Source organism: Triturus cristatus, chromosome 8 (genome assembly GCF_964204655.1).
Source record: "Triturus cristatus chromosome 8, aTriCri1.1, whole genome shotgun sequence".
NCBI lineage: Eukaryota > Metazoa > Chordata > Amphibia > Caudata > Salamandridae > Triturus > Triturus cristatus.
The window spans coordinates 1,593,218,283-1,593,290,371 of NC_140591.1; the positions used below are offsets into that span (position 1 = coordinate 1,593,218,283).

A 72,089-nucleotide genomic window follows, 5' to 3' on the forward strand; every position below is an offset into this window, starting at 1 on the left:
ACCCAACACAGTTCTAGTAATACATCTTAAATTTTTATCTAAATAATTGAAAATCGAGTCTTTGGTTTAATCAAGCAGTAGACCATCATATTTACCTATTCTGGCTAAAAGTCGTCCTCTAAGTCAAAATCTTGGTCATCAGTTCATACTATCAGAGACGTAGGAAACAGCTGTCCTGCAGTGTCACCGTCCTCTCCGTCAGCATAACGTCAGGAAATCGAAAATCTTCTGAAGGGTCTCGCTCTCAACCTCTCTATTCTACCATCTTTTATAGTAAAATTACATTCCAAAAAGTAACAAGTAATATTTTGAATATTCGTGATTGGTTGATGGGATCAGTTCCACCAAGTTCTCACACGGAAAATGTTTCTTTAGATATAGTTAATAATTTCATGTTATGTTATGTTATGTTATGTTATTAATTTTTTTGTATAGCGCAACGGTTACTCAAAAAGAGAATCCCGGCGCTTTAGGTAAGGTGAACAGGTTACAAAATAACACAACACAGAGAAAACAGTTCAAAAGTCCACAAAAGAAACGGGGCAACACGCAAACCTATTGAAAAAACAGCCAGGTTTTGAGGCCTTTCCTAAAATCAAGAAGAGTAGTCGCCCCCCGCAAAGCGAGCGGTAAGGAATTCCACATCTGTGGGGCCAGCAGACTGAAGGAGCGGCCCCCTAGGCGAGCCCTCTTCACACGCGGAACAGCCGCAAGTAGTAAAGATTCCGACCTCAACGCGCGAGTGGGATGGTGAAAAAAGAGTCTTTTTTGAAGGTGTTTAGCTCCCACCGCATGGAGAGCCTTATAGGCCAAGGTCAGAGCCTTAAAGGCAATCCGTTTGCGGATGGGTAGCCAGTGTAGCGTCACCAACAACCCAGAGGCGCTGATGCGTCTACTAAGGCCAAAAATGGCCCTGGCCGCCGCGTTCTGTGCCACTTGAAGCCTCTGCAGCAGATACTCTGGCAGGCCCAGGTACAGGCTGTTGGCATAATCCAACCTGGAGCCAATCAGAGCCTGCACCGTCAGCCTCCTGTGCTCCTCAGACAGGAGGGGCAGAAACTTCCGCAGCATTTTTAGCAGGCCGAAACAAGTGCCGGTTACCCCAAGAATCTGGGCTTTCATCGTCAGCCCCTTGTCCATCTTAACCCCCAGGTTTTTAGCCATGGGAGAAGAACCGGACGGAGGGAACATGTCGATGGGCCACCAGGCCTGCCAGCTGGGCTCCGAGTCGCACCCAAAGAAGAGAACCTCCGATTTATCCCAATTGCACTTGAGGCTGTGCAGTTGGAACCATGCGAATACAGCCCCAAGGCAATTCTGGATACTCTCTCCATCAAAGTCAGCACCCCTCTCACATGAGAAGAGGAGCTGAGTGTCGTCGGCATACGACACGATCCGGGCACCAAAAGACTCCGCTACCGCCGCCAAAGGGGTCATATAGATATTAAAGAGGGTCGGGCTCAATATAGAGCCCTGAGGGACCCCGACTCCCAACGGCGGCATTACAGCGGAGTCAGATGATGTCCAGATCGTTTGCCGGCGGCCGGCCAAGAAGGAAGAAAACCATTTGAGCACCGTCCCCCGCAGGCCAATCTCAAAGAGTCTTGCGAGCAGGCCCTCATGGGGGACGGTGTCAAAGGCCGCCGACAGGTCCAACAACACCAGCATGACTTTGCCCCCGGAATCCAGCACCCCTTTGATGGTTTCCGAAACCTCAAGGAGCGCGGTCTCGGTGCTGCGGTTTGAGCGAAAGCCCGACTGGGAGTCGTGCAAGATCTCATGAGACTCCAAAAATTGGAGAGCACCGACTGAACGTGCTTTTCCAAGATTTTTACGAAAGCCGGCAGCAGAGAGATAGGCCTGTAATTGGCTGGGGCTTTCGGGTCAAGTCCCGGCTTTTTAAGCAACGGGATAACCATTGCCTGCTTCCATAATGGCGGCACCTCTCCCGAACTCAACGAAAGGTTGAGAAGAGGGTGGGCCAGCGGATTAACCACCTCCGCCAGTTTACCCAGAAGCTTAGCTGGGCAGGGGTCAAGCGGCGACCCAGATTTTAAATTGCCCATGAGCGCAAGGGAGGCGGAGGCTGGCAAAGATGGAAACTCAGCCAATATAGCGCCCTGCATAACTGGAGGGGACATACCCGCCTCCTGCAACGGCAACGTGACCGGTCCACTCGAAGGAAAGGAGTCCTGGATAAGTTGGATCTTGCCTGTAAAAAAGCTCGCCAGATCTGCTGCCCAGGATTCTACAGGGCCCTCTTCCGAGGCGATGGTCCGAGGTGAAATGAATTCTCGGACGATAGTAAAAATCTCCTTACTGGAGTTCGAAGCTGCTTCGATTCTCCCCGCAAAATAGGCTTTCTTTTCGAGGCGGATATCGCGGTGGTAAGCTTTGACCACAGCCTTGTAGGCAGACCTGTCCTTGCTGTCATAATATGCCCGCCAGGCCCTTTGGCTACCTTGCACTGCTGCCGCGTAGCCCGCAGAGCCGTGGTAAACCAAGGGGCCGAGACCCGCTTAGATGTCGAGCGGGGGGGCAGAACAGGGGCCAGGTCATCCAGCCTCTCCGACAACCACTTTTGCAGGGCCTCCAAGTCGCTTTCTAACTCGCCAGACAGAGGGCAAGGGTGAGTCGCAGCAGCCTGGGCCAGCATCTCAGGGGTCACCCTGCTAAATGCTCTACAGGCTCGTCCCCTCTGCTGTGAGACAAGGTTCGACGCCCTAAGCTTGCCATTGATTGCAAATTTGGCAAGCCAATGATCCGACCACAGGACCGGGAGGATCTCTTTCACTACCAGCGGGGAGGTCGAGAAAACCTGGACTTTTATTGTTTCTTTTCGGGGCAGCTGGCTGTTAGCCCAGAGTGTCCTTGGTGGGTACAGTCGAGTTTAGGGTCGTTCAGAGGCCACTGCTGCTGATGGTGACGCATGCGCACTTCACCCAGAGACGTTCACAAATGAAGTCAATTCGTCTGATAGGGATGTCCACCATTTTGTGGCCACTTCAAATGGTCAACTTAAGCAAAGAAACACAAAACGTAATAATACATGGAAATGACTAATAAAATGTTATCCCCTTACTAATACCCATATGTGTGTGTATTTATCTAGCAGAACCAACACTTAATGCGGGTTATATTCACATTAATAAAGCACAAATCATGAATACATCATGAAAGCAACATATAAGCATGCAAATTCTAATTGCCTATCATTAGTATGCGTACAGAAATTAGTTTAGTATTAGTTAGGCCATGCAAATGCAATTCCCACGTGTATTCTTATTAGTAAGGTTGGTTAAATTCCACAGCAATCCGATTAATACAATTACGATTAGTTAATTATTCTTCTTAATAGAAACATGCAAAATGGAGAGGGTATACAAAAATTTTAAAATAAAACCCGCTCCAGCGCAGCAACAGCAAATTCCCTTCTTTCAGAGCGGACAGATAGTGCAGAAATGATGACATCCATGGTGGGTGAAACGTGGGTATAAAAGAAGTGGGAATCATGAGAGCACACCGAGTGGGGCCTCTGCCTGCAGAACCTGGGCCAAGAGATTTCCTGGCCTAACCAATATTTGAAACCAAGGATAAGAGTGTACTTTCTGCACTCAAAAGGGAGAAGGTTGTGCTGAAAGATTGCACCATTCATCTTTTCCAGGATGTATCCCAGGCAACACAGACTAGAAGAAAAACTATAGCAGGAATAAAAATGGCACTTCAGGATAGACAGATTCAATTGTTTTTTCCCTTCCCTTTGATATTTTCAACAGATGGGAAATCACCCTTTATTAGAAGGTCAAAGAAGGTAGAAAACGTATGGGAATGCTGATGTCTGGCTCAAGCCAAACAAGGTCACAGAGGAAGTTAAACACTCAGTAAATGTGGGCAGATGGGAGAAGAAGTGAGACAGAATTAAAAGAGAGGAGAAAAGAAAATATACAGGGAAGAAAATCTAAGAAACATGAACATTCATTCAAAAACAGTACTATCAAGGCCCTGTGTGTGGGGGGGGCATAGAGGGTCACACTGTAAATGAAACAGAGAGGGCATGGGCTGGAGGCCCCTGTTGTAGATTTTAAAGCTCACCAATTATAGTTTTGTCCTTAAAACACATATATTAGCGATTGTATGTTGTATTGATGCTAAAGGAGGGGAGTGAAGGGAAGGGGGAGGAGTGAGGGTGGTGACAAACCCATCTCCAATAATGTACATATAAACAAAATACTGTGCCAAATCTAACCTACTGCCCATCAGTGCCAAGTCGCTGTGGTTAATTTACCTACCAAATGGTACGACTAGAATCTTCAAATATAAAGAGATTAGATTCTCTGATAAAGAGGCACAAGGTATGGCGGGCCAAAGGAAGATAAATAACAGAGATGGATGTGGTCCCTGACCGGACGACCCTTATTCTTCTGATATAAATGAATAGAGTAAGAAGCCAACTGAACTCTGACTGATGGAGAAATCTGAAAGGGCCTTAAAGTATCTCAATCACAAAATTCAAAAACAAAGTGAATAAAGCAGATAAAATACTGTCTGCTAGGCTGAGTGAGCTAAAGATGTCTCACGGAAAGAGAGTTTTGGGAAACAGAATAAAGGGGCATATTTTCAAGCACGGCGTTAAAATTATCGCCGCTTTAGCGGCAGAAAAACTGCCGCTAAAGCGGCGATAATGGGCTTGATAATATGCTGCAGAGAATTCCAATAGAAGCCCATGTTGACAGCAGAACATGGGCTTCTATGGGAATTCTCAAAGGCATATTATCAAGCCCATTGTAGCCGCTTTAGCAGCAGTTTTCTGCCGCTAAAGCGGCGAGAATTTTAACGCCGTTTCTTGATAATATGCCCCACAGTGTTTACAAAAATTGAGGTTGTGAGAAGTTGGCCTGGTATATGCTGTCCAGTAGTTATAGTGGGCACCTTGTATCAGTCCAAGCAACCACTTATGGTGATAGGTTAAAGACAACCTTTATTGAAAGCTATCCTAGTGGTAGCTATGGAGAGCAGCCTTCAGGCTAAGTCTTGAAGGAATGTAAAGCTGCTTGTTTTACCAGTTTATAATCTCTTGAATGACCAAATGAAAGGACAACCACACCAGGTATATATTTAAAATATATGTATTTAAGATAAAAAAACACCCCTTTAGTCTCTTTATGAGACTGGAGTTCGAAGTACTGAAGTTACAAGTCAGTATTCAACAGTAATAGCACAAATACATGTTTGGGCCCTAGGGCGTACCAAACCATATACCAATAAAGTGGTATAAGAACCACGACTGAACTAGATACAAGGCCTATAGCCTGTAGAAGTGCTTGGACCACAATGATCCACCCAAGGTAGTGACACAGGGGACCCATGGGGGACGCGTGCAGTGTGAGAACACAGCCGTGAATCGCCATTTACTTTTATGGGGAAAGTCGCGGTTGGAAATTTAGTGTTTAAGGACACTTAGAGGATATCTACGAGTGAACCCTTTTGGACTTAGAGGTGTCTAGGGCCAACACCCACGGGAGTACTGGAGTACTCGAGTTACCTCACCCAGGGAAGCCGGGTGCATAGGCTTCAAATGGTGTCGGGTCGCGTCGTTGTTTTTAATGGAAGCTGCTCAGGAAGTGCTGCTGCCGTGAAGAGGAGAAGTGTCCGTAGAGATCCAAGCCCGGATTTAGGATGGAAGGAACCTTAAAGCAGAGGGGACAGAGTATGGGTCACTTACCAGTGACCAAGGGCACGATAGACCAATGCCCACAGATGTCGGTTGCTTCAGATGAGTTGACGGGTGTCTTGACTCTTCAGCAACGAGGTCCAGGAGGCGCCGATGACAACCAGGAGCTGGATTCGAGCTGTCCCACAAAGTCTGTTGAGTGCTGCAGTGTCGGCGACCAGATTAGACCCAACAAGCCTTGGCAACGGCGAGTCACTTGGAATCACAGAAAGGACGTCGGTGCAGACCAGCAAGAACTGGGGGACTCACCCAGCGAGGATAAGTCAGTGCACATCTGGAGCAACCAGGAAAGCCCAATCAGAAGAGGAGTTGCCTTCGTGGGGACCTACTAGCCAAAGGGCTAGCAATCACGAAGGAGCCTACAGCGGTCGCACTGGAAACTGGCCCATGGGTCACTCGTGGAGTGAAGGCCAGAAACCTTCAGTGCAGAAGGTGCTCAAGGCTGGGGCTACTTGGAGCCCAAAGCACAACTTCGCGGAAGACCAGGAAGATGATGGACCAGCAAACGATCACGGTGTCCATGGGTCATGGTTCCATGTCACCCACGATAGCCACGGGCCTCAGCTTTGCTGTGGACTAAGGGTAGCCTCGGGGAAGTTTGGAAATCCACCTCTGGGGATGCAGAGGGTTTGGAAAGAGGGGTGGTTACACCCATTTCCTTTGTCCAGTTTCGCGCCAGAGCAGGGGCAGGTAGCCCCTGCAACCGGTTTGAACTGGACTATGCACAGGGACACCAAGTGTGCCCACAGTGCAGGACTTCAAAGCGGAGACTGCTCCTGCCCAGCCCCAATACACATCTGCCTGTCTGGATAGTAATCCTATTGTCCAGGCCTTCCCTGCTGGAGTTTCGTTCAGCAGCAGGAGGCCAGACCCGTGTCTGTGGCAGTGGCATCCATTTTGTGATGCCAGGGCTTTAGAAAGTCTTTACTGGGTAGACCAGTGTGAACATGTCTCTCCCTCTAGAAGGGTGGAATGCTACCCCCGCCGCCAGAACTGGCGGTGAGGTGGTAGTATTCCAAAGTGTTTGACACCAAACACAACATATTTCCGTGCAGCCAGTCCAAAGTTAGCATTTACCGGGAGGTAATAATGCACTTAAGAGTATATGGTCAGGCTGCACCACAAACAGCATCAGAGGAGGTACTCCGAACGCTGCAGAGGGGCTCTGCTCATGCAGGGGCACCCTCTCAGATAAAAACCAAGCACTCTGCCTTCAGGATTGTTAAGGCCTGCCATAGGAGTGACTTATAGGTTTTATATGTGTGTGCAATGGTAGTGATATAGGTAGCCTATACCACAGTAAAGAGTGCATGCACCACCTTACCCAGGCTGCAGTAGCAGGCCTGTGGTGTCATTTTGGAGTGCTTCCCAGGGGTGGCATAATACATGCTTCAGCCCCTGGTAGGCCTCTGATGTACCTATGCCCTAAGTACATAGTATACCATATACTAGGGGCTTATAAATCACTCCAGAATCCAATTAGAAATGTACCTAATGTACATGGAAACCATTTTAGAAAATAAACAGCTAGGCTGGGGTCCTGAGTAGCAGGGCCACAGCCAGACTAATGTCAAAAAACAGTGAAACACCAGCAAAAAGTGGGGGTAGCCATGTGAAGCAGATCCTACTCTCCTATACAAACCCCCCAAACGCAGGGACATTAAACTAACCTTAACCAGTTGAGTCTTCATGTTCTAAGTGGAAATACCTAGAGAGTCCATCTGCATTGTCATGATTACTCCCAGGTCTATGTTCCACTGTAAAGTCCATCCCCTGTAGGGAAATGGACCACCTAAGCAGTTTGGGGTTTTTTACTCTTCATTTGTTTTAGACATAAGAGGAGCTTATGGACTGTCTGAACTAGGAAGTGAGTACCAAACAAGTATGGCCTCAACTTCTTCAGAGCCCAAACCACATAAAAGGCCTCCCTCTCAATGGCTGACCAATGTTTCTCTCTAGGGGTCAGCCTTCTGCTTATGAAAGCTACTGGCTGATCCTGACCTTCATCATTCAATTTTGACAGTACAGCCCCTACCCCCAATTCAGATGCATTTGTTTGTACAATGAACATCTTGGAGTAATCAGGACTCTGTAGAATGGGAGCAGTGCACATGGCCTGCTTCAGGTCATCAAATGCCTTTTGACAGCTAGCTGTCCACTGAACCTTTTTGGGCATTTTTTTTAGAAGTTAAGTCATTCATGGGTGTCACTATTGATCCATACCTCTTGACAAATCTCCTATAGTACCCAGTCAGGCCTAAGAAGGCTCTCACCTGAGTCTGGGTAGTAGGAGCAACCCAGTCCATGATGGTCTGGATTTTGCTCTGCAGTGGTTGAACTTGGCCTCCACCTACAAGGTGGCCTAGGTACACAACCTGACTCTACCCTATCTGGCACTTGGTGGCCTTGATAGTGAGGCCTGCCTTTTGCAGGGCTCCAAAACATTCCTTAGGTGGACCAGGTGATCCTCCCAGGTGGAGCTAAAGACAGCAATATCATCTAGATAAGCTGCACTATAGGCTTCCAGACCTGTGAGAACTGTATTTACCAACCTTTGGAAAGTGGCAGGTGCATTCTTCAAACCAAAGGGCATCACCACAAATTGGTAGTGCCCACTGGGGGTCGAAAATGCAGTTTTTGATTTTGCATCATCAGCTAGTCTGATCTACCAGTAGCCAGCTGTCAAGTCAAATGTGCTAAGGTACTTGGCTGAGGCCAAAGTATCTATAAGCTCATCTGCCCTTGGAATTGGATGGGCATCAGTCCTAGTGACTCCATTGAGACCCCTGTAGTCCACTCAAAAACTCATCTCTCTTTCCCACCACTGGTGTGAGGTTTTGGCACAAGGACCACTGGACTAGCCCAAGGGCCCTCCGAGGGTTCAATAACTCCCAAATCCAACATTGTCTGGACTTCTGTCCTGATACAGTCCCTCACATGGTCAGGTTGCCTATAAATCTTATTTTTAATAGGCAGACTGTCCCCAGTGTCCACTTTATGAGTGCACCAAACATTTTTCTGAACTGATTGAGCACCTGTCTGCAATCAGTATGTTGCTGGGCAGTGAGGCTGCCTGCCAAGGCCACACCATCAACTGACCCATCATCAGGGTTCTGTGAGAGGAGGTCAGGGAGTGTGTCACTCTCTTCCTCCTGGCCCTCATCAGTAGCCATGAGCAAGCCCATGTAAGCCCTGTCTACATATGGCTTTAGCCTGTTGACATGGAGAACCCTGTGGGGACTCCTGGGAGTTGCTAGGTCTACTAAGTAGGTAACCTCTCCCTTCTGTTCAACAATAGTGTGGGACCAATCCATTTGTCTTGGAGAGCTGCTGGGACCACAGGCTCCAACACCCACACTTTCTGTCCTGGCTGGTAAACAGTCAGTACAGCCTTTTGGTCATGCCAGGCTTTTTGCAGTTGCTGGCTAGCCTCAAGGTTTTTAGTTGCCTTTTTGATGTACTCAGCCATCCTGGAGCGGAGACCAAGTACATAGTCCACTATGTCATGGTTTGGGGGCTTGAGAGGTAACTCCCAGCCTTCCTTCACCAAACACAATGGACTCCTGACAGGGTGCCCAATCAAAAGTTCAAAGGGGCTGTAGCCAACCCCCTTTTGTGGCACCTCCCTGTATGCAAACAAAAGGCAGGGCAAGAGAATGTCTTATCTTCGCCTAAGCTTTTCTGGGAGCCCTTTAATCTTGCCCTTTAAGGTTTTATTGAACCTTTCAACCATACCATTGCATTGTGGGCGATAGGGAGTGGTGAACTTGTAAGTCACACCACACTCCTTCCACATTGCCCTTAAGTATCCAGACATGAAGTTGGTACCTCTGTCTGATACCACCTCCTTAGGAAAACCCACTCTTGAGAAAACTTCCAACAGGGCCCTTGCCACTACAGGTGCTGTAGTGGTCCTAAGGGGTATAGCTTCTGAGTACCTGGTGGCATGATCCACTACCACCAGGATAAACCTGTGCCCAGGTGCTGTTTGGGGATCCATGTGACCAACAATGTCAATCCCTACCCTTTCAAAGGGCACCCCCACCACAGGTAGTGGTATCAGGGGGGGCCTTTGTAGTGCCACCTGCTTTACCACTGGCTTGGCAGGTTACACTGGAGCGACAAAACTCTGTTGTGTCTTCAGGCATGTGGGGCCAGTGATAGTGATGGACTAGTCTGTCCCAAGTCTTGTTCTGGCCCCGGTGACCTGCAAAAGGGATATCATGGGCTAGGGTCAGTAGGAAGCCCCTGAACTTCAGAGGTATAATCAACCTCCTGGTGGCACCAGGCTCAGGGTCTCTACACTCTGAGTACAGGAGTCCATCATCCCAGTACACCTTATGGGTACCACTAGCACTCCCAGCAGCCTCAGCAGCAGCTTGCTGTCTGAGGGGTTCAAGAGAGGGGCAGCTCTGCTGCTCCTGGCTCAGATCTGCCCTGGAAGGTCACCCTGTCCCCAAGAACTCAACCTGGTCAGGCTCAAGCTCCTCTGGGACAGTTCCTTCTTCAGGACTGTGATCATCTCCCTCAAGAGACTGATCCTCCTTCTGAGTCAGGGGGGAAGGCTCTGCCTTAACCCTTCTGCTCCTCCTCTTGGATGGCACTTGCTCCATTCTTCCAGAATCCAAGGCCTGTTCAGTTTCAGACATTTTGGCCTGTGACCTGGTCACAGCAAACTCATCTGCAGGGATGCCCAGCATGTCTGCATGAGTCCTGAGCTCTTCTTCTGCCCAAGCTGAAGTCTCTAGATCATTGCCAAGCAAGCATTCGACTGGTAGGTCTGCACTCACCACAACCTTCTTATGGCCAGTTACCCCTCTCCAGGAGAAGTTAACAACTGCTAGAGAATGGTCTGTTCTGACATTGCTAGCATTGGTCACTTGGTACATTACACCAAGTATAATCTGCCCAGGTTCCACAAGATCTTTTGTCACCGTAGTGACACTTGCTCCTGTGTCCTTGAATGCCAAAGCCTGTACTCCATTGATTAAAGGCTGTTGCCTGTACTTGCCCAAGTTACTGGGACTCACAGAGGAGGTCATATCCATGCCCCCATCACAGACAAGAACAGCCAGAGTGGTTTCTCTGACTAGGCCAGAGCCCAACTCAGTACCCAGTTTCAACCCTACTAAACCCTTTGGCTGTGTACTCCCACCACCAATTGTAACTGCACAAGGGGGAGCAGGTGCCTTAGGGGAATTGGTGGGGGCTGGAGTATTCTCTTTGGACTTGGAGCAATCACTGGCCCAGTGTGTCTTTTGCTTACAGACTTTGCACCATGGTTTATTTTGGCCTTTCCCTTTGTTAGCCTGTGAATCCCCACCTGAAGAAGATTTTTGGGGCCCTTGAGAAGACTTCTGGTCTTTACCCTTGTCCCCACCCTTGTCAGAGTTCTTACAATCTTGCTTCTTTGGTTTACCACCTTGGTTCTGTACCTTCTGCCTCACCCTGGTTCTGACCCATTTGTCTGCCTTCTTTCCCAATTCTTGGGGAGAGGTCAGATTAGAGTCTACCAGGTACTGGTGCAACAGCTGATTTTGACAGTTATTAAGAATCTGCTCCCTCATTATCAGATTGTACAATCCTATGAAGTCACACACTTTACTGCCCAATAACCAACCTTCTAGAGCCTTAGCAGCACAGTCAATAAAGTCCGTCCAGTCTTGATTTTGTGCCTTTTGGGTATCCCCGAACTTTAACCTGCATGGTTCAGTGGTTAGGCCAAACCCATCTTTCAGTGCACATTTCAAGACCTGGTAATCATCAGCATCCTCTTCTCTTACAGCGAGGAGCTTATCTCTACCTTTGTCTGCAAAGGAGAGCCAAGATATTGCTGTCCACTGCCCTTGAGGGACCATATGTACTTTACAGGCCCTCTCCAAGGCAGTTATCCATTTGTGGATGTCATCCCCACTCTGGTAGGGAGGGACAATCTTACTTAGGTTTCTTTGGTCATAAGACCTCTCCCTATCTCTAGGGAAATTGCTGCCACCAAAGGACTCTAGTCCCTCCTTTTTGCTAGCTCTGTAGAGCTCTAGGGATTCCCTATCTAGGGCCTTCTGCTGCTTTCTGAGGTTGAACTTATCTTGCTCATACTTCAGTAGTCTCTCTCTCCTCTCCTGGGAGGTTTCCCTCCCTCTGTGAGAAGAAACAGGGATCTCTACAGATGAGGTAGAGTGAACAGACTCCCTTGAGAGAGATCTATTCCTTATAACCCTGTTTTCAACTCTTCCTGGAGGGACAAAGAGGGGAGCATTGTTCTCTTCCTCATTATCCTCATCCAGTTGAGCTGTGTTCACCAGATCCTGATCATTGTCATCCGTCTGGTCAGCAGTAGAGGTGGGGCCAGGGGAGTTTCCACCCCTAGGCCCACCCTCAACTGCTGTCCCACCCACTCTCCCTACCCATTCAGGAACACTAGGCCCTGAGAGATCATCCAGCCTGAGTATCTTTATAAGATGCTGGGTGGTTGGGCTTTTGCATGTCTTCAGCTTCCTATTGCAACATAAGGCCCTAAGCTGTGCAAAGGAGAGCTCCTCATATTGATAAGGGAGAAGCTCACTGGCTTCTGGCAGGGACCCACTGGTTCCTGGCTGATTAGATATGATTAGTGTGGTGTGGTGTATTGCACTACGTACACTAGTGTGGCCTACTAAACTCGCTTGAGTTGTAGAGAGGGTGTGCTATCCCTTAACACACAACTCTAAGTTCAGTAGAACTTACTGTATACTAAACTTGATATTATATGTACCTAAGGTACCTTTAGTGGTTTTCAGTTGATCTATTCAATTGAGATTATCTGGTAAAACAATAGCAAGCTGGAATCCCACTGCTGCCACCAATGTGAGAAGTTGGCCTGATATATGCTGTCCACTAGTTATAGTGGGCACCTTGTATCAGTCCAAACAACCCCTTATGGTGATAGGTTAAAGACAACTTTTATTGAAAACTATCCTAGTGGTAGCTATGGAGAGCAGCCTTCAGGCTAAGTGTTGAAGGAATATAACACAGCTTGTTTTACCAGTCTATAATCTCTTGAATGACCAAATGAAAGGACAACCACACCAGGTATATATTTAAAATATAAGTAGTTAAGATAAAACACACCCCTCTATTCTCTTTATGAGACTGGAGTTCGAAGTACTTAAGTTACAAGTCAGTATTCAACAGTAATAGCACAAATACACTTTTGGGCCCTAGGGGCGTACCAAACCATATACCAATAAAGTGGTATAAGAACCACCACTGAACTGGACACAAGGCCTAGAGCCTCTAGAAGTGCTTGGACCACAAGAAACCACCCAAGGTAGTGACACAGACCCACGGGGGATGCATGCAGTGTGAGAAAACTGCCGCAAATCGCCGTTTACTTCTATGGGGAAAGTAGTGGTTGGAAATTTAGAGTTTAAGGACACTTAGAGGATATCTACGAGCGAACCCTTTTGGACTTAGAGGTGTATAGGGCCAACACCCACGGGAGCACCGGAGTACTCAAGTTACCTCACCCGGGGAAGCCAGGTGCATAGGTGTCAAATGGTGTCGGGTCGCGTCGCTGTTTTCGATGGAAGCTGCTCAGGAAGTGCTGCTGCCGTGAAGAGGAAAAGTTTCCGGAGAGATCCAAGTCCGGATCTAGGATGGAAGGAACCTGAAAGCAGAGGGGACAGAGTATGGGTAACTTACCAGTGACCAAGGGCACGATAGACCCATGCCCACAGATGTTGGGTGCTTCAGGTGAGTTGACGGGTCTCTTGACTCTTCAGCCACGAGGTCCAGGAGGTGATGATGACAACCAGGAGCTGGATTCGAGCTGTCCCACAAAGTCTGTCGAGTGCTGCGGTATCGGCGACCATATTGGACCCAACAAGCCTTGGCAACGGCAAGTAACTTGGAATCAGAGAAAGGACATTGGTGCAGACCAGCAAGGTCTGGGGGACTCACCCAGCAATGGTAAGTCGGGGCACATCTGGCGCAACCAGGAAAGCCCAATCAGAAGATGAGTTGCCTTCGTGGGGACCTACTAGCCAACGGGCTAGCGATCTACCTCTGGGGATTCAGAGACTTGGGCATCCAGCGGGAGCTTCAAAATTACAGACCAGACAGTTGCTTCTTTGGTGCCTGCCAAGCAGGGGAGTCACTCCTTGACCCCAAGGGAGATATCTTCAGTCTTCTAGTCAAAGTAGAATGTCGAAGGTCCAGGATATGTGTTGCAGAGTTTCATCCAGGGTAATCAAAAGTCGCAAGGACTGGGTTCCCATTCTTATACAAGGTTTGGGGGTTGGACATACTCTAGGGACCCACCTATGGGAGGGTTTGGAAAGAGGTGTGGTTACACCCATTTCCTTTGTCCAGTTTCGCACCACTGCAGGGGCAGGTAGCCCCTGCAACCAGTTTGAACTGGACTATGCACAGGGACATCAAGTGTGTGCCTCCAGTGCAGGACTTCAAAGCACCAGAGAGTGCTCCCGCCCAGCCCCAATACACATCTGCCTGTCTGGGGAGGTGGTTACACCTCCCTGGGACAGGAAACCTATTGTCCAGGCCTCCCCTGCCAGAGTTTTGGTCAGCAGCAGAAGGCAAGACCCATGTCTGTGGCAGTGGCACCCATTTTGTGATGCCAGGGCTTTATAAAGTCTTTACCAGGTAGACCAGTGTGAACATGTCTCTCCCTCTAGAAGGGTGGAATGCTATCCCCGCCACCAGAACTGGTGGTGGGGGGGATAGTATTCCAAAGTGTTTGTCACCAAACACAACATATTTCCGTGCAGCCAGTCCAAAGTTAGCATTTACCGCGAGGTTATAATGCACTTAAGAGTATATGGACAGGCTGCACCACAAACAGCATCAGAGGAGGTACTCCAAACGCTGCAGAGGGGCTCTGCTCATGCAGGGGCACCCTCTCACATAAAAAACAAGCACTCTGCCTTCAGGATTGTTAAGGCCTGCCATAGGAGTGACTTAAAGGTTTTATATGTGTGTGCAATGGTAGTGATATAGGTTGCCTATACCACAGTAAGGAGTGCATGCACCACCTTACCCAGGCTGCAGTAGCAGACCTGTGGTGTCATTTTGGAGTGCTTCCCAGGGGTGGCATAATACATGCTTCAGCCCCTGGTAGGCCTCTGATGCACCTATGCCCTAAGTACATAGTATACCATATACTAGGGGCTTCTAAATCACTCCAGAATCCAATTAGAAATGTACCTAATGTACAATGTACATGGAAACCTGGGTCCTGATTAGCAGGGCCACAGCCAGACTAAAGTCGAAAAACAGTGAAACACCAGCAAATAGTGGGGGTACCCATGTGAAGCAGATCCTACTCTCCTACAGAGGTGGAGAAGTATGAGACATTTCAAGAGTGCTACCAGACTTTGTATTACAGTATTCAGTACCCTTACCCCCAGGAAATTGATAATTTTCTGGGTACGCAACAATTACCAAATTAATCACAAAATGTGAGAGAGGAACTAGAACAGGAAGTAACAGGGGAATAAGTGAAAAGATTCCCTAAAAACATACCTTCTTAGAAGGTTCCTGGACCTGATGACTTTACAAATGTGTTTTCTAAAAGAGTTGCATCATCTGTGACTCCAGTCAAAAAGTCATCGAACGATTCATCCTCCTTCTGCGATCTTGTGTAGAACTTAAATCTATTCAAGGCAATGCTTGTAGTTGGTTTGAACCTTTTTTCTAGTCTCTGTAATGCTTCATTATACAAATTCAAGTTCTCTTCCCCAACTTGAGGTGTTACTTGTGGCAACGCTCTGAAAATATCTTGTCCTTCTGAACCTAAGCAGTGCAGCAAAATGCTTTTTTTTCTTTCCGCCCCCATTCGTTTTCCATCAATCGCCTTCATGTAAGTTAAAAACCTCTTCTTTCCACCTTGTCCAAGGTAGTGGTGGATCTCCCTTATTCTGTAAGAACTTTCCAGGTGGATCAAATTGCATTTTCCTTTTTTTCTTTTTATGTGAGTATTTTAGTAAATATGTGACTTCACTATGTAAATGTTTCTAAATGTACTCCTGCTTGCTTAAAAAACCAAAAAACATTCACAGGCACAATCCAAAACAGTTTTTTCCCAGTCTCCTTAAGCCAATAGTTGATGCTTCTCTTCAATTATTAACTTTTGTTTTTTTATTTGCTCCAAAACACAGTTTTCTCCAAGTCTCCTTAAGTCAATAGTTGATGCTTCTCTTCAATTAGTAACAAATTAATAACAAAATTCCTTGTCTTCCTCACAAAACCAGTTCAAAATAGAGTAATAAAATACTTGAATTAAACATTGGTGACCTTAAATCCCACCTTTCTCCGTTAAATTGACGCTCACCGTTCCTTTTAAAAGCGCACCACTTTCTTTTCCCTTCGCTCCGTGTTGCTTGCTCCGTGAATTGGTCGCCTTAGCAACCAGACACTCTTCGCACAAGCTTGCGTGTTACGCACTGACGCCTTAGCAGCACGAACTTTCACTACGCTCCACACGTAAGCATGCGTACTTCGTGGTGACGAACTTCTCCTGATGACGTACCTTCCTCCCCCGCATTCGACAGCAGTGCTAGGATACGTCAATCCTCCTCGCGCTCTCTTCCAAGACGGTAAACTTTGTTATTTTTCAAATTTTTACCCCTCGTCTTGCGCTTCGTTCCCAGTAGATGAACTTTTGTTTCTTATACCTTCCTTCAAAAAAAAGCTCCTTTCCAACTTCAGCTTGTCAGGTTTCCTTTTCTCTTCTTTTTATTTTTTATTTTTCCACTTCTTCACAAAACACAGCAACTTCTTCTTGTCTTCTCTTCGTGGATTCTTCTCTTCTCCGTTCCCGTGCTTGTCCTGACAGGAGAGTCTAGTAACTCGTCGCCAATATTAAAATTGAGGATATTTCATTTGTATTAAATTCCTTTATTGTAAACACCACGGCAGTACATCCTCCCAGCAGCGGACTCCAAACACTCAGTCATCTGCTGGAAAGCTAATCAAACAGTTCCACACTAGAACCTAGAACGCACTACAAAAGATAACAAAGCACGTGCCATTGACAACATAAAGTAAATACTTAAAGTGATATGAACCTATAATACAACATTAACGACACATAATATGCAAGACAAAGAACTTAGGAGTCTGTTTAATAGAACCTGGCACATAGTAAAATCAGATCCAGTTATGGGAAATGCATTACCAAAACATCCTCCTAGTACATATCACAGAACCCCATCCCTTAAAGATATAATTGTAAACAGCGGCCCAGAGATTGAGCACCAACAAAGTTGGTTAAGACCCCCAAGTGGTTTCAAGAAATATACTCGCTTTAGTATACATTCTGCACCCCGTTTACAAAAGAAGATGTAAAAATTAGGGGGGAATACAATTGCAAAACAGAGTTTGTGGTCTATGTGCTGATGTGCACTTGCAATTTCAGGTATGTGGGTAGCACCACATTGCCAGTGCTTATACAAATTTTACAGCACATGAGGGCAATAGCCAACGGAGCTCAATCTTACCCAGTGGCATGGCACTGTGAGATTTATCATCGAAAAAATCTGACTTTAATCAGTTATTTTACGATTGATGAAGTTCCACTTAATAAGAGAAGAGGCGACCGTACAAGGATATTGCGTGAATTAGAAACATGATACATAATCATGTTAGACAGCAAAACACCTAGTGGGTTAAATTTTAATGAGGAATTGCACTCTTATTTATAAACCAATGAATTGGGCACTATGGAGAACAAAGGACAAAACAAATGTGTTTTAATACCAAATGTTATTAAGTTCACCTCCATTAAAGGATAAGGGGTGCATAGAAGAAGTGAATTTGAATTAAGGTTCCATTCCCTTAAAAAGTAGAAAGCAGAAAGTAAACAGTAAACACTATAAAGAAGCGGTTGGGCATTGATGATTGATATGGTGGTAAGGACAAACATAGTAGGTTTTAGACTCATATTTTATGGATGGTTTAGGTGCGAATATGTTAGGGTTTATGACAATTGTCGAATGGAAATATGAGTTTTGAGCACTAAAGCACTTTTGTGTATACAGCAATGCAGGTTTTGCACAATATAACTTCAATGTGTTTTCAGGATGCAGATGCAAATATGTGAGATCCTTTTGGCACTTGCCGAATGAAGGTTTAATTTTTATGCACTTAAGCACTTTAAACATATGCAATAATGCATATTGTGCACAACAAATGCTGATTTAATTTAAAGAATCAGATGAAATGTTAAGGGCACTGGTCTGTTATCAATATGGTATTAGAACACTTTGAAACAAATCGAATGTTCAAAACATTTCTTTAAGACTTGTCGGCATTGGTGATTAATGAATTGTTCTGCCCATCATGGATATTATATGTCGGGACTGATTATTGATTACCAGAAATGTAAACCATAATAAGACGGTGGTCAGTGGTCTAATTCTTTTTAAGAAGATAAAGTTTGCCCAAATATGTATATTCATTACTAATTATTCACAAAAGAGTTGATGGCAATGAACTCTAATTGTCTGTAATCAGAGCACACAGAGGAAAAAGTATTTTTTATATGTTGAACTCAAGCTGCACATAAAAAGAAGTAAGCAGAGCGTACAAGACATGTGACCAAGGCTGTTGCAGCAGCCGAAAAGCATAATGGCTGATGGATTAAACTGAATTTAATTTCATCATTTGAGTTTGTCACATTTTGTGGATATTTCATGCTAATAAGAGGATAATATATAAATATATTTCCTCTGTCCCAATTACTAATATCATCACCACAGTGCTACATCTGTCCCCAAGTAGGTAGTAATAGTTAGGACCAAAGTTTCCATCGAATCTTCACAAAAGCTTCTCAATTCTTCCCTTCTTTGGTTCAGCTACTGTGTTGGAAGTTTCAAGGTGATTTGTCAATCAGTGACTGAGAAAAAAGGGGGGTCCCAAAACGCATTTTCCTCATGTTATGTCAATGGGGATTAAAAAATGTTTTAACATGACTACAACCCAAACCATTAAATGGAATGACACCAAATCTGGCAGAAAGCTAGATGTTTATACAGAAAGTTTCCTGTTTTTTATTTGGTGTAAATCCATTTAGTAGTTTTATAGATTTTTAGGATTAAAAATTATAGATATCTGGAAGCCCAAAACTCCTACTAAAATCCTACTGAATGTTGATTGGCTGCCAACACTACAACCAGAAAGTGCTGGCAGCTATCTTTGGCCCAATATATATTTAATAGCACCCTATTGAAATGCATTGTAGTGAAAGGCAGGTTTTAACTGTCACAAAAAGGAGAACGTATAAAGGGTGATTCTAGATTTTGGGTACAATATAAATCATTTGTTGATGGTACCATACTCATCTTAGGAACTGTGGTGTGTTCTAAGGTGATTTTACCCTGTGGAAAAGCTTTCTGCTGGGATTTCAAGAGTCATGTTTGAGAAAAGACTGTTTTCTCATGGTTATGAAAGGTGCTCCAGAAGATAAATTGAGAGCATATATTTCTCTAAATGCACACTATATTTCTCAGCCATATGAAAATGAAGCTGACAGCTGATTCCCCTGTGTTCTACTGCAGCCTCCCAGAGTGTTCTAAAGAACAACTAGAGCACTCACGGTGTTACCTATGACAACCGTATGGCGTACCTGAAGCCATGTTGATTGAATCAAACTGGTAAAATTGAAAACATTTAATTTAGAAAGGAACAACATGAGGGGTTCAGTTGTCATAGAAATTATAGTTAGTGTTGTAGAAAGAAAAATTAGGACACATTTTAAGTGAGTTCTCAAATATCTTCCTTTTTCATTAAAACATTCTGACATGCAGACTGAAACATGCACTTTCAACACAGGCAGCCAGAAACAAGCACTTTCAACACCAGCAGCAGACTGCCAGTTATCTCCCTGGTAATCAATAGTTTTATTATAGTGTTCTAATGACCAACTAGAGTACTAACATTCTGAATTCTAGCCAAAAGTGTATCACATATAAATGCCATCTTGATGGAATCAAAGTAGAAAACTGAAAGCATGTTCTACTGAGGATACGGCAGTAAATGATGAAATGTAGATTTCCTAGTAAGTTATGAAAGAAAATCTTAATGTATTAAAGACATGGAGGCGAGTATTATACTTTCTTAACTTGCTCTAATAAATATAGCAGCAGTCAAGATATAAACATATATACAACAAATCCCAAAAGGCTTAGTAACACGCTAACCAATGGGAACAAAACACATCATGAATATAACAACCAAGCATGTGACTCCAACACCTATAATGACATCTTGACTGTGAACAGCCCTCTTTTCTTGTGAGAGAAGTTAGAGAGAACCAGGAAACAAAGGACAATGGTGATAAAAATGGAAAAGGCCATAATAAAAGTGAAAAAGTCTTGGCAAAAAATTCCAACAAGGAAAGTCCAGAAGAAGCTTCCAAAACACTGCCAGATAATGTTTAACAACATGGGCGGTAAGAGGAAAAAAAAGTCTGATAAAATAGAGCTGAGCACGCCGGTGACAGACGAGCCAACCACCACCTAATAAGCACCAAGCAGACATTCTGCTGAGAAATAAAGCGAGCGATGGGAGATGAACTGCGAGGACGCGCAAAACTAAAAAAGAGAACAAACGCGATAATAAAACAGCAAATTTTTATAATTCTCTCTCGCAAAACCACAATATTGATAACAATGAAAAGAAATGTACTTATCTTGACTGCGAGCAGCAAGAAAAGAGGGCTGTTTGCAGTCAAGATGCTCATTATAGGTGTTGGAGTCACATGATTGGTTGTTATATTCACGATGTCTTTTGTACACATTGGTTAGCATGTTGCTAAATCTTTTGGGATTTGTAGTATGTATGTCTATAGCTTGACTGCTGCTATATTTATTAAAGAAAGTTAAGAAAGCATAACAGGAGCCTCCGGTCTTTACATAAAATTAGGGAGCTTCTAAGTCTTCCAAGATGGCAACCGGAGAAAAAAGAGCCCAAATATAGCAAATGTAGCCCAAGTGTAGCCCAATGACATAAGTGTGCAAAACACGTAATTTTTTTTTGCAGTTTTATATAGCGCAGTCTTGTCTGAAAGGTATATGACTGCTTTACGTAAACATCAGTTACATTACACAAGGACACATTCATTTTGATATTAGGCTTGGGGAGAATAATTGATTTGCTAAGAATCAAAGGATGACGAGCTGACGCCGAAACTCAAACCCGGTTCCCCAGTTGCAAAGTCTGCATTACTGGCTGTAACGCCACATCCACTCCCTTAAGTGTAACATATACTCAAGTGATCAACTGGATAAAAACACCATAAAAATAACAAATTGTTTAAAAGTGCTTTGTTGTTATTTGAGAACTCAGAAAAGATGTTGTGATTTTAGTTGTTTAGAGCACTAAGCATAATTTCTTTGGGAATAGGACCATTTCATGAAGGAGGGTGCAGAGGCAACATGTTTGCATGTTGTGCAGGTGGGAGGGACAGTGACAGCATACCAGACCATGGAGGGCAGGGAAAAAGGGGGCTGGTGCAACAAACCAACCAGGCAGTACAGGCAAGAGGGGTTGTGGCAAGTTAAAGGCCATTCAGGCCAGAAGGAAGAGGTAGTGATAGTAGAACCAACCCCGATTCAGGCAGGAGACTCCTGATGTTTTTAAGTCCAAAAGGCATAACATCTCCGCTATTTAAATGTAAGTCAATAGGAAAATCAATTCCCCACTTTCTTTTTCAAAATCTCCCTCTTACCAAGTTCAAAATGTTGGCAGGTTTGGTACATTGGATCACAGAGGGCAGGAGGAATGGGATAGGTAAACAAACGTGGATAAGAGAGGGCAGGTGTGAGATGGACAGGGGCACCAAAGTGACCTTACAGGGCAGGCGCCAGGGGTTGCAGCAGCACAATACTTCACCCAGGGCAAGCGGGACAGCATTTCAGCAAACGGACCATGGAAAGCAATAGAGATTTAACAGGGCCATTGCACATAGACAACAGAGAGCAGAGGTGAAAGGGGCAAGGGGAGCAAGCTGACCATAGTGGGCAGACAGGAGAGTCAGATGCAGCATGACGGACCGTGAAGGAGGGGGCAGAGTAACAACTGCGGATCAAACAAGGCAGTGGGAGTTGATAGGGGTCTGCACATTAAAAACCGAGGGTAGGGGGCATGGGGGCAGAACAGCAGCAGCAAACTGACCATAGAGAGCAGGTGGGATGGGCACTGGAAGCACAACAGACCATTGAGGTCAACAGTGAGACTATAGTGGCATACACAGAGACAACGGAGGGAAGTTGTGAGGGGTCAGGGGCAGCAAGTTTAACACACAGGGCAGGTGGTCTGGGGCTATGGCAGCACAGAAGACCATGCAGGCAAGCAGGAAGGTTAGTGGCAGCACAACTGCCATGGTGAGTAAGAGGGAGGGGGCAGGGGCATGGAGGACAGAAAGGAGAGTTAGGGGCTGGGCACAGTCAAAAGACGGGAAGGGACTTCACAACAGACCATGCAGGGCAGACAGGAGGAGCAGTTGCAGCACAATTGAGCATGGAGGGCAGAAGGGAGTGCCAGCGAAACTGACCATGGAGGATAGGTGGGAGGGGATGACGGCATGGAACTTGGAAAGGCAGACTGGAGGTGGCAGAGACAGGCGGCATCCATCTTACCATGCTAGGCAGGTGGGAGGGGCAGTTGTAGTTCAACCAACACTCACAGTAGATTGGAGGGTGGCAGGTCCATGGAATATGAGGGGCAGAATGTAGGGAGATGGGGCATGCACACAGACATTGGAGGGCAGAGGGAAGGAGAGTAGGGACAGCAAGCTAAGTACAGAGACTAAGCAGGAGGAAAATTAGGCTGCATAGAATTGGAGAACAGAGGGCAGGAGGAGTGGGTAGGGACCTCAAGCTAAATGGAAGGCAGTGGCAGCACTTCAATCCATGCAGGGCAGGAGGGTGGGGCTTGTGCATGGACTCAGACAATAGAGGGCATGGAGGAGGTGGATTGGGCAGCAAGCTAACTGTTTAGGGTAGGCAGGAAGGGCCTTGGCAGGACAACAGCCACACACAGCTGTAATGAGAGAGCAGGGTCATAGGCAATAGATAGCAAGGAGGAGGGGTGCAGGAGCAGCAAGCTTGGGTGGAAACGGCACAATACCAGGCCAGGCTCTTTGTTCAACCACACTCACACTGTGCATTGTGATGGGCATCTTACTTCATGTTATAAAAAACCTTAGAAATTCACTGGAAAAAACAAAGGCAACAGGGACATTATAGTCAGGCTCAGATTTCACTTGTGCAAAACCAGTGACATTCAGCAGTTATAGTTAGCTGAGCTAACTATAACTCACGCCCTGGAATGCACTGCTAATGACCTCATGTATTACATCACTCATAACATGGTCAGTGACATCACTGTTGCCATCTCAAATCACATCACTGATGGCATCATCTACAAAACCACCAACTCACTCACTCACACCCCCTAAACCCTTTCATAAACCCACTCCCACCCAATCATTCACAAACGAATTCACAGACCCATATCAGTACTTGCACTCCTACTCACTGATTCATGGATCTACACACAAATCCACTCATTCACCCATGCAAACACTCATATACCCACTCACTCACTAATACATCCTCTGACATTTTCACTCACACATACCATAGATCTACTCACACACCTACTCACTCATCCATACACTCAATCAGACAACCACTTACTCACCTATACAGTTGCAAACACACCCACTTACTAACATATAATCACTGACATATACAGTCCTGCAACAAGCACACACTAATCCATACAGCCACTCTCACATTCACTGACTCACCCATACAGTCACTCATATACCCCATCACTCACCTATACTGCCTTTCACAAACCCAGTTACTCACCCATACACCTCTGACACACCCAGTCACTCATCTACACAGCCATACACACACACATACTCACCCATACAGCCTCTCACACACATACTCACTAACCCATATAGCTACTGACTCACCCACTCAGTCATCCATACAGGCAGTCACACACCCCATCACCCAACCACACAGACACTCAGACACTCATACATGTACTAAGACAACAAATCAATTACCCATACAGACATTCACATACCCACTCACACACCCATACGGCCACTTAGACACAAACTGACAGACTGACACAAACATTCACACTACCAGTGAGTCACCCATACATTCACTGTGACACCTAATCACTCACTTATACAGTCAGTTATGTTCCCATTGAATCATACATACAGGCATTCATAGAACCCCTGATTCACCAATACACCTTGGTATATATATTTAACACTCATAAACATTTTAAGCACACTCACAGTCACTGGATGATGTAATCTGTGTTGTCATTTGAGATATCATCAGATGGAGTGCATAATGTTGCTGCTGTAACATTCATAGCCCCCAGATGGGTCTCGGTGTGCCGGTGATATGTGAATTCCGTTGCTGCCTCACTATGTCGGCCTGCACGATAACAGACGGTGTGGTCCCCACTGGGGGCTATGAATGTTACAGCAGCAACATTGTGTGCTCCATCTGGAGACAAAGGACACTACAAGGCCCATAATCCTCTTCTAGTCGTGGCAGAGCGTCCAATCCAGGGCATGCATTGAAGCATTGAAAGGATGAGGGTGGTGTCCTATGCGCCTTCAATTGCCAAAGCCTCTGAAGAAAAGTGGGGACACTTAGAAACGCGTCAGGCATCCACGGCGAATTGAACTGCTTAAAGCTATTGTTGTGCTGGCAGACTGTATACCATAAAAGCTCTTCATGAGCATGTTACCATTCGAGCACTCCTTGCATGTTTGGTACTTTGGAGCTTGGATAAATAGGCGGCACACCCTGCCGCGAAGGAGCACCACCCCAATATGTGGGGGCCACGCGGTCTCTTATCGAGCAGGCCAATTTCATGGGCAGCAACGGATTTAGCATATCCGCCGGCATACTGAGGCCCATCTGAGGGCTATGAATGTTACAAAGGCAACATTGCGTGCTCCATCTGGAGACAAAGGACACAACAAGGCCCATAATGCTCTGCTAGTCGCAGCAGAGTGTCCCATCCAGGGCATGCATTGAAGTATTTAAATGATGAGGGCGGTGTCCTATGCGCCTTCAATTGCCAAAGCCTCTGAAGAGAAGTGGGGACACTTCAAAACGCGTCAGGCATTCACGGAAAATGTACCTGCTTAAAGCTATCGTTGTGCTGGCAGACTGTATACCATAAAGGCTCTTCATGAGCATGTTGCTGTTCGAGTGCTCCATGCACTTTGGGTACTTTGGAGCTTGGATATGTGTATATATATATATATATATATATGTATATGTATATATATATATTACCTACTGGCAGTCTGTCGTAAATTGGCTGCGATTAAATTAGCGTTAGCAGAATCCATCTGGTATTTACAGGCTATCCTGTACATTTTGTGGAATCCATTTTGTATTTCTGGCAGCCATTTTGTCTTCCCTTGTGCTCTGTTTAAAGGACTGGCTATACTTAGACTCTGCTACCCTGCACATGCGCAGGAATATCTAACTGTCCATGCATCTGTTTTTAGTCTGTAACTATCAGGTTGTTTCTACCAGAGTCAGCAACTGCTAGCTCCTCCTATACTATTTACGGTGCATTTCTGTATGACCATCTATGTATGTAACTCTTCTCATGTATGCTTGCATCGTCCTTTTCCTGAGCCCCTGTGTGGGTATAAAAGACCCATGGTTCTTCTACTCTGGGTGCTACCTTCATTCAGCACCACAGGGTGCTGGGTGAATGTGGTTCCACCTCCTGAGGTTTAATAAACTATGTATTTTCTATTTCAGATTCTGTGCCAACTTCTTTCTAATAGTCTGAGGACTCTGTGCAGAGAAGGGCGAACCCCTTGCACTGGTAGGCCTAGCTGAGGTCTATTTTCTACAATTGGCGCCTCAACGTGGGGCTCATCGGTGACTCGGATGCCCAAAGGATTGGTCGCGACGAAGGATTGGAATCTCGCTCTGGACGTGATCACTGCCCGATAAGACCAGAGTCTTGGCATCCACGGCGACTTTTCCTTTCTTTCTGATCTGACCATCCAGGTGGCACCGGTCCTCGACTGAGATCTCTTCTGTTGATTCACCGTGCAGTGACCATTTGGTCGATTTTAGAACTTGGCAGGATGAATCTGAACACCAAGTGATTGGTAAGTGTCTGCGGCGCTTGCTGTTGGTTTTGATGCCTGTGATTGGTATTTAGTAACGCTTACTGTGGCTTTGAGTATGGTATATTTTGTGTTGGCCAACTTGGTTTGTTTTGACATATGTGACTTGCAATTCACATAGGCAGGTAATGAGGAGAATTTTCTCTAACTGAATTGATTTGAACGGCACATCGTACTAAAGGTACCTTAAGTGCTACTTTGATTATAATATTGCATATTCTGCACTATTTTTTGGCATATCTGTCTTTAGCACACTTCAAAAGATGTGTTGCCTTTGGAATGGTACCAAAATGAAACTTGATGAAGCACAACTGGCCCCCCCCTCGGAGGGGACGCCTAATAGGGATATGTATATTAAGTATGGTCTTTCTTCTATAATGTACAGCGCATTATGGAATAAAAATACTTGTAAGTGGTGACTAGTACCCCGAGGAACTAAATATGTACATAAAAGGATCCTGGTCTGTGCACTTAGTAACATTCATAAGTGATGAGATGCAGAGCGTTTTTTTTTGGTGTTCTGCCAGCCAAATCTGGTGAATATGACTTGCAACTAGTATTTACAAATGGTTTGGTTTAAGTACAGTCTGTGGGCTGTCTTTTGTTTCTGTCTTAAGTGTTGATCTGTGGGTTAAATGTGTGTTTACATGTTATGGTGTGGTAAATTGTGTTTTGGATGTTGCTAGCACTGGAAAAAGCGTGTGATTGAATGACTGTGAATATGTGAAAGAATTCTGAGAAGTGAAATTGTTAAGGAGTAAATTTAATTTGGTCTCATCACCATCAATAAGTCGCAAAAGGAAATTGAGAGGGGTGTAGCAAGAGAAAGAGCAACCCCTGTGATTTGATGACACCCTTAATGTACAAAAGTATTAATGAAGAGTAATTAGGGAGTAATTAGGGACCCGTTAAAAGTTTAGCTTGGAAAAATTGTGGGTATTTCGAATTTGCAAATTGTTCCTATGCAGCTTTGTGTTCTTGGTGGTTCAGTGAGCCAATGTGCTGGGTCCACAGGGTTGTAGGTTCTAATTTAAGCTGAACCTGCTAATCTGAGAATTGAACCTAAATTTATGACCCTTGAAAAGAAATTGTATATTAAAATAAGTGTTTCCATAGGGCAAATTATTGCAGTTTAGATAACATTAGGAAGGCTTTTTGTCTTTGACAGCTTCAGGGCTGTGCAAGGCAGATTTTGACCTTGCAGCTTGTAAGGTGGGGGCTAAAAATAGAGGAGTGAACCAGGAGGTGAAATCACTGCTTAGAAAGCTTCACTGACATGAAAATGTGTAATGCTTGCAGCAGGACAGCCTTGGAGAAAGGTGGGGGCTAGGAGCACTCGCTGTGGCCCGGTTCTGCGCTGAGGTTTAGCTTCTCTGATGAGACAGGGCAGCTGAGGAACGAAACCCAAGGAGCCTTCCTCTGCCCTATTTTGTGCAAAGACCAGTTAGACTTTCCATAGAAAACTGTTTTTATTTTTTTTTAAAACTGTTGCATTAATCCTACACAAAAAGTAAAATGATGCTCTTGCTTGAAATTTTAAGGGCTATATGCCTATATAAAAACGATTTTCCAATTGAGAATTAATTTTCTCAGTGGAAATTGTGGCGCAAAATTAACATGGATTATCGGATAAGAGTTTTACCTTTAGAAAGTTAAAATTAAGATGACCTGTGTAAAGAGAAAAACGAAATTGTGTGTTTTACAATAGACTAAATTCAGATACAAAATGTCACAGCATTTATCTTTTGTATAGGGTATTCAAAGGCATTCACATTATACAGCACGACAGATTTGTGTTGGCTTGAAGGGTTGACTTGCAAGGCGTGTGAATTTCGACACCTTTACGTGTTAAACAGCTGTGTCAACAAGACCATTTCTATTTCAGACTCCGGCTACAGAGAATAGTTGAAGTCAAAAACACGGAGTAAAATTCTGCATTTCAGACTGCTGTTTCCAAAGTTAGAAATGTAGTTTCATTATTTTTGCAGATTGACAGTAGGGGATTTTTTTTTCTTAATGCCTTTTTTTTAAAATAAGGATAAGAGTGGTTTTTGATGTTCAATAATAATGGCTGTCCTTCATTTAAAAGTGGCGCAGACTTAGGATGTTTCAAGATACGCTTCTGTGCTTAGGGCTAAGAATTAATGTGTTTCAATATAATAGGCAAGGGATGCAGCTCGCTTTTCATATGTAGACTCATCAAAATGATTAGATTTATTAACAAAAAATATATTTTGATTATATAAAAAAAAAAAATGTTATTTCAAATAGGTGCAAAAACAAATTCGTTTTTTACTATTTATAATGCCTAATAATGATACTGTGACCTCCTAGCATCCAAATTGCATTTAAGCCGTGCTATACAGCAATAGGGGGTCAATTACATGTGAAAATGTCACTTTACCCAGGCGTACAAAACTCATTTTTATAAGGGTATACATTATACATTTTCGATGCCACATCTCTGGGATATGTAGAGGACATTCTGGGGATGACTATTATGCAAAAACATTGTAGGATGTTAATTTTTAAGTGCCCTGAAAATCAAAGTCGAAATTGGGTAAAAATTCACTATTTAAGTGAGTTTTCTCCAGTCAGATCAGTTTTTAAACTGCCTTACGCCCCAGTAAATGCACATATGTAAGCATAGACCATCTATACTGCTAGACAAACGCTTGGCACACTGCTTATACATATCAATGTACAAAAATTGGCAGAAGTTATTAAGCTTACCTCTGAAATTGCTGGTAGACACACAGAGTGGGTTTTGCTGCTCTGTCTTCGGTCTTTAGGGTCACTTTGACTTGGAAGCACCACATGAAAACCTTGCATGCCTGCTGGGGAACAGCTGCATAGGTTATAGGTCAAAGTCCTACATTTAGAAGCCTGTAGGGCTCAGCACAACGTTGCTTTGACATTTCGACATTTGAAAGACGAAATGGCAGGGGAAGAAAGAGGTTTTTGCATACCCTTTTTTTTTTTTTGGTAAAAGCAAGTTTTTGTGTGCACTCAATGCACATAGTATATGTGACCTCTCTTTAAAGGACAATGGCTCTGCCATATATATATAGTATAAATGTTTTTAGGGTTGAATTCAGGAAGCAATGGGATTCAGTTTGACTTCATGCGGTCTCATGTTGCACTAGTACATTTGCTAAAGGAATATGTTCTTTGGCTAGCTGAAATGTGCTATTTCGCTCCTCAGAGTTTGTTTATGCCCAGTTGCTACAAATTGGGGTTGATAGTGTTGACAGAATGAAACCTGGTACAGGTTTCTTACCGTCAAAACTGGGGAGTGGAGGCTAGCTCCTCTACAAATTAAGGGTAGGCAAATTTATGTGTTCTCTCTCTTTTTCTTACTTTTTTTTGAGCCTGTCTAAACTGTCTGTGAAATAACCATGAGACATTAAATTGGCTATTCAGTAATACTGTTTTAAACATTATTAGCATTAATAAAACGAATAAATATATTTTGCTATGTTACTACCCATCCTCTCTGATGGAATTATGAGAGGATGAGTAGTCTAGGTTGCTGTTTCCTTATTTGATCTTTAAGGGGAACTAGCTGTGGGTAATTTTTGTTTGAAAATTCTCAGGTGACAACACCACTATTGTTTGTTATTCTCATGCTACATACAGTTTTGCAAGGGCATTGCTAGTTTTATTAGCTAGTCTGTGTAAATAAACTGACAGTCCTTACTAGAACTAATGTTGCATAGTTTGGATTGTGAAAATGTAGAATGCAGGGAAGAGGTCTATGTGATCCTTAGCAAACATTTTTGAGGACAATATTGTTTTACAGGAGTCTGTTAGTCACAAGATGTTCCGCTGGAGAACATGTACCCATTATGTTGAAGTTTTTAGTTCTGTATGTAATAGGAATCCCTGTTAAATTAGCAGTGTTAGATTTTCCTGTTGCTCCTATAACATGAGAGCATGGTCCTGAGTATACAATATAGGTGCTTTAATTAAGAAAAATCATTTTAGAAGTGTCTGCAGTCCTGTACAAATAATGCAATGTTTAGGAGTAAAACGTGTATAACATTTCCTTTTTCTTGAGGGTCTTTAGAAATGAACACAGACTTCCTTGACTGCTTGGCATTGGGTGACGTATTACTCTTGTCAGTTCACTAAAGAGTTTTTATACTTGCTAATAGGTCCAGACTGTTGTTTTATTTACTCTCACATATATGAAAGTGGTTCCAGGGTGCCTTGTTAATATATGGGGCGTCCCTGGACTAGGAAGTATTCTGAGACTATCCTCTCTGTTGATAGATTATTTTTGTGCCTTGTCTAAAGACCTTTTGTTCTGTCCACCAATAGATATTTGCTGCTTTACAACCATTGCCAGAGGGGCGCGTACATCAGATCCAGCTTGAGGAGTCAGCACCAGTCCAGCTTGAAGTCAAAGTGAAGGTAACCTGCACAGGCACTGCTGGCAACCAGGACCTCAGTGAAGGTAGAAGGCCGGAAGCATTGTGATGAGCGTACCCCTGCTACTATCTTGGGCGAAAGACGGGGTCACAAATCAGAAAGGAGAAATCGTGGATCAAGCTTTTGATGCCCAGCTGAGAGTCACAGACCGACCAGGAAGGGAAGAAGGTTTTTGCTTGAGGTAACCCCCTTTGAAACAAGGGTTGCTTCAGAGATCCTAGCATCAGGCCTCTGAATCCTGGTCCCAAAGTGGCTGTAAAGGAGATACCTGGGCACACTGAATGCAATCCATGGCCCCAACGAAAGAGCAGTGTGCCAGCAGAGCAATACAGGAGTTAGGGAAGGACTTGAGTTCAGGGTACAGGTGCTGTGTCTCTGGTGCCTGTTAGATTGAAATGAAGAAAACTGGTGCACTGCCTGAGACACTGGACAGGATCGCTGAGCGCATTTGCCCTGGTGGGTGATTGCCCTATCCTGAAAGAAGAAACTTTTCCCTTGAAACTAGGCCATGATTCCTGAGTTGCGAGTTGTGCAGCTCCACCGTGGGAACAACAAGAGCCTGCCTGTGAGGCTCAAACGGACACAGGGAGAAGACTCCCCTCTGGTTGGTTGTACAGCGGCTTTAATTTCCCAAGGACTTCTTTTTCTTTTTGTTGAAAATGTACCCCATTGATCGTCCCATTTTTGAGGAGGAGCAACCCTTTGCAGCTCTTCGTCCTAATTCTCATGGTCCTCCTGGTCCCCTGGATCCAGGATCATTTTTGTAAATAATATGTCTGACTGCTTTAATGTTTGTATTGGGTATAATGATAGATACTCTAGCCCTCATAAAGGAAACACTGGAAAAGTCTAGCGAAAATGTTTTTATTAGATATGTACTGTTGGATACTTTGATATTGAAATTGATGGTAACTGAAATGCATGGGAACCTTGAAAATGTTTTTACTGGATGGTTCTAGGATTTGCTAAGGACTAGAAAGCTAATAATTCTGTTTCTGATAATAGTAATTACTCTCTCCTGCTATCTGTATGACCCAATTCTCTGTTCCCTTTGTACTTCTGTTTATACCTCATACATACCCGCTTAACAATATTTAGAATGAGAAATGCCCACCTAGCAATGAATTAGGAAATTTAAGAAAAGAAAAAAAAAATGTTATTAAAAATTAATATGCATATTTTTCATTTTTCCTACTGGATTATGGGAGATGTCTTCAGCTAACGCTAAAAGGGTCGTCTGTCGTAAATTGGCTGCGATTAAATTAGCGTTAGCAGAATCCATCTGGTATTTACAGGCTATCCTGTACATTTTGTGGAATCCATTTTGTATTTCTGGCAGCCATTTTGTCTTCCCTTGTGCTCTGTTTAAAGGACTGGCTATACTTAGACTCTGCTACCCTGCACATGCGCAGGAATATCTAACTGTCCATGCATCTGTTTTTAGTCTGTAACTAGCAGGTTGTTTCTACCAGAGTCAGCAACTGCTAGCTCCTCCTATACTATTTACGGTGCATTTCTGTATGACCATCTATGTATGTAACTCTTCTCATGTATGCTTGCATCGTCCTTTTCCTGAGCCCCTGTGTGGGTATAAAAGACCCATGGTTCTTCTACTCTGGGTGCTACCTTCATTCAGCACCACAGGGTGCTGGGTGAATGTGGTTCCACCTCCTGAGGTTTAATAAACTATGTATTTTCTATTTCAGATTCTGTGCCAACTTCTTTCTAATAGTCTGAGGACTCTGTGCAGAGAAGGGCGAACCCCTTGCACTGGTAGGCCTAGCTGAGGTCTATTTTCTACAAGTCGGCAGTAGGTAGTTATAGTTATAGTTAGGACCTATTTTCCATAGGAAATCCGCAGCATTCTATTTGGAATAACGCTGGCGCCGATTGACGAATCTTCACAAAATTTTCCAAACTTTTGGCCAGCTCCTTTCCGCTCCTATCCGGAAAATTTCACGGTGATTCATCAAGCGGGGGCTGAGAAAAAGGGAGGTCCCAAAACGCGTTATCCCCATGCATTTCCCCATAGGACCTGTTGAAGCAGCTACAGCCCAAACTGCTGAACGGAATTACACCAAATTTCGCAAAGAGGTAGTCCTCAGTTCAGACTCGTGCCTTTTGCTTAAATGGTGTAAATCCGTTCAGTTGTTCCTGAGAAAATTAGAGTTAAAAAGATAGATATATCTGGGTGGAGCCTAACCACACATCTCATTGTGAGATCTGATTGGCTGTCAGTACTTCATCCAAGAAGTGTTGGCAGCCATCTTGGGACCAATATACATGATAGCACCTCATTAAAAAGCATTGCAGTTAATAGAAGGTTTTAAGACTTTAGTTACATTATAAATCATTTGTTGAGTACCATACTCATTTTAGGAAATGTGGTGTGTTCTAAGGTGATTTTACCATGTAAAAAAGCCTTCTGCTGTGATATCATGAAACATGTTTGAGAGAAAACTATTTTCTCATGCTTTTTCCACAGAGGTTTGGAAGGTGATCTATAAGCTAAACTGAGAGCATATTTTCTGTAAATTCACATTATCTTTCTCAGTCATGTGAGAATGAAGTCTGACATTCTCTGTAAAACATGTACATCCAACAAGGGCAGAGACTGTCAGTTGATTCCTTTTTGTTCTACTGCAGCTTCCCAGAGTGTTCTAAAGAACAACTAGAGCGCTAACAGTCCTACTTATGACAAACGTATTGCACACCTGAAGCCATCTTGATTGGAATAAAGTGGTAACTCTTAAAACATTTAATTAAAAAAGGAACAAAATGAGGGGGTTCATTTTGCCATAGAAAGTATGATTAGTGCTACAGAAAGAAAAATTAGGGCACATTTTGACTTTTCAAATCCGCTTCTATTTATAAAAAAATTCTGACATGCAGACTGAAACATGCACTTTGAATACCAGCAGCAGACTTCCCTGGTGAGCAGTAGCTTTATTACAGTGATCTAATGAGCAACTAGATTGCTAACATTCAGAATTTATGGCAAATGTGTGACACATCTGAATGCCTCCTTGATGGATCCAAAGTAAAAAACTGAAAGTATTTCCTACTGAGGAGACTGCAGTAAATGATGAAATTAGGAAACTTCATAACAAATAAATCTCCCAAGATGGCCACCAGAGACAAAAGAGCCCACATTTAGCCCAAATATCACCCAGATGTAGCCCAAGTATAGCCCAGTGACAGAATGTCCCAGAGTGTTCTTAAAAACAACTAGAGCGCTTACTGTCTTACTTATGACAAAAGTATGGCACACCTGAAGCCATCTTGATTTGAATAAACTGGTAACACTTAAAACATTTAATTTAAAAAGGAACACAATGAGGGGGTTCATTTTGCCATAGAAATTATGATTAGTGGCACATTTTGAGTGACTTCTCAAATCCTCTTCTATTTCATTAATACATTCTGATATGCAGACTGAAACATGCACTTTTAATACCAGCAGCAGACTTCCGTGGTGAGCAGTAGCTTTACTACAGTGATCTAATGAGCAACTAGAGTGCTAACATTCAGAATTTATGGCAAATGTGTGACATATCTGAATACCTTGTTGATGGAATCAAAGTAAAAAACTGAAGGCATTTCCTACTGAGGAGACTGCAGTAAAGGAGGAAATTAGGAAACTTCATAACAAATAAATCTCCCAAGATGGCCACCAGAGACAAAAGAGCCCAAATGCAGCACAAATATCACCCAGATGTAGCCCACATGTAGCCCAATGACAGAAGTGTGCAAAACACTTATTTCTTGTGTATGTGCAGTCTTATATAGTGCAGACTTGTCAGGTATTGAAGTGCTTTACATGAGCATTGGTTACATCAGACAAGATCAAATTAATTTTGGTTGTAGACATGGGGAGATTAAGTGATTTGACCAGAATCACAGATTGTTGAGCTGAAGCAGAAACTCCAACCTGGTTCCCCAGTTGCAAAGTCTGCAACTCTGGAAGTACCACCACATCCTCTCCCCTAAGTGCAACATTTAATCAAGTGGTCAACTGGAGAAAAAAACATAAAGATTACAAATAATTTAAAAGTTCTTTGTCGCTATTTGAAAAGTCAGAAAATATGTCCTCATTCTAGATTTTTAGAGCACTAACCATAATTTTGATGCAAATAAGACCCTCTCATATATGTAATTTCTAAAGGAAATGCTCTAGGTATTACAGTTTTGATTACATCAAGATGACGTCAGGCGTTCCACACTTTTGTAATAAATATGGAATGTTAGCAATCTAGTTGTTCATTGGGATACTGTTGAGAGGCAGAGGCCTCTCAACAAAATTGAAAGTCTCTGAAAATCTCTTCTGAAAATTGAAGGCAGGTAGGAGAGTGCAGAGGCAACAATTTGACCACACTGGGCAGGCAGGAAGGGCAGTGGCAGCACAACAGACTATGGAGGGCAGTGGAAAGAGGGGCAGGGGCAACACACCAACAATACAGGACTGGCAAGAGAGGCTGTGGCAATATAATAGACCATTGTGGGCAGAAGGAAGAGGCAGTGGTAGTACAACCATACATGCCAACAGACCCGATTCAGGCAGGAAACGTCCAATGTTTTTAAGCTCAAATGGGCTTTATTTGATCTGTCTCCTGTCTACAATCTCCTATTTTTCAATGTAACTCAAAGGGCAAAATCAATTCCCCAGTTTTTTTTCAAAATCTCCCTCTTACCAAGTTCAAAATGTTCGGAAGTATGGTACATTGGATCATGGAAGGCAGGAGGATTTGGGGTAGGGACATGGACTTGGATAACAGATGACAGGGGGGACATGGAGAGGTGCACCAAACTAACCCTGCAGGGCAGGCATCAGGGTTTGCAGCAGCACAATACACCACACAGGGCATGCGGGACGAGAGTGCAGCACAACAATCCATAGAAAGCAATAGGGAGGGGACAGGACCATGCACATGGACAACAGAAAACAGAGGGGAAAGAGGCAATGGTAGCTGGCTGACCATAATGGACAGACAGGAGAGAAAGCTGCAGCATAACAGACCATAAAGGGCAGGAGGGACGGATCAGGGGCATTACAATGGAACAGACAAGCCAGAAGGGAGGGAATAGGGGTCTGCACATGGAAACATAGGGCTGGGGGCAATGGGGCAGGGCAGGAGCAGCAAGATGACCATGGAGGTCAGGCAGGATGGGCCCTTGAAGCAAGACACACCATGGAGAGCAACAGTGAGACTATGATGGCATACACACAGACCATGGAGGGAAGGTGGAGGGGGTCAGGGGCAGCTAGCTGACCACACAGGGAAGGTGGGAGGGGGCGTGGCAGCACAGAAGACCATGCATGGCAAGCGGGAGGGTTAGTGGCAGCACAATGGCTATGATGGGCAAGAAGGAGGGTGCAGCGGCATGCACAAAGGACCATGGAGGATAGAAGGGAGGTTCAGGACCTGGGCACAGACAAGAGAGTTCAGGGGAAGGGGCCTCACAACAGACCATGCAGGGCAGGCAGGAGGAGCAGTTGCAGCACTACAGACCAGGGAGGGCAGAAGGGTGTGGTAGTAAAATGGACCATGGAGGACAGGAGGAAGGGGATAGGGGCATGGAATGTGTACATTCAAGGTAGAGGTGGCAGGGACAGGTTACAGTCATCTGACAATGCTAGGCAGGTGGGAGGGGAGTGGCAGCTCAACAGAACACTCAGAGTAGATAGGAGTGGCAGGTCCATGGAACATGGTGGGCAAAAAGGATGGAGCAGGGGCATGCACAAAGACATCGGAGGGCAGGGGGAAGGGGAATAGGGGCAGCATGCTAAGCACAGAGGCTAAGCAGGAGGTCAATGAAGGGCCATAGAATGCACATCAGACCATGCATGGCAGGAGGGAGGAGGCTAGTCCATGGATTCAGACAACAGAGGATAGGGAGGAGGTGGATGGGGCAGCAAGCTAACTGTTCAGAGAAGGTGGGTATTAGGAACTTTATTGTTTTTAAAATGAGTGTCTGTGCGAACTACTTAAAATATGAACAAGTATGCAGCATAATCTCACTTTTAGTCAGGAAGAAGAGGACGTTTGTGACTGTGAATCTGGGCTCACTTGGCAGAAACACTGCCTGACCCTCCACCCCATCACAAAATGTAATGCCCGTGAAAAGGGTAGGTGGACGCAGTGTTATATAGAACATAGTCCTGAGAGCACGATTGAAAATGAAAACTAGATATAGTATATGGTATAAACTATGCACCAAAAAGTGTGAATTAAGATGAACCGGGGCGTGAAATATAATATGCAATACATTGTGCGCAATGACAGATTCATTGGAGAGCGCGAGATAGCACAGGCAGTAGTGCGTGCTATGCGATATGTGCCTTGGAGTGTAATATGCACAGAGCAGTGTTGTGTAACCTAACTAGTCTCTAAAGTTGTAATATAAAATATGTGCTGGGGAGTGTAACGTTGCATATGCACTGTGACAAAGATATGGATCCCAGATTGTAATATGTATGGCATAGCGCTGTGCATTATAACATAGGCATCGAGGAAGGCACATTAGATGGGGCAATAGAGCTTCACTAGCGGTGTAAATACATTCCACGTGGATTCATTGTATGCAAAGTTACCTTTTAATGAATATCACGCAAATCGTCATGGTGATAGGTACATACGGTTTGTCCAGCATGTCCTAGGTGTTTCTATAAATATATATTTTTTTTAAATAATAAAAAACAAAGGCCGGCCCCGGGGGATGGGGTCCCTGGGGCCATAAGTGGCCTGAGGAGGGGGGCAACGCAGCCCCCTCCTAAAGAATAAAAAAAAAAAAAGCCCATGACCCAGGGGTTGGGGTCCCCGGGAACGATGAAGGCCTTGGTAGGGGGGCAACGCGGCTGCCTTCCAAATGTATTTTTTTTAACAAAATAAATTATGGTGCAGGCCCTGGGGGATGGGGTCCCCAGGGCCAATAAATTAGAAAAAGAAGGGGGGCCACACAGCCCTCCTTCTCAAAAAAATAAAATAAATAAAAGACCGGCATCGCGCCGGAGGTCACGTCCCCTCCTTGCAGTACTCTGGCTTATACTGGAGATACCTGTTGGGCTAGTTGGCCCTCAGGGACCCTCAGTATTGAAGGGGAATTAATTCCCCAACTTAAAACTGGCCAGGGGGCGCGTTTTCACAGTGGGGAAAGGAGGGGACAGGGCCTGAGGTGACGTGTGCTAACATGCCCTATGGCGCGTTTTAAGTTGGGGAAATAATTCCCATTCAATCCTGAGGGCCCCTGGGGGCTAACTAGCCCACCAGGTGCTTCCAATAAGCGCCACTGAGCTGCGTTGCAGAGAGGTGGTCCAGGCCGTGCCACTTTTTACACCTCTCTGCAACGCAGCTCTGTGGCGCTTACTGGAGGTACCTAGTGGGCTAGTTGGACCCTAGGGACCCTCAGGATTCAAATGAACTTAATCTCCCAACTAAAAACGGCCACAGTGCGTGTTTACACAGTGGTGAAGGGAGGGGACGGAGCCTGAGTTAACATGTGCAAACACGCCCTGTGGCGCGTTTTAAGTTGGGGAAATAATTCCCCTTCAATCCTGAGGGACCCTGGGGGCCAACTAGCCCACCAGGTGCTTCCAGTAAGCGCCACTGAGCTGCGTTGCAGAGAGATGGTCTAGGCCGCGCCCCTTTTGACATCTCTCTGCAACGCAGCTCTGTGGTGCTTACTGGAGGTACCTAGTGGTCTAGTTGGACCCTAGGGACTCTCAGGATTCAAGGGGACTTAATCTCCCAACTTAAAATGGCCACAGGGCGTGTTTACACAGTGGGGAAGGGAGGGGACGAGGCCTGAGGTGACGTGTGCAAACATGCCCTGTGGTGCGTTTTAAGAGGTAGTTTTAATCCCCTGCCCTATTATATACTAGGGGCTTACAGGGGAGGTCATGCTAATCACAGGGGGACCCCAACGCATAGTGTTCCCTAGTGTATGTAGATATTTTCACTGTATTATGAGTGTCTTTTAACATAGCACTGGCTCAGCACTGGTTAGTCAGACTCAGTTACCACCAGTATCCGTCTGAAAAAGTTGAGGGTACAGGATGATTTTGCAACAAGGCTTCTTTCTGCTCTTCTGTTTGTTCTTTCTGCACGTTATCCTTCTTCCTGCACTTTTCTTCGTCTTTGAGGACTTCTGTTGCTTCTTTCTGCATTTCTTTTTTTTCTTTCTGTGAGTTTTTTCTTCTTTCTTCACATGTCCTATCTCTGTAGGCATAGTTAGAAATTAGCATTTAAAAAACCTTAGAAATTCACTGAAGAACCATAGGTTTCAGTGGCGTTATAGATAGCTGGACTTTTCACTCGCACAAAACCATTGAAATTCCCCCGTTACAGTTAGTTCAGCTAACTATAACTCGTGCGCCCGCAATGCACTGCTGATGACGTCACATATTGCATCACTCATGACATGGTCAGTGACATCACTCATGACATCACTGATGACATCTCAAATGACATCACTGATGACATCACTGATGACATCATCCTTGTGATAGAGTGGCAGACCTCCTCTCCTCCTAATATAACCTTTGATACACACATTCAAACATAGAAACTAACATTTTCAAAACAATGGACATACCAATACCAGTTGCAACAACCTAATCAGTAATTGTAAGATCCACATACACATCCACTCATTCACCAACAGTCCTATACAGTCACTCATACATGTACTTACTCATCATATGTACTCATACACCTGTACATCCTGTTACACAACGCCACTCATCTATAGAGTTACTCACACACATAGTCACTCATGCTAATAAAGAATCAAACATCCATTTACTTGCATATACAGTTATACACACACCACCACACTTACTTCTACAGAAACTTACACATACTTAGTCTTTTAAACAATCACATATAGAAACACATACTTATTCATACAGGAACTCTTCCAATCTCTCACTCTCACATATATTCACTTATATACACCAATAATCACATATACCAGTTTAAAACATATGTAGTTACTCATAAAGACACTATTGAGACAGTCATTCACTCACTAACACACCCATTCACACACTCATCCACCCATACAGTCCTGCACACATGCTGTCTTCAACACATACAAACAGTGAGTCACTCATTCATGCACCTATGCACTACGTAATACCCCCACCGAACCATACAGGCACTCAGACACTCATACTGATACTGAAAAAACCAACTAATAACCTATATAGACACTCATGTAGCTACTCACCAACCCATGCAGCCACTTATACACAAAGTGAGAGACTGATACAGATATTTACATATTTAAACATTACTCACTAAGCCATGTATTCAATAAGATACACTTAAGCAGTCAGTTATACAATCAATTTTTCAAAAACAAATCATCCATTTAAACACTTATATACCCATTTATTTTTCCATCGACCTTGAGATATACATATATAAAACATATGGAATTTTCAGAAAAACACATATTCACTGGATGATGTCATCAGTGATGTCATCAGTGATGCCATTTGAGATGTCATCAGTGATGTCATCAGTGATGTCACTGACCATGTCATGAGTGATGTAATATGTGACGTCATCAGCAGTGCATTGCGGGCGCGCGAGTTATAGTTAGCTGAACTAACTGTAACGGGGGAATTTCAATGGTTTTGTACGAGTGAAAAGTCCAGCTAACTATAACGCCCCTGAAACCTATGGTTTCTTCAGTGAATTTCTAAGGTTTTTTAAATGCTAATTCCTAACTATAACGTGCCTGAAACCTATGTTTTTTTCAGTGAATATATATATATATATATATATGTATATATCTTTTTCCAAACTGTCGCTCCTTCCGATCGTCTGGGACCCAAGAGAGGTGGCGCATGTGCCGGCGGAGCCTGCCGGCGAAAATATCCAAAATATATCACCAGTAAATGCGCTCTCAGCAAAGCAGTACTCAGCAGTCAAAATTCACAAGAGGTGTTTAATACAATACGACGCGTTTCAACTCCCTGCGGAGCCTTGGTCACGTACAAGTGGGTACAAAACAAACAGGTATTTGATAAAGTTTATCACAAACATTAACGAGGGACTAGACTCTTGTCGTCACAGTGTCGGACATGTTGGAAAGGTCAAATCCAATATCTGCTGAATTCACGTACATGAATTAAAGTTCAACAACAAAACGCTTTGCAACACAAATCAATGTCAAAATGCCAAAGTAATGTACATAATGTGAAACTGTGATGTTGAAAGCAATTTAACAGCCCTAAAATCAAAAGGCTGGTATGGACGAGTCCATAGACTGTAGTGGATCATAGGCAAACAAATATTAAAGTATAATGCTAGAATACGTAGCAAGTGCTGGAAAAGAGCCGTGCATGCAAAGAAGTAAACAGCAATCAAAATGAGGCAAGCAGCGTGTGTCAACAGAACTGCAAGCAAGCTGGGACGTTGGGCATCGACAGGTGTCGCCCAGTGAATGTAGAGATATAGAACATTCAATCGAAAGTGACATCAGTGGCCCAGTGGCCTGAGACTCCCCCTGTAAGAGAGAGTACGCAAAGGGTCTGCAAGGATATGTATCCAGACTGTTAGTACGGCTAGAAAGTCCACAACATCTCAAAATCAATCAAGGTCCATGTGAAGTGATATACTGTACAAATCAGTTGCCAAGTGTAGGTGATGATAAGGGGAAAAGGGTAGGTTGCCCGTGAAACGTGAGTGCCGGTGTCTGGGCCCCTTCCTTTCCTCCTAGAAAGATAATAAAGAAAAGAGAAGATATTAAAAACATGGAGCCCGGATAGTGCATCAATACACTATACAATGCAAGATGGTATTCTCTTTCTTCCATGCACATTAGCAACCAGACGAAAAAAGGAGTCCGAGAGAAAACCACACAATTGGAGGTAAAGTGAAAAACAAGTACAAATAAAATAAAATGAACATAGGCATCAGAAATATAAGCATACATTAGCTAGATGTAGAGAAGGGGCGTGATCCTGTAAAGAATAACCCAAGCGTCATCAAAGATTATTCTCTGAGATGTATTGCTAACTCCTCATCAAGGTTGAGCCCCCCAGGATGTTTCGTTTGAAAATTGACTATGTACTTGGATTCTTTTTGTCTTAACTTGAGAGTGCGGTTCCCACCCCTGGGGCTGTGGCGAATTTGTTCCAAGATGAAAAATTGAAAAAGGGCAGGATTAGAAAAATGTAAATCTCTGAAATGGCGTGCCACTGGATATTTGTCATCTTTGTGTACAATTGCCCGGTAGTGTTCAAGGATGCGTTTCTTGGCCATAAGAGTGGTACTGCCAATGTACCACAACTTACACGGGCATTCAACAACATAGATGACAAACGTAGAACTGCACGTCAAAAATTGAGTGATTTCCTTGTTAATCCCATTGTTGTAGGCTCTCTTACAAAAGGTACTATTTTTGCAGGCCTTGCAATGGCCGCATGGGAAGAAACCTTGAAGACCATGTTCCTGTCTATTGGGATAGATCGTGACATCACTCTGTACAAGAAGATTCCTGATGTTTTTTCCTTTTCTGTACGTGATACTAGGTCTAATGGGAACATTGGCGCCAATGATGTTGTCGCATTTCAAAATGTCCCAATTTTTGGCCAAAATGTGGTGTATCTTATTGGAATCAGAATTGAAAGTGGTGATCAATCTGGTCACATTATCCTCTTCCTCATCTGTGCTAGGGGGTTTTTCCTCGATGGTGGAGGCTCTGCTGATGCCATCGGCTGTGTCTTTAGCCCTGCGTAAGACCCAATTGGGGTATCCCCTGGCCTTAAAATGGTCAAGCATGTGGACGCATTCTTGCTGATATGCTTCCTCAGTATTGCAATTTCTTTTTGCCCTCAGCAGTTCTCCAACGGAATGCTCCATTTGAGCATGTCTGGATGGCTACTGAGGGCATGAAGAATGCTATTCCCTGCAGTCGATTTCCTGAACAGAGCAGAGCAGATGGAGTTCTCTTTGACGTCAAGCCTGACATCAAGATATGCAGCCATCGTGCTGCTGATGTTGCTAGTGAGAACAATGTTGTATGGGTTGATGTTCAGCTCATAAATAAACTTTATCAGTTACCTGTTTGTTTTGCACACACTTGTACGTGACCAAGGCTCCGCAGGGAGTTGAAACGCGTCGTATTGTATTAAACACCTCTTGTGAATTTTGACTGCTGAGTACTGCTTTGCTGAGAGCGCATTTACTGGTGATTTATTTTGGATATATGTATATATATATATATATATATATATATATATATATATATATATATATATGATACCAGGAGATTTATTTAGACACGATAAAAATGTCTGGGATCCGTTTATTAATCGTCTTTGTAATTCAGTCGCCGCGAGTGCACCAATACCGGAATCTTGGAAAGGGGTTGAAATTGCAACCATTTTAAAAAAAGGTAACCGCCAAGACCCTTCGCACCATTGACCAATTAGTTTCATTGATATATTGCAAAAAATGCATGCTCGACAAATTTTAACAAAATGAAATGATTGGATTGGGGAGAATTGCATTTTATCGAACTACCAGGCCGGTTTAGAGCCAAGATTAGTACTATTGACCAGGTCTTTAGATTTCTTTGCATGAGTTGGAAGTACACATTTTTTAAGAAGGGTCATTTGTACATTGCCTTTGTCGACCTAAAGGCCGCCTTTGAACTTATCCCTAGAAACCTGCTTTGGAAAACATTAAAAGACCAGGGGGTTCCAGGGTAAATACTCATACAAATTATGAAATTGCATGAGGATAATTATGCAAAGGTTAGATTGGGTCCGAGGGGTGAGCTTACTGAGCATATTCGAGTAAGCAGGGGCGTAAGGCAGGGCTGTGTGCTGGCACCCACCCTATTCTCACTGTATGTAAATGATATTTTGGAATATTTATTGGGCTGCGAACATGATTCTTCCAAGCTAGGTGGGGTGCCAGTTCCAGCGCTTTTATTTGCAGATGACACCATTTTAATATCCCAAACTCCTAAAGGCCTGCAATGTTTAATATATACTTTTTGTGCGTTCTGTGAAACTAAGTTCCAGGAAATAAACTCTAGTAAGACAAAATATATGGCGATTAACCCACTTAAGTCTTTTAAGAAGAACCTAACCGTTAATTAGTCAAAAGCTAGAATATGTGCACAATTTTAACTATTTGGTAATAACCTTGGACACTAAAATGACCTGGAAACTGCAACTGGAGAAAAGTAAGACTATCTTACTTCAAAACTCTCTACCGATAGTAAAAAAACATGAGAGTAGTATCTCTAAGGCGGTATCCCTGGCACGTCAGGTATATAAGTATAGGGCACAATCGGCATGCCTTTATGGGGCAGAATTATGGGGGCCTTCATGCAAGAATACTTTTATGGTAGGAGAAAATAATTTTGTTAGGAAATTATTACGCTTTCCTATGCGTACACCTCTAATCCCTATCGTCATGGACTTAAACATAAAGCGTATAGACCACCAAACGATATTAAGAACTTTATTGTTTTGGGTTCGATTATGGTCTACAGTAGAACTTGTCCACTATAAAGAAGGGCTAGAGGAAATGTTAGGATTTAACCATGGTGTAGGCCTCAAGTGGCTTAAACACGTTTACTGTTGGTTCCATAAATTAGGGTTGAAGCACTTTTGGGAGGAACCTGCACAATTGACTATGGTCTCCATGAAAATATTGAAATCTACCTTTTGGGCTTACATTCAAGATAGCGTGTCCCATAGCTCAGTGTTGGTACATTAACAACACAGTTCCTTCTTATGAATCCAACGGCGAGCTTTGAACAGTTTCTAGATGAGGTGCAGCCACAGCTAGCAAAATCCTTATACGTGAAATTTCGATACAGTGTCCTGCAAACCAATTTGAATACATTTAAATGGGCAGATAAACAAGGGGATGATAAAACTGAGTGTCATGTACTATGCCAATACGATACAAGAGAAAATGACCTACACATATTATTCTTCTGTCCTGCTTATGAAAAATCTAGGAAGAAATGGATTAAACCTATCTGTCTAAATTTGGCATTAGGTCTTCCCTTGAGGCAGAAAGAATGCTGAGAACTTATACTTCCCAAAAAGTTGTTTTTAGTGTCAGTAGATACTGGTTTGTTGTAGGTATAATAAGATCAAAGGCAGGGTTGAAATTTTAATGGACTATACTTGGAACACTGTTGATGTATTAACTATTGCACTTGCACTTTAAATATTATTAAGATCATAAGCGTAATGGTATTTCGAGTATATGTGCTGCACTTAAAGCACCTGCACTTTTAAACTTTTACTAACTTGTTATACTAAAAAGAATGCCGTAGAGTTACCTATAGCCTTGAGTTTTACAATGTCATTTGATCATGAACTCCTCACATTGTTTTATCTATTTTACAAGCGTAATTTCTTAATTGTATTTATTCTGTTTTAAAGGGTCCTGCATTTAAAATATGATTATTAATACTATACAAATGGTCTAGCGGTACCTAGAGAATGCATATGTGTTTATTATCTTGATGTGTGATTTGCAATTGTATATCTTTTATGGTTTTTCAAACTGAAATAAAGATTAATTGAATTACCCAGTGGTATTTGAATCAGAGTAAATAGGTCTGCGCTTCCATAGAACATGTGTTTAATTGTTTGCTTATAATTTTGGTGCTATTTTGCAAAACATTCCCAAAACAATCTCATCCACCTCAGCTCCTTCAGGGAAAGTTTCAAGGTGATCCATCAAGTAGCAGCCGAGAAAAAGGGAGAGGTCCCATAACATATTTTCCACATTCATTTTTCCATAGGAACATTGAACAAAGATCCCACAACAACGCTGAAAGGAATTACACCATATTTTGCAGAAAGCTAGATCTTGGTCCAGAAAATGTGTTTTTTTGTGATTTAGCGTGAATCAGTTCCACACTTTTTGATCAGCAGATCATAAGAAGACATCTAAATAGCTGACACCACATCAACAATGATGTCGCAAGGCCATCTTAGGACTCGGGCTCAGTCTCTTTTCCTGGACAAAATGGAAAAAATGATAGGGGGCAGGATAGGGATAACCGGCTGCCCTAGGCCTGGATAAAAAAAACTTACTTCAAATTTGGGGTGTATCCACATGTGCAGCCCCTGCCCAATTCACTTTGAGGCCCTGGGCTTTGAGATCTAAATAAAGTGAAGGTGGTGCATGGCTTCCCTCCCTGATACTTAATCAGGCCCTGGGGAGCACATTGCCAGAGTTGGCTCCATTGCGGTGTCCCTGGGATCCTAACCTCCAGGAACACTTATTTTCCTGCTCGCCAGAGAGAAGATAGGGAACTGTTATGTGCTTCCACTTGCCGTAAGCAGAAAGCTGCTCCCAATGCATTGGAGCACATTTGTTTTCCTGCCTCAAAGACATCAGGCAGGGAAAAATAGAATTGCTCCTGCCCAGTGGGAGAAAACGTAAGCTGCTCCTGGGCAGAGCTGGAGTAATTACAGTTTCTGTTAGACACAGATAGGATGCAAGCAGGGTAACAGACAGTGCTCCAGGGGCTGCAGTGCTCCCTGCCACAGCTCAAAACATGCAATGTGCTGTGAGGTGCTATGGGTGAGCAATGGGCATCCCAGTATTATCCCACTTTTATTTTTAAACAAATGATGAAATGTCTGGCTCCTGTAGTTGCAAGGAGCCAGAGGGGTTGTGTTGACCCTGGGGCACCCCAGTCGACCAAAATAGTAAAAACAAATTATGGGGTGCTTCAGGGGTGTACAGGGGCACCTGTATGGGACTGCTTGAAGAGAGTTGCCATGCCTGTGGGGGCCTGATGGATCCCTCCCAGCTCCTAAAAAATATTAAACATGTGGGTTCCCAGATGGGCACTGAGACACCCAAAAAATAAATAAACTCAATAAAAGAGTAATACAGGAATGTTAGGGGCCTCCCATTAATCATTCACTGTTCCTTGCAAGGAGTGCCCCATTATTCCCCGCAAAAGCTTTTAAAATATATTTTTTGGAGCCTGGTTGTGTCTCTACAAGGTGTATGACCAAGTATTTTTTTTAACGTCTGGGGTGCTGCTTGGATTACAACAGCCCCTAAGCAACATTAAAAAAGAAAACCGTAATCTCTTAGGTCATAATATTAATGACCTCAAGCAAGCTTACTATATTTTTTAAAGCAGTCCTAGAGTGTCTGTGCTCCCTGCACAGACATGCTGTAGGAATCTGGGACCTCCTCAGCACCCTCTCGTCTGGCATCGCCTTCTTCACAGAAAGCTGGACCAATGCCAACTACGCACTCGACGTCGCAACTGCCGCCCCTGACAGATACAATATCCAGAGGAAAGACCCAACCACCATAGAGGCAGACTCGCTATTGTGCACAAAAACTCCCTCTGACTCACCACATCCAGCACAAACGACTCCACATCCCCAATGGAACACCTGCCTTTCCAGTTACAGATCAACCCTAGGACAACTCTACGTGGCACCCTCACCTACAGACCTCCCAGACCCCGCACCATGTCCATCACTACCAATACAGACCTCATCGCATCCCACTCCATCACATCCACAGACTACGTTTTCCTCGGAGACCTGAGCTTCTACTTTGACAACCCGAGAGACCCCAACTCCACCACACTCCCAGACAACCTCACCAACATCGTACTGAGACAGCTTGTCACCACCCCCACCCACAAGGCAGGACAGACCCTCAGCCCATCTTCGCTGGAGGACAGGACATTTGCTTCAGCCACACCACGCAACCCATCTGGACGGACCACCACTGTGTCTATTTCTCCTTCGCCAAGCCCACTGCACACAGGCCACACCTCGCCCCCGTGCAGGAACTAGAGCTTGATCACCGAGGAGCACCTCAACTCTGCCCTAAACAACACTCCTCCCCCTCCACATCCGACGCCAACTCCGTGGCCAACACAGTCCACAGATTGATCACCGACTGCACAAACACTCTTGCTACCCTCCGGAGCTCCGACAGACAGCCCACCATGAAAGCCATCAGGTTCACCACCGACCTCCGAGAATCCAACCGCGCTTGCCTGCAACTCGAGAAAGCTTGGAGGATCAACAAAACCCCCGAAGCATGCTCTGCCTACAAGACCGCCATGACAGAACACCACCAACTCATCAGAACCATGAAGAAGAACTTCATCCAGAACAGATACTCACCAACTCCCGCAACCAACTTTAAGGAACTCCTCAGCATAATACAAGAATTCACCAAACTCCTCAGCGAATCCTCCGATGTCCCTTGGGGGCAATCCTTCTCATACATTGCTGCCAAGACCTGGAATAAACTCCCACTCAGCATCAGACAAACCCCCACACTGCAAGCCTTCAGGAAGAGCCTCAAGACCTGGCCCTTCTGATGACATGAAGCTGCACATAACCCCCTCTGCAGCTTGAGACGCTCGCGGGTGAGTAGTGCGCCTCACAAATCTCCAATTGATTGATTGATTGATTGATTGAGAGTGCAGAGACCCATTGTTATATGTTCTATGGCTGCACTTTGTAGCTTGAAAACTGTTTAGAAAAGGCATGTTCTTTATTTTTAAATACAACTTTATAAATTTTTTATCACTATCATTAAACATTGTACAGTGTGAATTAATGAAATATACATGTGATTAGTATTATTGGTAATGTTTTCACAAATATAATAGTTGTGCTTTATATGTGTTGATATGCTGACCCCTTCATAAAGCCAATAGGATCACATCTTATAATTTGGTATTGTGGTGTGTTGAAAATGTTTGTACATGTGAGCAGGGGTGTGCCCATGTAGGAATTTGGACACTAGGCCCTGTGCTCAACCTCCAACTATCGAGAGGTTGGGTGCAGGGCCCATGCCCAACTCCTGACCTGAGCTCAACTTCCTACTATGTACGGTTCATGTGCAGCAGGGGGATTGGACACCAGCAATGGCTTAGGCACAGGACCTAGTCACAGGCCATAACCTGCGGTCAAGCCATGCATGTCCGAAGGCCATGTGCAACATGGAGTTGGATGCCCTTGAGAGGTTGGACACAGGGCCTGGCCATAGGCTACAGCCAACCCCATGCTATGCAATGTGTGGGTTTGTCATTATGTATGGTAATAAAACAATACTTTACATTTAAAAAAAACTTAGGGCCTGACTTTGAGTCTGGTGGTCGTCTGACCTCCAGACTTGCGGTGGCTGTCTACTGTCCACCGCATTACAACTTTGAAAGTTGTTGCGGCGGCGGACCACTGGCTGTGTCAGGGAACAATCATTCCCTAGAAATGGTGCAGCTGCGCCACAATGTAAGATGCTCAGCGGGACTGGCGCAATCTCCCTGAACAAATCACAAGTTCTGCTGCAACATTATTCATTGGGGGAGCCCGGCCATGAAAAGGCTGGCAGTGGAGGAACAAAGGTTGCCCTCCCTCCATGGCGATACATTCAGGGGGGCACAAGATGTGCTCCACTGTCTGTATTCTACCAAAGTTCCAGCACAGCATGGAAGTCACAGTCCATGCCGTGCTGGAACATTTTTGCCTTTCCAATTGCGTTTTTTCAGGCACCACGATGGTAAGGCGAAGGACCATACACAAGTTCAACTTGTAATACACTGGGCTGTCCTTGTGTGGATTTGGCACAGCTGTGCCAGTGGGAGCTGGTGCAACTGCGCTTACTTGCCTTACTTACTTGCCTTACTTACCTGCCCTACTTACTTGCCTTACTTACCTACAAACATCAGGATAGGGGTGGGGACACCAGCTAGTTTAAGGTTGCCTTACTTACTTGCCTTACTTACCTGCAAACATCAGGATAGGGGTAGGGACACCAGCTAGTTTAGGGGCATCATTCGTGCATTCCATCAGCGTCCTTGCTGCTCCATTAAAATATAAACTAAAAAGTTATGAAGCTGGCTCTCTACATAGTGCATCAAAAAGAAGTACACAGTGCAGAGAGTCCTGTGAAACCCCAAATGGTATACCAAGGTAAAATCTGATTATTCGAATGGTCTTTTTTTGGTAGTGTGGGCGAGCAGTTAGGCTTATCAGAGGGTAGTGCTAAGCATGTGTTGTGCTCCACAGAGGCAATAAATAATACACATACTCAAGAATAAGTCTGAGACACAGTTCAAAAGTAAGTACATTCGGAGTTACGATTTTTCAAAGTTTACAAAATATATCACATTTTTACGCAATTACGCACCATAGGAGGTAATAGAGAAAAAACAGTAAAATGTATAGAAAATCGAATGTATGACGTTACATTGCATACATCACAATGCATGGCCATAAAACAGGCCCGCGTTGTTACCAGACGTACCATTACATAGTAAGTTGTTTGTTTCAATGACTTGCTGTAGGGTGCGCCCGGGACTTAGGAATAGTATTAATTACTATTCCTACTCCAGTTTGTGCAAAAGCAGGGAAGGTGTTGGATTTAAAATCCAACACATTTACTGGTGTTGCACGCCCCCTACAGCGAGTTGTTGATATGACTTGCGATGTAATGGCACGTGTGGTAACAACGCGGTCGTTGTAACAACCGCATTATAAAGTTACCGCCTTGTGTTTAAAGCTTTGCCTAGAAAATCAGGCAATGTTTTCACAAAGTTCACCTTCTCGTCTTAGGTCTATGTCAGGACCAGGTCTAAAGTTTCTGAAGGAGATGTTTGGGAGCATCCCTGGAAGGCCGGGAGTAGAGTTCTGAGGGTCTTGGAAGCTGGTGCTCAAATACTAAGGGGCCACTTGAAAACACACTGCACAGGAGGACTTACAGGTAAGTGCAATGGGTCTCCTAGGTGGTAGGAGGTCAAAAGGGCTGGAGGACAACAGGAGCACAGCAGGTTAACCAGGGCCGGTTGAAGAGCAAACAGGTCAGTTGTGTATTGTGAGTCTTGAAGTCCTCGCAGTCAAGAGCAGGCAATTTGGAGATCTTGCAACAGCAGAGCCTCTCAGGAAGTGGTTCTCTAGTGTCTTATCGCTCCTCAATGGGTGCTTGATTCTGGTGCTTTGGGACTCCAGAGTGGACTCTTCTTTTTGGTGTTTACCGTTGGGGATCCGGTACCCCGGGTATTGTTGCACTGAGGCTCTGAGAGGTCCTGGTGCATACAACCTTGGTGGATAGGTAGATCTGACCCTACAGAACTTTTGTACATCTTCTTGCCTGGGTGCTGCATCAAGGTTCTCGGGAAACAGAAAGTCGACAAACTGGACGTCATGGGATCATGCCTACAGGGTGCAAGGGGTACCTCCACTCCAAGGGAGCTCCTTGGTGATTTCCTGAAGGCTGTATGTGCTTTGGGGTTCTTGGAGTCCTCACAGGTTTCAGGACAACACAGCAGCAGTGATTGTTGAGTCCTTGGAGCAGCAGGCCCTGGTGCCCTTTTCTTCTGCAGCAGGTCTTCTTTGTCCTGGTCTTCTCTTGACCATCTAATCTGATGCACCTAAATACTGAATTTAGGGATGTTACAAGGGAACACAGGTAACAGCCAATGGGCTACTTACCTTTAGGGTGACTAGACCCTTTATTGACCCTTTCCAGTGGGAAATGCCACAACCCTAGCCCTGATTGGAGGTTTCTCCACAATTCCAAGATGGTAGAAATTCAGGAGAGATGTTTACATCGCCTGACCCACCCCAGGGGTGATGTAGGCCAAGTGGGGACCCTCCTCTTCATCTAACTAATTGTTCCATCTTTCCTCCCACCAGAAGTGGAGCAGTGGAGCAGGAAAGGGGATTGGCCTTCCCACTATCTAGATAATCCTGGGCTGGATTTTAAAGATTGCATTGCCTTTTAAGCTTCCCACTCAGGAAGGCCATCCTGTCCTGGAGGAGGTGTGAAGCACCTCTACCCAGACCAGGCTTTGTTCCTGTCCTCTGAGAGTGCTGGCTCTCACCCCATGAGGTTAGAAACATGTCTGGGGGTGTCAGAATACTTCAAACCAGTCAGGGGTGACAGCAGGAATTTGTACGTTTTCAGCGGACCCTCTAAAATGGGCTTCTGTGTGAATGTATTATTAAATCCAACACTGGCATCAGTGAGGATTTGTTAAGACAAGATGTTTGGTACCACGTATCTTAGAACTCAGTGAAGCCATCATGGAGCTAGGAAACTTGTGTTGACTTGTATCCAGCCCATGTACTCTATATGGCTTCCCTGTTCACTTACAACTTCACAGAATGGACTGGACATTGTATGCACTTATCTGCTCATGCTTATATCCCCTCACATAGAATACAGTGCACCCTGCCTTAAGGCTTCATGCCTGCAGTAGGGGTGACTTACCTATGACTTATGCAGTGTATGGGTGGCATGGCTCACAGGGATGTGTGCCATGTCGACTCTTTGGTTTATTCTGCCCCATGACACATAGCCTGCAGTGGCAGAGTGCATAGCCTTAGTGAGGGGTCCCTGGGGTGGCACAACCAGTGCTGCATCTCCAGGTGACCCTCTTCAGTATCGATGTCCTAGGTATCAGTTGTACCATTCATTATGGACATACAGGGGTAGTTGAAGTTGTGCCAATCATGCACAGTCTCCCTCCCTCAACTTCAAGAATTCCATGACGTCTAAGACAGGGATTATCTGTAATTAGCATAGGGGTCAAAGGTGACAAGAAGGAAGTTAGTTCTGCAGTCTCTGCTGGTGAATTCCATTTCCCCATAATGGGTTGTTTGATATCGGAAACATAGGCCACTTTTGGAGGTGTCTGCTTGGGGAGAGAAATTATATCCCAAGGTGGCATGCCAAACAAGTGCATTTCCAAAATTGTCCAGTGAATTTTCATTTCAGAGAGGGCCCACTCGAAGGCCGCTCTTTACTGTTCGGCCATTTAATATTTTTTTTAATTGGCAGGTCTAGCCATGCCTCCATCTCCCCAACTTGCTGTATCTTCCTGGCTAGCCTCAGCTTCTGATTCTGCTAGATAAATTCATTGCTCAATGATTGCCGTTGGTGCATATCTTGCCTGGGTATTGATGACAGTAGAACCTACAAAAAAGATAAAAGTCTTAGTACTTCAGCTTCTGGGTTGCATTTTTTCTCATCGCTTTGGACTTTGGAACCTTCAGGGTCATCAGGATAACATCGGTGAAAAGATGCATCTGGTGTGTGGAGCCTCCGAAATATATACACTTTACCTCAGGTGATTGTCTGATCATTTGATTTAGTGGTTCAATAAAAAATGGGAAAGGCAGGCGTGGCAAAGGGCAGCCCTCTCTCGTTCCACACGAGAGGTAAAGACAATAAATGTATCCACATGGACCAATATTTGTGCCACTATGTCTTGATAATTACCCCATATTTATTTTTGCCTTTACAACCAAATCTAGCTTCTTATAGTATTTGGCAGAGGAATAGTCATTCAAACCAACTGAATGCCTTTTCCACATCAATCCCAAGCAGCAGGAATAGAATATCTATTGGCTTTTCAATCAAGTGTAGGACTTTTCATATATTGTCCAAATCTGATGTTTCCTAATGAACCCCGACTGGCCCAGGTCAATCAGAAAAGGCATGTGCCCCTCTAGTGTGTTTGGAAGTACCTTCATATATATTTGTTATCTGAGTTGAGGAGTGAGATTAGTTTATAAGCAGTACATTATTCCGTGGCCTGACTTTGTTTATGCATTCAAATTGTGTCTGCCCCACACGGTTGTCCTGCTATAAACAGAGAATGCAGGAAGTGTGAAAGGTTGGGTCATTTTAGTATGGTTTGCAGAGAAAATAGAAAAGTCAATCCTTCTACTTCTACTTCTGGTTCTATTTCCACAGTCAGTGGTTGTGAAGTGATTCAGAAGGAGATGGAGAGGGAAGAAACTTGCCCCATTATTGAGTGCGAGAAAGGTTTCGTTGTTTCCATCGTTAATAAAGGCATAAATGAGGGAAAGGAAATTTTACTAGGGTCCCCGAAATGTAGTGTTGATATTTTGGGTGTGGAATTACAGCTCATGGCTGATTCAGGTTCGCCATGGACTATAATTTCCAAAGAATATTTTGAAGAGAAATTGCAGAATGTATGTAAAGGGAAAAAATTACATGCTAGCGATGTTATTGCTGAGAGTTTTGATGGCACTAGGATTGATTTAGAAGGATATATTAGTGTTGTTTTGTGGTTCAAAGGCAGAAGTGCAGAGATTAAATTGTACATCGCCGTAAAAGGAGTAAATGTACTAGGTTGGCGTGACCAATGGAAGATGGGAATTATTTTAAATCCACGAGCTGCAGAACCTGTCAGTTTAGGAGAAGAATTTTTAAAAGGCTATGTGGCAGTTTTAGAGTCAGATGACAAAGGGAAGACCTTGGTAAAAAAGTATAAAAGCGTTTTCAGTGATAAATTAGGAAGACTTAAAGATTTTGAACATAAAATTGTTCTAAAACCAAATGCACGTCCGGTTGTACAAAAGTTGAGAGGTGTACCCATTTATGTGAGAGAAGAGCTTAGAGAGATGCTGCAACAACTTACTAATGAAGGTATCATTGAGGAGATTGAGTCGTCGGATTGGGTTTCTCCCATAGTTTTAGTACGCAAGGCGGACAAGAATTTGAGAGTGTGTGTAGATCTCAGATCTTTAAATTCAAACATTGTTATTGATTGCCATCCTCTCCCAAAAATAAACGAAGTAGTATCTATGTTGGAAGGAGCAATGGTATTTTCAACGTTGGATCTGAGGTCTGCCTATCATCAAATCTCTCTGTCTGAGGAGTCAAAGAACCTAACAGCATTTATTACCCCACAAGGTCTGTATCGCTGCACAAGGATGCTGTTTCGTTTGGCTTCAGTCGCTTCTGTTTTTCAAAGAGTTATGTTTAGAATCTTTAGAGATATGGATCTTTGTGTGAAGTGTTTCCAAGATGACATAATATTTTTTTCAAAAAACGTCCATCTAAAAGAAGTTTGCAGTAGGTTGGAGAAGAATGGCCTTACGCTACAGGGAGCAAATGTAAGTTGTATAGGAAATCGTTTGAGTATCTTGGTCATACTCTCTCAGGTGATGGTGTAGTTTAAAAAAAATTCAATGTAGATGCTATCATCAATGCTCCATCCCCTATAAACAGGGAACAGTTGTTTAGTTTTGCGGGGATGTGTGAATATTACAGCAAATTTGTAAGTAATTTTGCAAGCAAAATGGAACCTTTGAGAGAGTTACTTAGGAAGAATGCAGATTACATCTGGGGTGGTAGCCAACAAAAGGCATTTGATAACATCAAGCAAGAAACAGTGCGTGCACCCACTTTGAAGCCATTTTGTGTAAAAAAAGAGTGCATTATTACGGTTGATGCTAGTCTTTATGGGATTGGAGGTGTACTTTCGCAGGTGTCTGGTAGAGAAGAATGGAATGTGGCCTTTGCTTCAAGAACTCTCAATGAGTCGGAGAGGAAGTATGCGGTTATAGAAAGGGAATTACTTGCGTGTGTTTGGGCCATCGAACATTTCAAGTTGTATGTTTGGGGTGGAAAATTCACATTGAGAACAGACCACAAACCGTTAGTCAACATTCTCTCATCAGGTGGTGGGTGGAATGCTACCGCTAGAATTGCCAGGCTTTCATCTAGGCTTCAAGAGTATAATTTTAAGACAGAATACGTACCTGGGAAGAAGAATGTCACAGCTGATTTCCTTTCAAGGTTATCATGTGCTCAAAGTTGTGTTAATGTTGTAAAAGAGACTGATTTTGTCCTTAACATCGGTGACATTATGCCTGCACAGTTTCAGGATATTAGTGAGAAACTTTGGGAGGAGTGTGTTAATAAGGATAAGGATTGGTTGGACATAAAAAAATATGTCATGGAAGGATGGCCTAACAAACATCAAATCAGGCCTGAGTTATTACCTTTGTTTAAGGTTGCAGGCGATCTGGAATTTGAAGGAGATTTTCTGTTTAAGAATTGTAAGTGCATTCCCCAAAAGGAATGCAAGACGTCATACTTAAAATTGCTCACAAGACACATCCTGGCATTTCATCCTTGAAACGCCTTATAAGAAATTTCTTTTGGTGGCCAGGTATTGACAGGTTCATTGATCGGGTAGTCAGGGAATGTGAGTTATGTGTGTCTAGCGAAAGGATGCTCAGTGTTAAAACTCCTCCTTTAAGGATGGTTGAATGGCCAAAGGAACCTTGGCAAAAGTTAGCCTTCGACATTTCAGGTCCCTTTAACATGCTTCCAGAAATTTTTTAATTTGCATTAGTGCTAGTAGATTACCATTCTAAGTGGCCTGAGGTAAAGTTTGTGAACAAAATTACAACAGATGTTGCCTTGAACTTTTTAAGAGAAATTTTTGCACGTGAAGGGTGTCCATTTTATCTTGTCACTGACAACGGTGTGCAATTTACATCTTTAGAGATGAAAAAGTTTGTGAAAGAATGTGGTATAAAACATATTCTCACTTCACTTTATGGACCGCATGAAAATGGTCAAGTAGAAAGGTTTAACAGAGTTTTGAAGGACTGTATTGGAGAATCCATAAAGCATGGGGAGGATTGGTTGTGTAGTGTGAGAGAGAAATTATGGCTATACAGAATTACTCCACACACTACAACGGAAGTTAGTCCGTTCAAATTGTTGAAAGGAAGAGAGCCAGCCTCTAAGATTTGTCCTTGGTGGTTTCGGGAGAGGTGTGGGAAACAAATTACGAGCAGAGAATGTGTAAGGGACATTGCTTCAAGAGTGAAGGACAAACAGCAGAAAACTTGTTTGTGGTTTGATAAAAAGTGGAAATCTCAAATACCAACTTTTAGAGTTGGTGATTGGGTTAGAATTTTGAAACCAGGAATCATCTGCAAGGGTTCTAGCAAATTTGGTAAAGCTATTCAAATTAAAAGAGTTTTTAGGAACTCTGTTGCCACTCAAGATGGGAAAGTCTGGAATGTCAGAAGGGTTGCAAAGTGTCCTTCCAGTGTGAGGAGCAATTTTCCAAATTATGTTCCTGATGAGTCAAGCCTTGTTAATGGAAGTAATGCTGGTACCTCTGGTGATTCCGGAAGTTTGAGGAAAGACAATTCCTTTTGCCCTAAGGCCAGAACCTCTACCCGTGTAAAGTATTTCCCTAAGAAGTTGAATGATTATGTTTATTTTTTTTTATTTTTTTTTATTATCTTATGTTTCTTTTAACTATTTTTGTTCTTTTTTCTTTTCTTTCTTCTTTCCCTCTTTTGGCTTTATTTAAAGAAGGGGGATGTGTTGTATTATAGGTTCATATCACTTTAAGTATTTACTGTATGTTGTCAATGGCATGTGCTTTGTTATCTTTTGTAGTGCGTTCTAGGTTCTAGTGTGGAACTGTTTGATTAGCTTTCCAGCGGATAACTGAGTGTTTGGAGTCCGCTGCTGGGAGGATGTACTGCCGTGCTGTTTACAATAAAGGAATTTAATACAAATGAAATATCCTCAATTTTAATAAAATCTCAAAGGGGCCTTACTTTCCATTTTCCTTGATTTTTCTGTGGAAAATAGGATGACCTCTCTTTGTTTTCTGTTAGCTGCTTTACGGGCTTCCTTAATTACAGAAATAGTATATACCCTTTCTAGAAATCTATTGGTCATTTTATCCTGGCACTGTTGTAGATCATTCTCCTTACTACAATTTCTTCTTGCACAGAGCATTTCCCAGTAAGGAATGCTTTGTTTAGTGTGATTAGGGTGGAAGCTAACTACTTATATGTCAAGAAATGTAACCTTTGTCACACTAATATCATGTGTGAATTTCAAATTAAGCTCATTCCTGTTAAGAAGTTTCACAAACTACTCTGCTCTACTAGTAGTCCCCTCCATATTAAAAAAAGGTCGTCAATAAACCTGGCCCACATTACTATGTTCTCATCCCATATTCTTGCATGTTCCATGCACAGTACGTGCTCCTCCCACCAGCCGAAATGTAAACATGCATAGCTGGAGGCGAAGCAGCTGCCCATCGCAGACCCACATTGCTGATTTTACAAGTCTCCCCAAACAAGAAAAAGTCTCCCTTTAAACATTTCTTCGCAATTGTTAACAACATTTGAGTGTGACTATAGAGACCTACTGGCCTATCTTGAAGAAAATGCTGCATGGCTCTCAAGCTGTCCTCATAGGCAATACTAGTGTATAAAGTTATTATATCCAGCACCATTAGTACATAATCTTGTTCTATGGGTCCATCATAAATCATTTTTTTAAATCGCCACTATCTCGTAGATATGATGGTAAGTTCTTTACATACTTTTGCAAAAAGTAATTAAGTACTTTGATGTGTTCTTCATCATACTGCCGATGGCCAAAATAATCAGACATCCAGGTGGACAGCTGGTGTTCTTATGTACCTTTGGAATCAAAGAGAGGACTAGAGTTTTAGGGGTATCATTTCTCAGAAACAAAATTTCAGCATGGCATAATAAGCCATCTTTCATCCATTGTTCTAATTGCTGTTTGTATTCAGAATGGAACTTGGTCACTTTTATCTGCTTAGTTTTTTTTGTTCCTAACTATAACTACTGATGGTTATAGTAATTGGGACAGAGGAAATGTCTTTTTGGCTTTCTAATAACTTTGGCCCATTTGACGAATCTCCATGAAACTTCCCCAAAAAAGGTTAAGCTCCTTCTTGGAACATTTTAGGATGATGCATCACGCTGGGGACAAGAAAAACGGGAGGTTCTGAAACAAATGGTACACATGCAATTTTCCAAAGGAAAATTGAACACTGATACAGGGAAAACGGCTGAATGGAATTACATCACATGAGGTAGAAAGCTAGATTGTGATCCAGGAAGCGTGTTTTTTGTAATTTGATGTAAATATGTTTTTAAGAATTTAAGGTATTAAGGTTCAAATGCATGTATATATAGTCTGCTCTACCACCGCACATGCACCATGATGGATCTGCGAACTCAAACATGCGTTGTTTTGGCTGGGTGCAACCTGAAGGTAAAATTGCTGTAGCCATCCTAGGATTTGGGGACTCAGTCCCTGAGTCCCACTAATGAAAATAAAATAACAAAAAAGTGGACAGGGTAGGGGTACCTCAGGATATGGGTACCCTGAACCCTGGGCTATGTGAGTGGTTCTTGATCAAATTTTTAACAAAATGTGTTTTGGGGGATTCCATGGCTCCACAGAATTACTGGGATTCCCAGCAAAACCCCCCGGAGAATCACAATGGATCCATAAATCTGTGGCACAACAAATCAAAGTAAGTGATTTGGCCACCCACAGTGGGTTTATTGCAGTGCCTGGCAACAGCCCAGGCTCTGTGGCCAACCCACGGATCGCACAATCGTTTAAATCGAATTTAACTTTAAAAAAAACATAGACATTCACACAAAAAAAGATTAAAGTGGTGGTATATTTATGAATTGTAATAATACTTACAAATTCACTGAAAAAACAAAGATTAAAGGGAAAATCTGGGATAAATGTTATAGTTAGGAGAAAATGTTAGTTAAAACATAGTGTTTTAAATGAAAAAACATTGAAATTCACCCATTATAGTTATCTCATCTATTACCTTGCCCTAAGGTAACTACCACTTAGTGCCCCACAATACACTGCATGTACCCTCACACATTACATTGCACATTGCACATGCAGTCCAATGACTGCATTAATAACATACCTATTGGCATCTGAAATCATTGATAAGACTGTGCATCCATAAGGCAGAGCTTTGTCTGCAATAAATGTAAATTCTGCAAGAACCACCTAAACAATGAAAGCTATGAATTACCCTTTTAGTAAAGGAATTACAAGTATTTCCAAATACATCACATGTATCTCTGATATGACAATACAATTTGTGTTGTACCATCCAATCCATTAAAGAGAGTTTTAGAGCATAGAACAGTCATACACCATTAGAGTCACAGATATGCTATTACAAGACATTTTGTGGAGAAACGTCAAAACAACAAAAATGATGTACAATTTGGTGGCAGTGACAATTCATCCCAAGAGAAGGGGATAGATAAGGTAGCTGAGAATTGCGAAATCTAAATATATTGTAGAATTACCAACCAAGAACTAAAGTAGATGTAACATTGATGAAGATTTGCCAGTTCATCTCACAGGATTCACAAAATTGGCTTCACCAGAAATCATACGATTAATCTGCTTTTATTTTGCTATCTCTATATTTAAGGACGCATGTCAAAGCCTGCAGTAGATGCAAGACTATTAAGTGATACTACGAACACAATTATGACACATTATGCTCCACTTGGACATTGTGAAATGTGATGCAGTGCTTATCTAAGAAGTGAAAATGTATACATTATTAATAATTGAAATCAGTATTTAAGGTTTTGGCATCACATAGAATTGAGACATCTGCTAAACAAATGAGTTTGTAATACAAGGGTGTTTGAATTCATTATATATATGAGTGTGTGTCCATGTGTGTGCATATTATATACATATATGTAGATATTACATACATATATGTAAGTGTTTGTGGGTGTGGGTGTGGGTGTGGGTGTGTTTGTGTGGGTGTAAATATAGGATGTAGTTGCCTTAAGAAGAGCATTTTTTCATTTGCTAATAACATTGGCACCATCACAAAAATTTCAAAACTGATATATGCTCACTTCAGCTGCTGTCTTGAAAGTCCCATGGTGAGCTGTAAAGCGGGAGTCGAGAACTAGGGGTTGTTTAAAAGCGTGTTTCCCCATGTTAATTACCATAGGACATTTAGACATGGCTGCAGCCTGAACTACAGAACAGAATTATACCAAATTTGGCAGGCTTGGTCCATGGAAGTGTACTTCATGATTTGGTTTAAACTCATTCAGTAGTTGCAGAGAAACTTAGAAAAAATCCAGTTGCATTTACATCTGCGTCCCCTCCCAGTCTTGTGTTGATTGGCTGCTAACACTTCAAACCAGGGAGTGTTGGCAGCCATCTTGTGATTTGGCTTGAAGCCGAGTCACAGAAAAAAACATTATAAACATAAAAAATGAAAAGGCTACCTGACACCCTAGAACTCTTGGCCAAAAAAATGTTTTTGTAAAACATTTCAGTGGGAGTCACGCTGGATCTGTGATTCCAGATGAATTTTATTTTAAATGAGGCATGGGCTCCCGCTCGTATTCACTAATGAGCCCCCAGATGGGCCAGGTCCTGAGCGCATTGTTGAAACATAGTAGGGGTTCACACCGGGCTCCCCTCCTGAGGCTATTCAAAGCCCCAGGGACTGCCACCTCCCGGGGCACAGATTTCAATTAAAGATAATGCAGGGGAGGCACTATGGCCTCCCCTGCAGCCCTAGGGACCGCCAACTCAGTAACATAAATATAATCAGGGGACCCTTGCTGCACCCCCAATGCCTGAGGGACTGCCTCATCCCTGGGGCACATATTTTGATTAAAGTTAATGCGGGGGGCATACGTCCTCCCCAGCATGACTTGGGGATGACCACCCCCTGGGGCGAAATATAAATATTGAAGGGGGTCTGTCACAACACTCCGGCTCCAGGCCCCCTCCCAGAGTCATTAATGTCCCTGGGGACTGCCCTCCCCCAGAGTGCTATGTTCCGGGGTGCCCACTACTGGGACATAGCTTATTTACTGTCTCTTGCCAGGAGCTTTACCACTCCTGCCAAGTCGGAAAAAACATTGCTCCGCTTGCAGCAATCAAGAGTAAAAAATGCTCTTGCTTGTCGAAAGCAGAGCAGAATAGGCTTGCCTTTCCAGCAGCTCCCTCTCAGTGAAATCAGTGTGCGCTGCTGCAGGGTGCAGGGAGCTTGCAGGGACCGCAGGGGCCTTGAGGCTCCTCCTGTGGTCCCCTAGACATTTCAATGGGTGCCCTGGGTGGGGACATGGCACCCAAAATGGAGAGCAGGTCCCGGGGGATGGAGTCCCTAGGCTAAAATTGGCCCAGGATAGAGGCCACATGTCCCCCCTCCATTTATTTTTAAATCAACATTTTTAAAAAGAAAAAGCCCAGGGAAGGGGTACCATACGGCCCACCTCACTTTATATTCTAATTTGAAAAAATTTCAATAGGGGCAGCCCGAGGAAGGGGGGCCAGGAGGCCCCCTCCCTTCTATAAAACAAGAAAAAGCAGGGCCCCAAGGAACAGGCTCCCCAGGGCCAAAAAAGCCTGGGGGGACATGCCCTCCCTCCCTATTCTAAAAATTCCTTGCCCCGGGGGCTGGGATCCCCGTGGCCAAAATCGGCCTAGGGAAGGGAGGCTAAGCAGCCCCCCTTCTCTAAACAACAAAATAAAAGAAAAAATGCCTGTCATCTTGCTGGAGCCCTGCCCCCTTTCTTCACCACTCTGCTAATGTGCCTCCTGGCATGCTGCTGGTTCAGGTATAAAGTCGCTTTGGTTGCTCAAGGATCTTGGGGCCCAGCAAGACCTCCTGTTACATCCAGTAAGAGCCACATAGTAGAATTGCTGAGAGCTCTGCGAAGGCCCTGCTCTCTTTCTCAACCACTCTGCAAACCTGCATTTTGGCACCCTGTTGGTTTGGGGAGAAGTCCCCTTGACTCCTGGTGGCCTCAGGACAAAAATGGACTTCTGCCTCCTACCTGTAGTGAACCAGGAAGCACATTTGCAGAGTGGTGGCGAAAGGGGGCACAGCCTCTGACAACCTCTCAGCAACCCAGCTGTGTGGGTCTTACTGGAGGTAACAAGAAGGCTAGTTAGTCCCCGAGGACCCTCAGGAGCCAAGGGGTCTTCATCCCCCAACTAGAAGCATTTGCAGGGTGGTGGACAACAGGGGTGTGACCTCTGAAAACCTCTCAGCTATCCTGATGTGTGGGACATATTGAAGGTAACAGGAGGGGTTTTTGGCTGCCAATGACCCTCTGACAATACATTTCTACCAGTCAAACCTTACTGCGGTTGCACATCACCACAACCCAGACAATCCAAACGTGGTGGTGCATGGCACAAGCAACGTAACAGCACTGTCATCTTGCCATAAGAGGTACCCTTACAGGCATCCAATATGGTGGCCCACAGTTCCCTGCTTCCACCCCTTATGTTACGTGTTGAGCAAAGGTCCCCGAATAGGAACCAAGAACACTTGCTTTGTCAATTAGAAAAGTTCTGCTCACTAATCAGATTGGAAATGTCACCCCTTTTCCTATGACTGAACTCCATGGAAGCCACAATGGAATAATTTGAACCTCCCATTTGTCAGCTGACTTAATACCTGAGGAACTTAACTACCAGAACGAAAGGACCCAACCACTTGGCTACCAAAGGTTGTGCTCCGACTGTTGATGTAAGCTAGTCTTCCTGTGCGACACTTGTATCCCCAGGGAGTACTATTCCATCTGAACAACCTAGCTACGTCCTGCTACCTAGAAATGCCCAGAAAACATCTTTACATACTGCTGACCCCGTAGAAGGTTTTACATTGACGGGTCAGAGTGGGAATTTGCTGTCATCGAATGCCACCACAACTCTAGCTGTCATTAACCTCCCCTTCTGCCTCCCACTACGTAACTATATTGGCTGGGGTTGCAACTCTGTGAAAAGCTCAACACGGGTCTCATGAGGGATTATTTAGTAAGACTCCAGACTGGATAGTGCGCTTTAAAGGCTTGACATTTCATCATTTTAAAGATATTCTGTTTGTACGGAGATGTGCATGGGTTGGTTCGAACCCTATTGATATCACTGGGGATTGTATTGTGGTAATTTTTAGATCTCCCTGGTTGGTGCATAACCTCTTGTTTAATACCTATTGCAATATTCTGCCGAGAGGTTTGATCACCCTGGTCCCACTAGGGTATTTTTATAAACCTCCTTTCTTTCAGAGGCTGTCATACCCTTTTCCTTTCGGTCCAATATTGGGCTTTTCAGGCACCCGTCCTCACTATTCACAGGCCTACTTGAACTTGTCCTCATCTCACGCCCAAACAACTTGTCCAGTAAGACCTACAGCCCCATTAGCCAGCAGCAGTAATCCCTCTCTCATTCCCACAGCTAATAGATTTGAAGTCCTATCAGATCTGGACTGAATTTCAAAAGTGGCAAATCAAGCTCCAAAAATAGCTAAGAATGGCAATGGGTCTCAAGTTCAGTTTGTTCCCTTTAGATCCTAGCCAAAGTCGCTCCTATTCCATACTTAGCTGGAACATAGCAGGTTTTAAAGGGAAAATCAACAACCCTGACTGATGGGCATTTGTTTCCAAGCATGATATAACATTTCTACCGGAAACCTTGTCCCCCCCCCAATGTTGTTCGATCTGTACACCTGTTAGTCCAATCCAGCTACTGCCTCAAGCAGAGGCAGGGCTACCTGTGGCCTTGTATCTTGTGTAAGCCTAAGGGCCTGATTACGAGTTTGGCAGTCTTCCTGCGGGCTGCCAAGCCAGAGCTCTGCAGGAAGACCACCAAACCCATAGTCAGACCGCCCACCGGATTACAAGTTTAATTCTGTGCGGGAGGTCGGTGATGCGGTGGTGTTACAGAGTTGCATATTTAAGAAAACAAACAAACACGGTCCTACTACTTGTTGTGTGGCAACTTTAATACCAACCTGAAGGGTTGTATCTGGGCACCAGGAGAGCCTTTCGAAGGAGGTGGAAACACCATTGGGAGGGGTGTAGAGTTGTATAGATATATTGTGGCTCATGATTTAGTAGACTTATTTGAGATACTAAGAGCGGGTGTTTTATCATTACCATCTTTTAGAGGGATTGGCTGAGCCATAAGTATTGATTAAATGTTTGCAAGCTCTAAGGGGCATATTATCAAGAAACAGCGTTAAAATTATCGCCGCTCTAGCGGCAGAAAACTGCTGCTAAAGCGGCGATAATGGGCTTGATAATATGCCCTGGAGAATTCCAATAGAAGCCCATGTTCTGGTGTCCACATGGGCTTCTTTTGGAATTCTCACGGACATATTATCAAGCCCATTATCGCTGCTTTAGCGGCAGTTTTCTGCTACTAGAGCGGCAATAATTTTAACGCCGTGCTTGATAATATGCCCCTTACTTTGTATCTTAGTTCTCCAAAGGGGAGGTTTTATTAACTAAGTCGGATGATCATTACACCCTCTGTGCCTTAGTCCAATTGGCACTGAGAAGACACCAATGTAATTCCACTATGATCTCATTACTCAACAGTCCACAGATGGCCTAAGGCTTATACGACAATGTTAGCAAAGTCACATCATGGACAGTTTCTTAGTTGCCTATCTGACAGTGAAAATGAGGCAATGGTATCTCTTTATAATAGTTTAACACAATGTGTCAAAGAGTCCCTGCTTAAGCCTATTCGCCCTGACAATGAGTCACCGTGATGGCTTGACAGCTGGTGAGGAGCCAACCACAGATAGATTGAGGAAGGCCCTGATTGCCACCCCATTTGTATTGTCCGCGGTTCAGCAGGCATATCGAGAATATAAATCTACCCTCAAATATAGGAAAGGGGAGCTATACAAAAGACATTGGGTATAAATGGAAACTACAGCTTTGGGGAAGGACAATATTGCATTCTGGAAATTAATAAAGAAAGTTTGATCCAGGAACACCTCAGTACATGCCATCCCGCAGTGCAGCATCCAAGGATCTGATTGGCTCTCACATTTTACGGCCATACATCACATTGAGGAAGCCCCAGACATTGCACTCACCTTCCGTAGCAAGCTGCAGCACTCCCTGCCATTTCTCATTTCCGTTCAGGAAGAAGAACTGACTATATTGACAGAGTATGGGTGGGAGAGCACCAGGCCTTGAACGGAACCCAATTGACGAGATCAAATGTATGCCTGATTTGTGGTGACCCCTTATCGCTAATGTCTTCAATAGTAGCCTAAGATCCAATATTCTACATTCTTGGACCTCATCCTCATCCTCTCTTGTTCCCATATTTAAAAAGGGAGATAGCTCACCTCTCAAGTGCTACCGACCTATCTCATTTATCGATAGCATGATTAAAATCATTGTGCGGGTGGTCTATGATCATCTAGTTATAGGGGCTAGAGTTAATCGTGTTCTTTCGCCCTTTCTATTGGGGTTTTGCCCAAGTATTGGTATGGCAGAGCTGTGTCTGAATTTGTGTTTGCTAGTAAGCAAATATATTCATGCCAGGTGTTCTCCAATCTATCTGGCTTTAATAGACCTGTCCACTACTTTGATTCAGTGAACAGGACCAAACAGTGTTTATCGATGTTAGACATAGGGGTGGATCGACCTCTAGTAGATTTCTTGCATTCCTTCCATGCAGACCCACCAGCTAAAGTACATTTACGTGCTATTAGCAAAATGTCCCACAATTTGTTGTTTAAAGTGTGGGGTGCTTCAAGGGTTCATATTGCCACCCCTGCTTTTTATCCTTTATATTAATGGACTCCACTCATCTGACTTCTAACCCAGTAGACCCCTGAGGATTGCAGGCATGCAGGTGCCTGCATTTCTTTATGCGGACAATGCAGTTCTCATAGCTAGCACTCCCAAGGAACTGAGGCTTTTGGTGGATCGTTTTGCTTCCTTCATGGACCAACTATGGAAAATTGAACATCATGGCGTGTGGTCCTTGTAAATCTTGGTGAACTAGACTTACAATTAATGGACAGCCACTTGTCAGCCATTCAAGTTATTTGGGTGTAACCTTTAGTTCGTATAATCAACAGGGGGACGTAAGAGCTAATTATTTAAAGAGGTCCTGTTACTATGCTCCTATATGTGTACATCTGATTCACGGAAGGGAGTCAGTTCCTCTGTTGTGGCAGAAGTACTAAAGGTCACTGTCTGCCTACTGTTTGTAGTCGCAGGGGGATCTATTTTTCAGATCGTAATGCCCTCACACACCTGTTGGGGTGTCATGCTTCATCATAGGGCGCTCCTCGTCAGACCGGCGCTGCAATGTCCAACGGGCCTGGTGGCCTCTTTAGCTGAGTTCTTTTGATCTGAGATCGCCATATGTGAAGTGTGTTCGTGAGTAAAGAGTGAGTGAATTTTAGTGTGTGTTCTAGGTGACAAGGTGATTTAAAATAAGCTCCAGCCCTATGAATATTTTAATTCGGGGATTAGAACTGGGACTAAGTAAAAACAGTGGGGCTACCACAAGGATCCAAGGTACCTAGGTAGCTATTGGGTGTATGTGGTCAACATGATTCGTGTCGTTTAAGGCTCCAAAATCGAGCGACACTTCTTCAGGACCAAAAATGGATGTGAGGGGTCCCCAATAATGGAAGACCAATTACCGACTCCCCTAAATAAAGGGATGTTGAATAAGTGCAAGCAAGCTCCTAACTCAGGAACCCGCAATGTATCTCTACTTCAATTAGGTGGAGAGTGAAATTTCATAGAAGAGGGTGAGGTGGCCCGGCCACTGGGGCGGACCCACGAAATTATTGAGCAGGCATTACCTGTACTCCAACGCGTCTCCCCAATGTCTGGATCCAAGTTCTGGTCTTACACTCCAAAGGTGCAGCATGAAATCTCATTATACCTAGAAGTAAAGTGACTATATCACTTATATAGAAAGTGTATAACATCCAGGGTGTAACAGTTGCTCTTCATGAGCGGGATATGGAGCTGCCACAATAATTCCTATCTCAAAGAGGAGGAAATTTGAATCCTCCTTAGCCTATTGTACTTATCGCTGTCTGCTCCTAGTTGTACCATCCACTCAGAGCTCAACCTGGTCAATATCGCAGATGAGGTGTGCTTGTCTCCCCTACTGTTGTGGGTTAGTGTTTGGAATAATCATGTGGTATCATTATGCAGGGACATTATTTAGGATTGTCACAGCCTGGAGAAGGTTTCCTCTATTTAATGGCTGAGGAACATCTGTAAAACACTGGACACTTTGGGGTTGTTCTCTCTGTTAACAGACCTCGGAAATATTAATAAAGCAGATAAGTTAAAGCTTACAATTTTGGAGTACTGTGAGGAAGCAAGAATGAAAATTGGGTTATCTAAGTATACCTTTTTGAACAAATATAGATCTTTAGCATCTGTGGAATCAGCTATTTATTTACCACTAGATCTCGCAAACTGGGAGCGATCGCCTCTTTTTCACTATTGCACTTTACCTTTTTCTGCTGTTTGTTCACTTGTTCACGTAAAGGTGGACAGCACTATGCAGACAATGTGGTGACCAGCAGGGTTCTTAGTGTACTGAATCATTCAATGTTCATTATTTGGATCTGGCCTCAGAGCTATGCTAATCAGGATTTGAAACACCTCCAAATGCTAAACTATAAGCCTGATACAAATATGTTTTAATGTGTTATGACACACACAATATGCAATGATCGAACATTTTCTACTGAAATATGATGCAGGTACAGCACAACTGATATAAAAAATATCATGTTCTTCTAGTATGAAATTGACATGCCATTTAAATATTTTCCTATGTATCAGGAGTGCTATGGCTTTGCTTTAGAATATAGAGCTATCTTTATAGTCTCTGTTTAGCTTGTAATTATTGTGTTGCATCGAATTGTCTCTGGGGCTTCTATTTCCACATTATTGCAATATGCCTGGAGCCCTCATCCCATGGAGTACTGTTGCTATGCAACATTGATCAATAGAACCTCTTTGTTATTGTACACCCTTACATACAATATCAAAATTATGGTTAGTGATGTGGTAAATCCCTCCCCCCCTACTTTGCCAAAGCATTCTTTTTACATTTCTGAGATAGCCATATGGCTCGTTCTTTAACTTCTTTGGTTCTCAGTCCATAGACCAATGGGTTTATAACTGGTGGAATGATGCAATACAGGACAGCCATCAGAGAATGTACATCAGTTGGGATACTCTCTCCCTTTGCACTTACAGTCACTAAAAGTATTAGTGAGGAATAGTAATAGCAAATGACTATGAGATGTGAACCACAGGTGTTAAGAGCCTTAGACATGGCACCACTGGACCGGAGCCTGAGTACGGCATGGAGGATCATAGAGTAGGAAAAGAAGATGAAAGCTATGTCAAATCCAGTGGCAAACCAGGTAGTCGCAAATATATAAGGGAAGATTACTGGGTTATGATCACATGCAAGACTTAAAATAGACAAATGCACACAGTAGCACTGATGAAGTATATTCCCAGCACAGTAATTGAGCTGTGCAGTGAGAACTGACTCTGGTATGAGCATAACAATGCACCTCACCAAACAAAAAAGAGCTACTTTCAGCAGGTATTGGTTGGTAATGATTAAATGGTACTGCAATGGTCTACATATGGCAACATAGCGATCATAGGCCATCACCATGAAAACAAATGATTGAGTCGAAACAATTGCAGGGATGAAGAAGGTTTGCATGAAGCAGTTGGCAAAACTTACAGCATTTGTACCAAACCAAATGCTGTCTAGAATGGGAGGAAGTACGTAAATGCTCAAAACAAAGTCCAGAGAGGCAAGGGCGATAAGTAAATAATACATGGGGGTATGGAGTCGCTGTTCAATCCAGATTATCGATACTAAGATCAAGTTGGCAGAGAGAGCAACAAGAAGCAGGGTTAGAAGAATGGCAGAGAGAAGACCTTTCCACCAGCTCCAGTCTCCTGGGAAGCAGAGGAGAACAAATTCTGTAACCTGGAAGGTGGTGTTGGATGAAGACATTGTCAATGGTGGATAATGGTTTTGAGCAAATCTGAAATGGAAGAAAGAAGGATTTATAAAAAAAAGAATTGCTTTATATGCTCTTGGAGTGTAAGATTAGTTTGCTCCTTAAGTTCTTTCGGCCTCATGTGCAAACTATATATGCAAACTAAATTTTTACCCAATTTTAAATTAGTTTAAAACTACCTTGTACTTGTCTGGCCTTTTTAACACAGCATATCAATATTTAATATAAACTCTTACTATTAAGAGTAGCTCACACACATTTGCACTAAAGTACAAGGGGGTGTGTGCAATGTCTAATGTAGGTTTTGTTCTAGAAGTGTCCCCTTCAAGTTAAAAAAATACCTAGACAAATTTTAACCTCTTCAGTGCCCATGACGAGATAGTCTCGTCATGGAGCACGGTTGCGCTGTGCCCATGACGAGACTATCTCGTCATGAACCCCACCCACTAGTGCAATGCCCGGCACAGGAGGGGGAAAGGGCGTGGCACTGAAGGGGTTAAAAATGTCCCACTATTGATGTGTGTTGTGAAGCGAAGCACAAATGCAAAGTCGGAAATGTTTGGGGAAATAAGGCATTATTGTTAGCTCACATACGCCTTAGTACTGTTCTCAGATAGGGTATTTTGTCTGAACCCAAAGGTGGCTGCATGGGAATGCCCATGTACCACCCATGAAATGCCCCACTGACACAAAATAATGCAAGGTAGTGCAAAGCACTGCTCTGCCTTACTTTCAGGCAACATACCAGTGCAAATCAAGCATTGGAAAGTAAATTAAAAAATAAACATTTTGTGCTGGTTTGCCTCTGTTTCGTGAAGCAAAATCAGTACACAATGTTAGTGAATCTGCCCTACATTTCTGACAAATAACTGCTGGAGGGAAGTGTGTGAGTGAAATCAAACATTAAGGTGCCGATCACGATCCGGTAAAAACCGGGTACGAACCGTCGGACGGAGCATATTCTCCGTCCAAAACGTACCCGGTCTTAAAAATATACAAACATGGAATTACGATTCGCACGGAAACACCATTTCCGTAAGAATCGTACAAAACCCAGACCGACGAAAATAAACATACAAATGTGATCCAGGAAAGCGCCGATGTGACGTCGGGACGTACGCAGCCTGCCATTCACGAACCAGGAATCACGATTCGCACCGACGTCATCCCGCACGGTGAATATTTTCCGGCTGCCGGGAAATCAGGACGACGCGAACAAGGAGTACCTGTACGCGACGGACAGACATGGACCCGAACCTACGTGTCATCCCGGCCCTCATAGCAGTCGACCTTCTCTACAAGTTCGGACGCAGACGCCGCAGAAGGTCAGAACAACACCCAGGGGCAAAGGGGGGGGGGCAGGGGCAGAACACAAAACCCCCACCCAAGTCACAAATCATACATGCCCTGGACATACCTGACCCCCAGGCCCTGGTCACTACGAGGGGGTGGGGGCGTGTCCAGCAAAGCCAGCGTCCGACACAACGGAAGTGCTTGACGACGCGAACCGGCAACACAACAATACAGGTACGTCCCGTACCCACGCCTGAAGAGCGTGGGTACGAGTCGTACCACGCCCACACCTACGTCATCCCAACAATGGCGGGACGGCTGTACCCACGTGGCAAAGGCCTGGGTACGGCCCGCACAAGCATCACATAGCGTGGGGACGTACCCCCACCCCCGTATGCATGGAGCGTACCCCCCACCCCAACAGTGTAAGTACGACCCGTACCCTCACCCACGGACGTATGGAGCATACCCCCACCCCAACAGTGTAAGTACGACCCGTACCCTCACCCGTGGACGTATGGAGCGTACCCCCACCCCAACAGTGTAAGTACGACCCGTACCCTCACCCGCGTACGTATGGAGCGTACCCCCGCCCCAACAGTGTAAGTACGACCCGTACCCCCACCCGCGTATGCATGGAGCGTACCCCCACCCCAACAGTGTAAGTACGACCCGTACCCTCACCCGTGGACGTATGGAGCGTACCCCCACCCCAACAGTGTAAGTACGACCCGTACCCTCACCCGCGTACGTATGGAGCGTACCCCCACCCCAACAGTGTAAGTACGACCCGTACCCTCACCCGCGGACGTATGGAGCGTACCCCCACCCCAACAGTGTATGTACGGACCCTACCCCCACCTCGTATGCATGGAGCGAACCCACACCCGTGTATGTTCTAAGCGTACATATCCTGAAATAGGAGGGGTGTGTGCAGAGTCCTCCCAGCAGTGCCCAGAGACAGGAGGGGTGGGTGCAGAGTCCTCCCAGCAGTGCCCAGAGACAGGAGGGGTGTGTGCAGAGTCCTCCCAGCAGTGCCCAGACACAGGAGGGGTGTGTGCCTATCACTCCCAGCAGTGCCCAGACACAGGAGGGGTGGGTGCAGAGTCCTCCCAGCAGTGCCCAGACACAGGAGGGGTGGGTGCAGAGTCCTCCCAGCAGTGCCCAGACACAGGAGGGGTGTGTGCCTATCACTCCCAGCAGTGCCCAGAGACAGGAGGGGTGTGTGCCTATCACTCCCAGCAGTGCCCAGAGAAAAAAGGGGTGGGTGCAGAGTCCTCCCAGCAGTGCCCAGAGACAGGAGGGTAGGTGCAGAGTCCTCCCAGCAGTGCCCAGAGACAGGAGGGGTGTGTGCAGAGTCCTCCCAGCAGTGCCCAGACACAGGTGGGGTGTGTGCCTATCACTCCCAGCAGTGCCCAGACACAGGAGGGGTGGGTGCAGAGTCCTCCCAGCAGTGCCCAGACACAGGAGGGGTGGGTGCAGAGTCCTCCCAGCAGTGCCCAGACACAGGAGGGGTGTGTGCCTCTCACTCCCAGCAGTGCCCAGAGACAGGAGGGGTGTGTGCCTATCACTCCCAGCAGAGCCCAGAGAAAAAAGGGGTGGGTGCAGAGTCCTCCCAGCAGTGCCCAGAGACAGGAGGGTGGGTGCAGAGTCCTCCCAGCAGTGCCCAGACACAGGAGGGGTGTGTGCCTATCACTCCCAGCAGTGCCCAGAGACAGGAGGGGTGGGTGCAGAGTCCTCCCAGCAGTGCCCAATGACAGGAGGGGTGTGTGCAGAGTCCTCCCAGCAGTGCCCAGACACAGGAGGGGTGTGTGCCTATCACTCCCAGCAGTGCCCAGAGACAGGAGGGGTGGGTGCAGAGTCCTCCCAGCAGTGCCCAGAGACAGGAGGGGTGTGTGCAGAGTCCTCCCAGCAGTGCCTAGACACAGGATGGGTGTG

General features: G+C 44.2%; 1 long non-coding RNA gene across 1 annotated transcript; it reads left to right on the top strand.

The window, feature by feature from the left end:
* The first annotated feature begins 25,099 nt into the window (after positions 1-25,099).
* On the top strand, positions 25,100-32,071 carry LOC146806267 (uncharacterized). Its single transcript, XR_014967986.1, has 2 exons — positions 25,100-27,149; positions 27,257-32,071. It is a non-coding gene; the product is annotated as an uncharacterized LOC146806267 (long non-coding RNA).
* The last annotated feature ends 40,018 nt before the right edge of the window (positions 32,072-72,089 follow it).